Source organism: Sciurus carolinensis, chromosome 11 (genome assembly GCF_902686445.1).
Source record: "Sciurus carolinensis chromosome 11, mSciCar1.2, whole genome shotgun sequence".
Lineage (NCBI taxonomy): Eukaryota > Metazoa > Chordata > Mammalia > Rodentia > Sciuridae > Sciurus > Sciurus carolinensis.
The window spans coordinates 114,106,535-114,178,623 of record NC_062223.1 but is presented as its reverse complement, the minus strand read 5'-3'; the positions used below and the strand labels follow the sequence as shown (position 1 = coordinate 114,178,623).

The following is a 72,089-nucleotide window of genomic DNA, read 5'->3' as shown; positions in this document are numbered from 1 at the left end:
TTGTTGGTAAACTTTGGATGACTTCTATTTTACTTGAAATTGATCTATTTAAATTGTGTCTGTCCTCCTGGTTCAGTTTAGGTAACTCATATGTCTCTAGAAACCTGTTGATGTCTTTGAGATTTTCTATTTTGTTGGAGTATAGATTTTCAAAATAGTTTCTAATTATGTTTTGAATTTCAATCGTGTCTGTTGTGATATTTCCTTGTTCATTCTGAATTTTAGTAATTTGGGTTTTCTCTCTCCTTCTCTTTGTTAGTGTGGCTAAGGGTTTATCAATTTTGTTTATTTTTTCAAAGAACCAACATTTTATTTTGTCAATTTTTTCTATTGTTTCTTTTGTTTCAATTTCGTTGATTTCAGCTCTGATTTTAACTATTTCCTGTCTTCTACTATTTTTGGTGTTGCTCTGTTCTTCTTTTTCTAGGACTTTGAGCTGTAGTGTTAGGTCCTTAATTTGTTGATTTTTTTTCTTCTTTTATTGAATGCATTCCATGTAATAAATTTTCCACTTAGTACTGCTTTCATAGTGTCCCAGAGATTTTGATATGATGTTTCTTTGTTCTCATTTACCTCTAAGAATTTTTTAATTTCCTTCCTGATGTCTTCTGCTACCCATTCATCATACAATAGCGTATTATTTAATCTCCAGGTTTTGGAGTAGTTTCTGGTTGTTACTCTGTCATTTTCTAATTTCAATCCATTATGATCTGATAGAATACAAGGTTGTATCTCTATCTTCTTGTACTTGCTAACATTAGCTTTGTGACATAGAATATGGTCTATTTTAGAGAAGGATGCATGTGATGCTGAGAGGAAAGTGTATTTGCTCTTTGTTGGATGCTATATTGTATAAACGTACGTTAAGTTTAAATTAGTGATTGTGTTATTGAGATCTATGGTTTCTTCGATCAATTTTTGTTTGGAGGACCTGTCCAGTGGTGAGAGAGGTGTGTTAAAATCACCTAGTATTATTGTGTTGCGGTCTATTTGATATCTCGAATTAGGAAGGATTTGTTTGACATACATGGATGAGCCACTGTTTGGGGCATAGATATTTATGATTGTTATTCTTGCTGATTTATGCTTCCCTTAAGCAGTATGAAATGTCCTTCTTTTAAATGTCCTTCTTTATCTCTTCTAACTTTGGTTTGAAGTCCACATTATCTGATATGAGGATGGATACTCCAGCTCTTTTGTTGAGTCCATGTGCATGGTATGTTTTTTCCCATCCTTTCACCTTTAGTCTATGGGCATCTCTTTCTATGAGGTGAGTCTCTTGCAGGCAACAAATTGTTGGATCTTTCTTTTTAATTCAACCTGCCAGTCTATTTGATTGATGAGTTCAGGCCATTAACATTCAGGGTTATTATTGAGATATGATTTGTATTCCCGGTCATTTGGCTCATTTTTTTTTTTTTTTACACAACTTGGTTTCTACTTTATTTAGCTCTTCCTTTAGGGTAGTTGCTCCATTTGCTGATTTACATCATTGTTTTTCATCTCTTCCTCATGGAATATTTTTCTGAGAATGTTCTGTAATGCTGGCTTTCTTTTTTTAAATTCTTTTAGCTTTTGTTTATCATGGAAGGATTTTATTTCATCATCAAATCTGAAGGTAAGTTTTGCTGGGTATAAGATTCTTGGTTGGCATCCATTTTCTTTCAGGGCTTGAAAAATGTTATTCCAGGCCCTTCTAGCTTTTAGGGTCTGGATTGAAAAATCTGCTGATATTCTTATTGGTTTCCCCCTGAATGTAATTTGATTCTTTTCTCTTGCAGCCTTTAAAATTCTGTCTTTATTTTGTATATTAGGTATTCTCATTATAATGTGACTTGGTGTGGATCTGTTGTAATTTTGTGTATTTGGAGTCCTATAAGCCTCTTGTACCTGGTTTTCCATTTCATTCTTCAGATTTGGGAAATTTTCTGCTATTATTTCATTGAATAGATTGTTCATTCCTTTGGTTTGTTTCTCTAAGCCTTCCTCAATCCCAATAATTTTTAAATTTGGTCTTTTCATGATATCCCATAATTCTTGTAGATTCTGTTCATGATTTCTTACCATCTTCTCTGTTTGGTCAACTTTGTTTTCAAGATTAAATATTTTGTCTTCAGTGTCTGAGGTTCTGTCTTCCAGGTGCTCTATCCTATTGGTTATGCTTTCTATGGAGTTTTTAACTTGGTTTATTGTTTCCTTCATTTCAAGGATTTCTGTTTGGTGTTTTTTCAATATCTCTAACTCTTTATTGAAATGATCTTTTGCTTTCTGTATTTGCTCTTTTAATTGTTGATTGGTGCGATCATTCAATGCCTGCATTTGCTCTTTCATCTCATCATTCAATGCCTGCATTTCCTCTTTCATCTCCTCGTTTGCTTACCTGATCATTTTAATTATGTACATTCTGAACTCCCTTTCTGACATTTCTTCTGCCATGCTGTCATTGGACTTTATTGCTATACCATCTAGGTTTGTTTGGGACATTTTCTTCCCTTGTTTCTCATATTGCTCTGGTATCTACCCCTCTAGTAGTGAAACTCTGGGATATTGCAGATTTTCTCTATTGAGTAATATTGTCTCTGTAGATTTCCAATAACTCACCTCTTAACCTTCAGTAGCCTGAAGTCTTGGAGGAACTTGATAATGTGGTGCTCCACTAGGAAGCTGCCCCTCTAGGGGTGGTGGCCTTCAGGTGGAGTATATTCCCTGTCAGTGGGCAAAGGCGCCTCCACTTGTTGACTGATGGTCAGCCAAAGGGGGACTAGACTGCAGACTGGGGCACATCTGATCTGGGCCTGTGTCTCTGGTTCTACTGCCCTGGTGGGAAAGCCTCACCCAGCGGGGAAGACTCACCTGGTGGGGAAGTTTCACTGGGCAGCTCTCTTCTGAGCACTTCCCTTCCATCCAGAACTACCATCTGGACTGGGAAACCTTCCTCTGTGATGTTCCCAGGGGTCTTTATCTACCACCTGGAATGGGGAACCTGTCCCTGTGAGGGACTCCCTCTCTGAGCAGCCCTCTTCTGCTACATTCCCTGGGGACTGGAGCTACTGCCTGGGCCTCAAACCCTCACTCTGCATCGAAGCCTCTTGCTGTGTGGCCCTCCTCTGCAATGCTCCTGGTTGACTGGGTTCCTGGCTCCAGCAGGGGAGTCTCACTGGGCTACTCTACTCCACAAAGTTCCCTGCGTCTTGGGGCTACTGCCCCATCCAGGGATCCTGACCAGTGGGAGAGACTCACCTAGTGGCTCTGAGTTGGTCCTGAGTCTCTCAATACCTCCTCTTCTTGACTCCTGGGTCCTGTCAAAGGTCCTCTAGCCTCCTATAGGTGTCTCAGGAAGGGAGCTGCCCTTCCAATGATGATGGCCATGCCCTCAGGAATAATTCAAAATGCCTGCACCAGCCTATAAAGAAGCTTCTGGCTAGCTCTGCGATGAGGCGGGCTGGCTGGTCTGCCAGCTTGCTCCGCGATAGCAACAGACCTTGGTGTGGTGGTCAGGCAGGGTCGCTCAGTGATGGTGTCTGTGCTTGGCCTGGTAGTTGGGCGGGTTGGCTGCCCGCCGCCTAGCTCCACAAGGCAGGTGGGTTGGGTGCTTGCCTGCTACCTCTGCGGGGCAGGCGGCCTGACTCACCCGCCAGCTTGCTCTCCAACTGCGACTGTCCGGTCACAAATATGCAATATGTATACAATATATAAGTAGTCAGAAATCAAATTAATATAGTCTTAAACTACATTTGCCAGACAATACATCTCTGAAATTTATTCATTTAGGTAAAAAAAAAAAATCTATTGAGGTTCTGCTAGCATGCCAGGTGTTATGGTTTGCCTTTGATCTTCCAGTTAGCTGAGAAGATAATCTACACTGGCTGATATAGATCTACCGGTTCAGTCAAGTTATGGCATTTTACTCTGGGATTCCACCTAAAAACAAAACTAAGAATACTCATGAAACATTCCTTCCTTTCTTGATCAGTCATGCCACTCTTAAACCAATGGTAAGTTAAGACACTTATGGGTAAAAGTTCTTTCTGATGCATGGATATTCAGAGCTATAAAGTCATTATAAAATAAATATTTGGAGAAAGCAGACTCATTTCCTTATTTCTACCGTGAAGGTCACCAGATGCGAGATGATTTCCAAATGAGAATAGGAAGCTTATAAGGCAATTCTCCCATGGTCTTAGGGGAATAGCAGAATTCCAAGTGCCCTAGATTCTGGAAACTCCAGACTTTTCTCTCCTTATAGAAACTCCCCCTGCAAGTCTCTAATCCAATTCTATAGTGTTTAGTATCCAGGAATATTAGGTTGTCAGACAGTGTCCTGAAATCCAAGGAGTCTAAAGACTTGGCTCAGGGTGACTTTTGGACAGGAATGGGAGAGGTGCCTGGTGAGCAGGTTGCAGATTCCACTCCCACCACTTTGGAATGAGCATCGGCCACTCTTACTATTTGTTTACTGCACTCCTGGGTGAGCTTCTGCCTTGGAGAAATGCTCCACTACTTAAAACATGTTTGAAAGCCACTCTGTACATAATCAGCATTGGTTCCTATAATCTGCACAGGAAAGTTAACATTTTATCACTTTCATTTGCATTTTAAAAAGTCTTTCTAAAACATGACCAAAAAGGAATGACTGATACAAGAATGTCAATTCAATAGGGTAATTTAATTATCATAAAATAATTTGGCACTATATTCCTCCTTAATATTGTACTCTGCTCCAGACTTGAGATACCATAGGGTTCTCAACTGCTCTTGCTTCACCTGGGAAAAGACAATTAAAATAAAACATCTTAAAACTGTTTATACAGTCTTCTTTTAGAGGAGGATAATACATTTTCTTCTCATTTGCTAAAGAACCTGTGTTCAGAGTTCAGGGCCCACAGTTCATGCTGATGGTAAAAAATATTTATTGAGTCCCTATCAAGTGCCAGGCACTGTTCTAGCTTTGGGGACACAGTGGTTAAGAAGACACATGAAATATCTGCCATCATAGACTTTACCTTTTAATAAAGAGAAAAATAAACAGGAAACAAAACAAAGATATAAAATAATTTGATAAAAATTACAATGGAATAATTCCAAAATTCATAGTAAAACAGTACAGAAAACATTTGACAGGTTTATGTGACAGAGTACTATATGGTAATGATGGAGGTGACAAGTTCATTAGAGAAGCATCTCGAGAAGCATTTCAAATAGGATCATGATGATGGAAAGGAGGCAACCAGGGACAAATGGAGAGAGATCCTAGAGGAAGAATGAGAAGTAGAAAGCTCCTGAGATGAGGTCAATCTTGATTTATGTCAAGAATAATAGGAGACCAGTATGACTAGAGTTCTGCCAATGAAGAAGACAGGCAGGGAGAAGAAGTTAGAGAGGAAAGCAGAGACTAGACCTTCTAATTACTATGAATGGGTAGATGGGGGGAATGTAGGAGGAAAGGAAAAGAAGGGAGAGAGAGGGAGAGAGGGAGGGAAGGAGGAAAGAAGATAGGAAGGTTCTAAAATCATACAAGGGGAAGAAGAGAATTTTAAAAATATAATCCTATGGAGAATGGGTAGAAAAGCCACAGGAGAAATTACTTAGAAGAAATGTATATATCAAAATACTACTATCCAAAATATGAAAAGAACTCTTTTCTTTTGATATTTTTTTTGCAGTTTTCTTTTAGTTCTTTTTTTTTTCCTTTTTAAAATTATTATTGTATACAAATGGGATACATGTTGTTTCTCTATTTGTACATGGAGTCAAGGCATACCATTTGTGTAATCATATGTTTACATAGGGCAATGATGTTTGATTCATTATTTTTTTCCCTTCCCCCCCACCCCTCCCACCCCTCTTTTCCCTCTATACAGTCCTTCTTTCCTTCATTCTTACCACACTCCTTATCCCTAAGCCTAAACCTAACCCTAAACCTAATGCTAACCCCTCCCACCCCCCATTATATGTCCTCATCCACTTATCAGCGAGATCATTCATCCTTTAGTTTTTTGAGATTGGCTTATCTCACTTAGCATGATATTCTCCAATTTCATCCATTTGCCTGCAAATGCCATAATTTTATCGTTCTTCATTGTGGAGTAATATTTCATTGTATACATATGCCACAGTTTCTTTATCCATTCATCAACTGAAGGGCATCTAGGTTGGTTCCACAGTCTGGCTATGGTGAATTGAGCAGCAATGAACATTGATGAGGCTGTATCTCTGTAGTATGCTGATTTTAAGTCCTTCGGGTATAGGCCAAGGAGTGGGATAGCTGGGTCAAATGGTGGTTCCATTCCAAGCTTTCTGAGGAATCTCCATACTGCTTTCCAGAGTGGCTGCACTAATTTGCAACCCCACCAGCAATGTATGAGTGTACCTTTTTCACCACATCCTCGCCAACACCTATTGTTGCTTGTGTTCTTGATAATCACCATTCTAATTGGGGTGAGATGAAATCTTAGGGTAGTTTTGATTTGCATTTCCCTTATTACTAGAGATGTTGAACATTTTTTCATATATCTGTTGATTACTTGTACATCTTCTGAAAAGAACTCTTAAAAATTACAGACTCAAGCTCTCTCTGCTTCCTGGACGTCATGAATCGAGCAGTTTCCATTCCTTCCGTGCTGTCATGCCTTCCCAGCACGTTCTGCCTCACCCAGGCTCAGAGCTATGGAGTTCAACAACCACGAACTCAACCTCTAAAACTGTGAGCCAAAATAAACTCTTCCCTTCATGTTATTGTTTCCTTTGCTAAGAAGAAGATTTTTAGTTTGAATTCATCCCATTCATTGATTCTTAACTTCTTACTTCTTCTGCTTTAGGAGTCTTGTTAAGGAAGTCAGGTCCTAACCCTATATGATGAAGATCTGGGCCTACTTTTTCTTCTATTAGGCACAGGGTCTCTGTTTTAAGTCTTTGATCCACTTTGAGTTGATTTTTGTGCAGAGTGAGAGATATAGATTTAAAATAGAGGTTTAATTACATCTTGCTACATATGGATTTCCAGTGTTCCCAGCACCATTTGTTGAAGAGGCTGTCTTTTCTCCAATGTATGTCTTTGGCACCTTTGTCTAATATTAGATAACTGTATTTATGTGGGTTTGTCTCTGTGTCTTCTATTTTGTACAACTGGTCTACATGTCTACTTTGGTGCCAAAACTATGTCATTTTTGCTATTATTGTTCTGTAGTATAATTTAAGGTCTAATATTTTTTAAAATTTTTACAGACTGTATTTTGATTCACTGTACACAAATGGGGTACAACTTTTCATTTCTATGGTTGCACACGATGTAGATTCACACCATTCATGTACAGAGGGTAAAGATGTGTCTCATTCCACCATCTTTCCTAACCCCACCCTCTCCCCCTCTCATTTCCCTCTACATAATCCAAATTCCTCCACTCTTCTCTTATCCCCCCACTCCCATTATGTATCATCATCCACTTATCAGAGAAAACATTCAGTCTTTGGTTTTTTTTGGATTGGCTTATTTCACTTAGCATGATATTCTTCAATGTCATCCATTTACCTGCAAATGCCATAGTTTTATTCTTCTTTATGGCTGAATAAAGGTCTGGTATTGTGATGCCTCCTGCTTCACTCTTCTTGCTAAGGATTGCTTTGGCTATTCTGGGTCTCTTATTTTTTCAAATGAATTTTGTGATTGCTTTTTCTAGTTCTATGAAGAATGTCATTGGGATATTAATAGGAATTGCATTAAATCTGCATAACAGTTTTGGTAGCATGGCCATTTTGACAATATTAATTCTCCCTATCCAAGAATATGGGAGGTCTTTCCATCTTCTAAGGTCTTCTTCAATTTCTTTCTTTAATGTTCTGTAGGTTTCATTGCAGAGGTAAAACTGTTTTGTTAGATTGATCCCCAAGTATTTTATTTTTCATGAAGCTACTGTGAACGGGGTAGTTCTCCTAATTTCTCTTGCAGTGTATTCATCACTCATCAAATTTGCATTTGATTTATGGGTGTTGATTTTATAACCTGCTACTTTGCTGAATTCATTTATGAGTTCTAGAAGTTTTCTGGTGGAATTTTTTGGATCTTCTAAAAATAGAATCAGGCCATCAGCAAATAGTGATAGTTTGAGTTCTTCTTTGTCTATTCTTATCCCTTCAATTTCTTTCATCTGTCTAATTGCTCTGGCTAAAGTTTCAAGGGTAATGCTGAATAGAAGTGGTGAAAGAACTCAAAAAAACAAAAAAATAATCCAATCAAAAAATGGGCCAAGGAACATAACAGACACTTCACAGAAGCAATACAATCAACAAACATATGAAAAACTATTAATCATTTCTAGCAATTAGACAAATGAAATCAAAACTACTCTGAGATTTCATCTTGCTCCAGTCAATTATCAAGAATATGAAAAATAATAAATGTTGGCAAGGATGTGGGGAAAAAGTTATACTCATACTTTGCAGGTGGGACTGTAGATTGGTGCAACCACTATGGAAAGGAGTATGGAGATTCCTCAGAAAACTTGGAATGGAACCACCATTTGACCCAGCTATCCCACTCCTTGGTTTATACCCAAAGGACTTAAAATCAGCATACTACAGTGATGCAGCTACATCCATGTTTATAGCAGCTCAATTCACAACAGTTAAAATATGGAACCAACCTAGCTACCCTTCAACAGATTAATGGATAAAGAAACTGTGGTACATATACACAATGGAATATTACTCAGTCATAAAGAAGAATGGAATTATGGCATTTGCAGGTAAATGGATGGAACTAGAGAATGTCATGCTAAGTGAAATAGCCCAATCCCCCCCACCAAAAAAAAAACAAAGGCCAAATGTTTCTCTGATAAGCAGATGCTGATCCATAGTTGCTGGAATATGGAAGAATGAAGGAACTTTGGATTATGCAGAGGGGAGTAAGGGGAAGGGTGGGTGATGGGGATGGGAAAGAACAGTAGAGTGAGACAGTATTACCCTATGTACATGTATGATTACACTACTGTTGTGACTCAGCACCATGTACAGCCAGAGGAATGAGAAGTTATGCTCCATTTGTATACAATGTGTCAAAATGCTTTCTACTGTCATGTATATCCAATTAGAACAAATTTTTAAAATTTCTATAAAAATAAAATAAATATTTCCTATTCTAGAAGAAATGAACAATTACAAAGTAAACAACCCAATTTAAAAATGGGCAAATGATACTCATCATCTTATGTCATTAGATAATTACAAATTAAAATATCAAGGAGTACCCCTACATTCCTAATAAAATGGCAAAAATCTAAAATGCTGACAGTATCAAATGCCAATAAGATGTAGAGCAACAGGAAGTCTCATTAATATTTTGTGGGGATACAATACGGTACAGCCACTTTGAAAGACAGTTTGGCAGTTGCTCATAAAACTAAACACACTCATATCATATGATCCAGGTATCATACTCCTGGTATTTACCAAGGGAGTTGAAAACATACTTACATAAAAACTACATACAAACATTTATAGCAGCTTTATTCACAACTGCAAAAACTCGGAAGCAATTAAGTTGTCCTTCAGTAGGCAAAAGATAAATAAACTGGTACATCCAGACAATGGAATATTATTGAACACCAAAAAGAAATTGGTTATCGAGGTATGGCAAGATATGGAGAGAATTAAATGCATATTATTAAATGAAATAAGCCTACCTGAAAAGGCTACATGCTGTATAATTTCAAATATATTACATTCCAGAAAAGGCAAAACTATGGAGAAGAGAACAACTGCAGTTGCCAGAAGATAGGATGGCGGAGTGGGGGAGGATGATTAGGCCTCTAGAGCACAGAGGATTTTGAGGGCAGAGAAATTATTCTTTGACACTATCACAGTGGAGTCATGTCTTTATACATTTTTTAAGCCCACAGAATATACAACATCAGAGTGAACCCTAAGGTAAACTATGAACTTTAAGTGTCAATGACACATCAACGTAGGCATATCAGAATGGCCAGACAAGACCTGCGGTGGCATCTCAAACATCCCCCACTAAGACTTTTCTACTGTAATCTCTGGTGTATTTCTACCAGCCTCCTATCTTATATGGCCCTTGATCATAATAGTTCTTATCAAAATGTGATCCACAGACCAGGACCAGTCCATGGATTGCTTGTTACTGATCCTCATTACAGCAAACTCAGAAGCAGCAGTAAGTATTTGAAACTTGCAGGACAATTTCACATTTCCATAATGTTCATGCAGGTTTTTATTATATTTTCAAAAGAAGTGGTAGGTGACAATTTGGAAATTGAAACATAAATAATTTGTCTTCCACCACAGATAGTCTGAGAAACACTGCACCAGGACTGTTTGATGAATGTATGTCACTTGTAAACTTCAAAACCAAATCATAGGAATTAGCACAAGAATTGGGAATCCAGTCTTAGAAAAAGAGATTAAGTGGAAGATATGTTTCAGAGCTGAAGGAAGAGTCGAACAACAAAATGGAAGGTATGAGAGGGAAGAACATGTGGCACAGGAGGTCCTCCTCAGTAGGAAAAGAAGCCACACCCGTTTCCCTATACACAGGGCAAATGATCCTTCCCCACTTATTAGGGATCCTTTCCAGTTGAGAGCACTCTCTCAGACACCTACCAGCTCTCTGCACATTGTTCACTGGCAGTACATCCCCCTATCTGGAGTTTTCTCCAGACTCCAGGTTTTCAGAGAACCTTCTACCCATATAAAAGAGGTACCAAGAGTATTTTTACACTATGATCTCAAAGACCAGAAATTTCTTAGAACTGAGATTTTCCACTCCCAAGGGTTTCTAATAACATACAGGGAGAGAAACAGGAATCTCAAAAATTTTTCTGACAAATATCCAGTTAAAAGAGCCTATGATAATTAATATATCCTTAAATATTTGTCATTTCTTTGTGGTGTGAGTATTTAAAATCCTGAGGAACAGCTCAGTGGTAGAGCCTAGCACAAAGCTCTGGGTTCTATCTCCAGTATCACAAGAAAACCCTTTTAGCTATTTTGAAATATATATCATCATTAAATATAGTCACTGGGAAGTGCAACAGAACACCAGAACTTATTCTTCCTTTCCAACTATCCAACTGAAACTTTTACCCATAATTGCATGCTTTGTATTGCTTCTTCAAATCCACACCCTAAGATAATAATAAACCAAGTGACAATGATTACAAACTGATGAAAATAAAAGTGTTCGCAGACAGGGAACAAAATGAGTTTTACACAGCTATAACAGCCAGTTAAGAACTCACCGGTACTCAGGTTGGAAGGTCATTTTAACAGGTAAGTAAGAAAAACTCTGGAGAGTCTGCCATTCTCTATGTTTAATCTTGCCTTCCATCAGTGAGGGAGGGGGAAAATCAAGAGATTAGAAAGACCATGTCTCTCTACCAGCGTCTTTTGTCAAGTGAGATAAAGAGAAGAAAGGGGAAGAGTACAGAAGAGAAATGTAGGAAACAAACAAAACATGATAGTGACAGTCTCCCTAACAAGGACAGGCTGGTGTAGAGCATAGCATAGCATGAAGACCAAATATTTCCCTAATAACCAACAGGCAAAAGTACCCAGAGCTTCATGGACAGCAAGCATGCAGCTAGTCAGTCATTCGGCAAACATCCAGCAGGAGAGAAGGAAAAGATGACAAGATTACTTTAGAGTCGATGTTTCTTTACCTTGTTCCATGTATGACACTGTCTGGCTGGGAATGTGTAAGTATGCCACAGGAATTCAGACGTGGGAGACATCACTGTGGCCTAGAATTGTTCTAAAACATGTCTGGAGAGATGGGTTCTAAGGGGGGCACGATCAGAGGCAAGCCAGTCAAGGTGAGCAACAGGATATATCATAAAGTCAGAAAAGCAGCAAGGACTTTTTTGATTTGTGCCTTTCAATACATCTATATTGATATATGCTTTATATGTATATTTTTAATTTAGACAAAGAACATTATGATAAAGATTTGTGCTTATTTTTTTCATACAGCACTATTTTTTTTATTGTAAACAAATGGGATACATGATGTTTCTCTGTTTGTACATGGCGTAAAGGCATACTATTTGTGTAATCATAAATTTACATAGGGTAATGCTGTTTGATTCAATGTTATTTTTTTCCCTTCCCCCCCACCCCTCCCACCCCTCTTTTCCCTCTATACAGTCCTTCCTTCCTCCATTCTTGCCCCCCTCCCTAACCCTAACTCTAACCCTAACACTAACCCTTCCCACCCCCCATTATGTGTCATCATCCACTTATTAGCGATATCATTCGTCCATTGGTTTTTTGAGATTGGTTTATCTCACTTAGCATGATATTCTCCAGTTTCATCCATTTGCCTGCAAATGCCATAATTTTATCATTCTTTATGGCTGAATAATATTCCATTGTGTGTATATATATATATATATATATATATATATATATATATATATACACCACACTTTCTTTATCCATTCATCAATTGAAGGACATCTAGGTTGGTTCCACAATCTGGCTATTGTGAACTGAGCAGCTATGAACATTGATGTGGCTGTATCTCTGTAATATGCTGATTTTAAGTCCTTTGGGTATAGGCCAAGGAGTGGGATAGCTGGGTCAAATGGTGGTTCCATTCCAAGTTTTCTAAGGAGTCTCCATACTGCTTTCCAGAGTGGCTGCACTAATTTGCAGCCCCACCAGCAATGTATGAGTGTACCTTTCTCCCCACATCCTCGCCAACACCTGTTGTTGCTTGTATTCTTGATAAGCACCATTCTAATTGGGGTGAGATGGAATCTTAGGGTGGTTTTGATTTGCATTTCTCTTATTACTAGAGATGTTGAACATTTTTCCATGTTTGTTGATTGCTTGTAGATCTTCTTCTGTGAAGTGTCTATTCATTTCCTTAGCCTATTTGTCGATTGGATTATTTGCATTCTTGGTGTAGAGTTTTTTGAGTTCTTTATAGATTCTGGAGATTAGCGCTCTATCTGAAGTATGATTGGCAAAGATTTTCTCCCACTCTGCAGGCTCTTTCTTCACATCATAGAGCACTATTTTTAAAATTGTTATTGGAATATTATAATTATACATACAAGTGGGATTCATTGTTACATATTTGTATATGACTACAACATAATTTGATCACTTAGCTGTTTTTAAGAGCATTTGAGGTTGTATGTAACCCTAGTGAGGTGCTTCTACCTACTGGGCAGTGTCTATAGTGTTCACCTACGTTTTTCTTGACCATTTCATATAGAAAGTCTATATAATTGCCTATAACGACACACAGAGATATACAATCCATTGAAGTAAAATTTTGCACATTATTCTCTATGGATCTGACTGAGAAATCCTGTGATAAATCCATATTGGACTGCTTGTTCTTACTGCCTACAGGGACAAAACACAAACAAAATAAGGCCTTGCTGCTTTCAAAGGTGATTAAGCTGTACTCATCAACAGTGCAGCAAAGTTATGCTAAAATTGGATCTGTATTACAACTCAGTTGAATTTCAGCCAGCAACAGTAATGTGGTTTGGTTTTAGAAAACATAATGTAATTATCGCACTTACGAATAAAAGTTTTTAAAAGAATCATATAGGTATCGCAATTAGGAAAAGCTTGTGACAGTAATTCAACTTCCATTGATGAGAAAAGCCCTTAGCAAAATGTTTTTCAGAATTTGTATGTAAACCCAATTTAAAAGAGAATACACACACACACACACAAATACATACACGTGTATAGTATATATTTAGACATATGTATTTCCAAAAATAAAAGACTAGCTTATAATTTCCTTTTATGAACAATTAGAAAAGCTGAATAATTTTATTTTTAATCTTTCTGAATCATCAAAGAGTCACCAAGACAGTGAGGGATTGAGACACCTAGATCTCAGAGAAAAAGTAATAGAGCAGCAAAGAATAATTAGAGAAATAAAAGGAAAATGAAGCAACACATCGAATGCCAATTTCCTCCCCCACCAAAACACAAGCCAACAAAACACTTAACAATATCAAATTATACCCTCAAAAGTGAAATCAAATGAGGAAAAAATGTAATTTTCAGAATCTGTCACTAGCACATTCAGACTTACAGAATATTAAATGTGATTCTCTAAGCAGAAGAAAAATGTCCCAGATGACAGTATTGAAAGACAAAGAAAAATGTAGAAAAGGGAAACTAAGTATACAAATCTGAAAGAATAAGGATTATACAGAATAAAAGTAGTTATATATACTACTAATAATAAATGTATTGAATTAAAATACTTGACAATTTACTAATAATAAAAATGTTAGGGAGTTAAAGGTAAAACAAGTACATAGTTTTGTAATGTCCTTCATTTCCTAGGAATTATGAAAAGCAGGAAATTATATTGACATATTAATTTAAAGATGCATATTCAAATTTCTAAAATACACAGAAATTACTAAAGCAGCTTACATGACTGTCAGGATAACAGGGGTGGGAATAATTTTTAAAAATTTTATGAGTATAACAGGGGTCAAAAGGGAGAAAACGAAATAGAGAACAGGTAGGACAAATAAAAACCCAATACTAAGATAAAATTACACAGATAAAATGCATATAGACTAGAAGTTCCAATAGAAAAAAAAAATGGCAGAGTTGCTCGTAAGGGACTGACAATTCCCACAAAACAGTATTAAGCTCTGGAAAAAAAATATGTTTAAAAGAATTACCCACAAGCACTTAAGAAAGGCCCAAAACTTCAGACACAGCAGGGCACTGGGGCACTTACAATAAGGGAATCACGCTACACTTTAAGGGCCTTTCCCCAGATAAGCCTCAGTTCAACTGTGCAGAGCAACCTAAATTCAAGCAGAAAACTGCAGATCTGAGGCCTGGAGATGCCATGATAGAGTTAAAGGCAGTCAAAGTTACTGGAAATGCAGCCAGGAAACCCAAGAAAGGAGAAAGCTCAAAGAGAAAGAGGCCCCAAATCTGGTTACAAAACTACTCTCAAATCCTTGACTTTGCCCTGGGCTGCATATGTACAAGGAAGACTCTGCAGAGCCTAGTAGAAAGCCACAGCTAGGAAGCCTGAAGTGACTGAGTAGGGCTCTCATCTGTTGCCCACTACAATTAGACAGTTGATAGTTGGAATTCCAATAAAGCTGAAAGACCCAATAAAAAAAACCCAGGCTTTTCAAGACCCACCTTAAAGTGCATAAAACCATGTCTTTATAAGTTCAAACAGAGAGCTTTAAACTATGTTCACAAATTAAAAGACTCAATATTGTTACTGCAGCAATTCTACCCAAGTATATCCACAGATTAAAAGCAATAAAGTCCAGGAGGATTTCGGTAGATGTACCAAAAGTTAAACATCTACTACCATATGACAGTCATTTCACTCTTGGGAATTACCAAAATGAAAATCTTTACAGATTTGTCTATACAGAGGGCTGTAAATGAATATTCATAGCAGTTCTATTCACAATAGCCAAACTTGAAAAAGCTCAAATGATGAGGAGATAAAATGCGATGGTACACCAATAAAATGGAATACTATTCAATAATGAAAAGAAATAAGAGTACTGATAAGTGCACCAACACAGACGAATCCTCAAAAGCATCACACTGAGTCAAAGGAGCCAGACACAAAAGAGTACATTCTACATAATTCCATTTACTTGGAATCCTAGAAAAACATATCTAATCTATAATGTCAAAAACCATACCTGAGATTGCCAGGGATCCAGAATCAAAGTAGTGAGGAGGAAGACAACTGACTGGGAAATGGCACAAGGGAAATTTTGGAGGTAATGGCTGCACAGGCATATTCGTCAACAGTCATAGAAGTGCACTTAAAATTCATGTATTTTTATTGCATGTAAACTGTACCTTAATAAGGTTGTTTTTGTTGTAACTGGGGCAATTTGTAAACAATAGGTTGGAGATACCTGTACCAGGTAGCAACAGTGAGAAGGAGGTCAACTAATTGAAGACATACTAACTAGGCAGATACAAATAGGCTGAACCGGTATGGGGAGAAAAAAAAAAAAGACTCCCCAAGATACAATGACTCAAATAATAAAATAAGATAGGTATTTCTTTCCCGTGTAACAATCCAGTTAACTTCAGCCCCTTCTAGCAATTCAGGAAGCTAGGTATCCCAGAAGCTTTGCCATCCTCTGCCTGTGGTTGAGGTACTCCCAAATAGACCCATGGATAGAATTTAGAGATCTGTGATCTCAAATGGGAAAAATTTCATCTTTTTAATCACTACCCTCTAAATGAAGTTTAGCAATCTTCTGAATTATCAATACTGAAAACAAATTATAGTAGTTTCAGCAATACACATAGCTCAGTCAACCATTTGAAATAAAAGGCATCTTCAGATGTTACTAAAAAAATTTTAGTTATTTTATAAATCTTGAAATGTCATTCATACTTACCCTTGCTTTGAAATTACTAGAAATATAAGACCTGCTACTAAATTTTGTTTTGTTTTTAATAAATAATTGCTATGACTATGTAACAAATTATTTAAAATGTTGGTTACTGCACTTTAAGGTAGTTGGTTTTTGTTATCATGCTTATATTTTACGAATTCTAATACATTATTTGGAAAAGAGGCAAACACATCAGGTGGCCATTGGAGCCCATGTAACAAAGAAGTTTCAGGAACCACATTTCAAGATATTGTCATCATACCCATAGTAAAAGCAAAGTTACTGCCACATCTAGTTTGCAGCAGGTAAGAAAAGGAAAGAAAGCCTGGAGGAAATAAGCCATAAGTTGGCTCCATTAACATTCCATTTCTCGGAAAGCAGTCCCATGGCCATTGCTGAACACCAGAGGTCAGGAAATGTAGTGAAACTGGGTCACCATTTTCCCAAGTTTCTATTACGAGTGATGGAAAGGATAACACTATACATTGACTCAATAGTGTCTAAGGATGAGTGTATATGAGCCTAAGGATACAAATGAGACACAGGGCGCTCAGATTTCTCATTGGTGATGCCTTTCACGAAGACAGGGAGAAGCAGCAGAAGATTTTGAAGAAGAGAAAATATTCTAATGGAAAAAGCTGACTTTGAGATTTCTTTGAGCAGGAATATAATGATATATTTGTTCTCCCAGAAAAAAAAAAAAAAAAAACTATTTGCAGTCTTTGTGCATTTCCATGATGTCAATATAGTCATGATGGAAGAGACTGGAAGAGATGGCACACAGTAGATTTTCATTAGCTAAAATAAGCTGGGATCACACCTCTGCTGGTGAGAATTTCCAAGGAGAGACATCTCGAAAACATTTAGATATGCAGAAGTCAAGCTAAGGAGTAGAATCTGAATGAGATAAATGAGATCATCTGGCCATGAGGTTCCAAGAAAAATTGAAATCTGCAAATTGGGTATGGTGGCACATACTTGTAATCCCAGTGGCTAGGGAAGCTGAGGCAGGAAAATTGCAAATTCAAAGCCAGCCCCAGGAACTTATTATTAAGCAATTCAGTGAGAACATGTCTCTAAATAAAATACAAAAAAAAATGGAGGCTGAGGATGTGACTCAGTGGTTAAGTGCACCTGGGTTCAATATCTGGGTACCAAAAAGAACATTGTAATCTATTGTTATTTGGGTAGACAAATGTGATCTTGAGTAAGGGTTTCCAGTAGAATATAGATGCAAAAATAATAATAGTACACTATTAAGCAGTTTTCTATTGTTGTGATAAAATACCTGAGGGAAATAACTTAAAGGATGAAATAGTTATTTTAGCTCACGATTTTAGAAATTTCAGTCCATAGTCTCTTGGCCCATTGCTGTGGGCTTATAGTGAGGCTGATCATCATGGTGCAGAACATGTAGTGGAACAAAACTGCCCACCTCAAAAGTGGCTGGGAAAGAGAAAGAGAGGGTGGTGGGGAGGAGGAGGAGGGAGATAGAGAAAAAGAAAGGGTTCAGAGATAAATTACACCCACTGAAGGCATACTCCCCATGACTCACCTCTTCCAAACAGGTTCTACCTCCTAAAATTTCTAATACATCCCAGTAGTGAAACCAGCTGGGGATCAAGCCTTCAACACATAAGTTTTAGGGATATATTCTAAATCCAAACTATAAAATTCTACCCCTAGTGCCCAAAGGTTTATGCCCATCTCATTATCTCATAATGCAAAATGCATTCAGTCCATCTCCAAGAGTCCCCATATTCTTCACAGTTCAAGCATTGCCCAAAAAGTTCAATGCAAACTGTCCTCTGAGACTCAGGGCAAACTCTTCGCTGTGAGCCCCTATGAAAATCAAAAAACAAATTACACACTTCCAATACGCAATTGCACAGGATAAACAGTCTTATTCCAAAAAGGAAGAACAGGGCGTAGAAAGGAGTGAGAGGATCAAAGAAAGACCAAAAACCAGAAAAACAAGGGCAGGTGGTAGCACAGTTCCAAAGGGCCTGGGCAGTCCCACCACCATGGCCTTGCTGGTCGCAGTCCACAGGGCCTCTCTCTTCAGCCAGTCCCGTTCAGTGCCTTCAGATTTCCTCAGCAGATACTCCACATTCCCGGCATCTGTAATTGTCTGGAGTCTCCAGTTTCATGCATTGTCCTCTCAGGGGATGCCAACAGGAAATCCATCCCTATCATACATCACCTGATCTCACAGGCTTCCTCTGAAATCTTGCTGAAAACCTCCATGACCCTGTAACTCTTCCATTCAGCATTATCTGCAAAAGCAGCATCACATGAATGACACAATGGGATCCTAACCAGAATAAGATATATTATTCCATGCTTGTATAATTATATCAAAATGGATTTTACTGTCATGTATAACTAAAAAGAGCCAATTAAAAAAATAATTTAGCACAAAAAAATTCTGCTGCCAGCAGGAGCAGTAACCTTGTCCATTTGACACATGATTACAGCGGCCTCTGAGTGCTTAGATGGCTGAACATAGTGAACATTCCTGGAGAAACATCTTCTGAGGCAGACTTATGGGAACAGGACACCCTGGCTCTCTCTCCTCAAAGTGAAATCTTCCAAATGAGTTTACACTTTTACACCCTCAAGGCTGTGATGGGTGGGGTGAAGCCAATTCTGAGATGCCCTCAAATATAATTTCTTTTTTGTTTTTTTTGTTTTTTTCCCCCCTGTGGTGCTAGGAATTGAACCCAGGGCCTCACACATTGGCTTCTTTTTAATGGTGTGAATCTCTTCAGCAACCACACCTTTTTGGGTCATAACTAAAAATGTGTTCCTTTTATGGTAAAAATGCAAATTTTTCAAATATTTTGCTCTGCTCTTTGCTCTCAATCCTCACAGTAAACACAGCTAAAAGCAACCAGCAATACCACATCACCACTTTAATTCTGCACTGCCTTGAAATTTCCTCCACCATATTAGTCCTTTAAATTCAATCTCACACAAAGTCTCAGAACATAGACAAAATGTAGACAAGTTCTTTGCCAGAATGTAACATTATTGGTCTCTAGTCCATTTCACAAGAGTCCTCATTTCCACTGAAACCTCATTCACATTGTCTTTACTGAATGCACTCCTATCAGAATTCTGGTCTAATGAGCTCATACCAGAATTATCTATTAAGCTCTGCTTACAACATTCTAGAGTTTCTTTGTCCTGCATCTCCAAACTTTTCCAAACCTTCCCATAAACCAGTTCCAAAGGCTTCTGAACCACATGGCCAGGTATCGTGAAGAAATAACCCTAATTTTTATACCAATTTTCTATATTGGACAACTTTTCATTTTTAAAAAAAAATTATTAAAGAAGCATAAAGGAATAAAGCTTATTTAGAGAATAACAAGAAACTGGTGTTTCCAGTAGTGTATTCTAATCCTCATAAATGTTTATTTAGTTCATTTTGTTGATTCATTTTATATTCATTATACCCAGCTAAAATAAACATTATTCCAATTAGACATTAGTGACAGTCTTTGGCAATCAGAAAGTAAACAAACTATAGCAATATACTGAGTAACACAGATTGAAGTTGTCCCTTCATCCTCTCCCCTGATTTCACTCATTTCATCCCCAAACCAACCTGGACCTAGAATTCAGTACCTCTATGAGATTCTCCATGCAATGCTTTAGTAATTGGTAACTTAAGACAGTGATTTAATGAGTTGTGACTGTGTACAGCATCTTGTTTAAAAGAATTTCTTCTTGGACTCTCCAAAAGTTAACCAGCTCTAAATTGACTTTTGCATGGGAAATACATCCATTTTGCATAGGAAGTATTTATTTTTGCTTTGTACCAACAAGATTAAAACAGAACATTTTGGGAACCTCCAAATGAATTCACTCACTTATAGGTTTTGTACACAGTGTCGATTTCACTGAGGACTTATTCATAACAGAGAGGAGGGGTTTTAAATTTTGCAAGCCAAAATAAACTGTTTAAAGGAAACAATCTTAATTTTGTTTCCATGGTCCCTTTAACGGGCACATGGTTGGGAAGGGCTTCTCTTTCACTTTTTCTGCTTTCTACCTTTTCTTCTTTACTTCATATCTCCTTTCTCCTTTTCTTAATGTACTACATAACCTTGTTGAATCATCTTTTTTTTTTTTTTTTTTTTTGTTAACACAGAATAACTGAGTCCCAAAGGCATTTCCACTTCCAAATTTCATATTGGGCACTCAGCAAAACCAAAGTCATCTGCCCTGCTTATCCACCCAGTTAACAGGACCAACCTTCTTTAAGGATATTTACAGATGATTATATTTTGTAACATAAACATAGCTTTGTGATCCCATCAGTTATGCCAAGTTATCCTCTAAAAGACCAACTGATGAATTAAAATTTCTGCTTCTCGTTGTAATGGTGCTAAGTGGAACTGTGATAAGAGTTATAATAAAGAAAGGACCAGTGCACAGTGAGAGAATGTAGGAGGGGCATCTTCTATTTGAGGCTCACAGAAGAAGGCAGCAACAATCCTAAATAAAATGTGGATGTGGAGTAGCCAACAGGTGGGCCCAGGGGTCCGCAGTGTAGGTTTGTAGGTTAGGACGTGGAAGCAGAAAGTGGTTCAGCAAGGAAGAACAAAATCTCAGGAGCAAACTGCAGGTGAAAACTAAAACAGTGAGTGCAGAGGGACTCTCATGTAATTGTGTTTCCTGTGTGGTCTTTCCCAGGACTCTCACCATGTTCTCAAATATGATGCTTCAAAGAGCACTGCTGATGTTGACGTTTCTTTTAGCCATTTCCTGGACAACTTATATAATTGCTCAAAACTCCACAGAGGTAGGAATAATTTTCTCCTATTACTTCCACCTGTGATCTCCATCAATTTAGAACTACCAATCACTCCTTTCCCTTCCCTCCCACTCCAACTCTGCTTTCTTCTCCCCTTCTTGACTTCATTTCAGAGGGTTTATGGACACTTTTCATTTCCCATTCTACCTCAATCCAATCTAATCAGGATTCTACCTCCTACATGCCCCCAAAACAGGCCTTGTGAAGATTAACAACTTCCATGTCACTAAACAACTACCCTGTCAGTAAATTCCTTGACCATGTAAATCCCGTTTGCCACTGTCTTTTTGTCTATTATGATTTCTTTTTCCTTGAAAAAGTTATTTTTTTAGTAACTAGTTTCCCCTGTTGTGTCTTGATGCTAAAACATTAGGAAAGTTTTTCCCACTCCAAGATTACACAGAAATCCACATGTTCTTGGTTTTTTTTCCTTATACTGTTCCATAATCTATATTCAAATATCTGATTCACTTAGAATTTGTTCTGTTAAACGGTATAACATGTTGATCTAATTTTACTTTTCCATATGACTTCCCAGTTATCATAACTTATTAAAAATTTATCCTACACACTCACAAATTTTTGAGTGCTATCTCTACTGCATACTAAATTTGTATATATAATAAGGTCTATCTCTGATTTTCAATTTTGTTCCATTCTCTTTTTATTCATTCACCAGTATCATTCTAGAGATTTTAGACACAAAATTTAATATGCAGTAGGGCTAACCCTGTCTATACACCACTCCTTATTTTTAATATCCCCCATGTTTTCTGATTATTCTTTCTTATTTACCCTTTCAAGTGAACTTTCTAATTGACATATGTGACCCAGAAATATTGAGGATTTTTCTTGTGATTTCATTAAATGTATAAACTACTTTTAAATATTACCTTCATGATGTTCTCTATCCAAGAATACCGTTTCCCTTCCCTTCCATTTGACCAATTTTGTTCACTTACCTAATGTTTCACAAATTTTCCTCGTGTAAATATTCAACATGTTAAATCTGTGCTTAAATATTTTACTGTCAATTTGCTACCCTGTATCAGATTATCTGATTCATTTGATCCTCTCTTTGATTTGGTCTGTATACATGAAAGCTATTAAATATATTGATTTTACTACCTACTATTTTACTGTATCCTTTTTTTGTTTGTAGTCACTGTTGCATCTCATAATAAAGATTAATTAAAGTCCTCCTTTCAAATTCCAATGTCTTATTTGCTTTCTCTTGTCCAATCACATTAGCTAGTACCTCCACCCCAATGTTAATTTATAATACAATAGTAGGCAGTTTCCTTGCTTGCTTCTGATTTTTTGGTGGCAAACCTTCTAGTGTTTCTCTTTAAGTAAGATGCCAGTTTTTGAGTTACAAATTTGTGGGTTACAAATTTCATTTTATTGAGTATTTTTAACATAAATCAGTGCTAAGTGATTTGAAGTAAAATCCTGTTACTCCAGTTAATACTGTAAGGAAATCAAGAAGCAAATTCTAATTCTCATCTCTCTCTCTCTAGTCACTGATTTTTTTATACATTGAATATTTTATTACCATACTTTATACTGCATTTCATCACCATTTCTTGCTTGGTTTTGCCAAAGGATTAGCAATCTTCTGAGTTTTCTCAAATATTCAATTTAAGTTCTGGTCATCTTTATTTTTAATTACATCTCATTTCTGTTTCTAGTCTCTTTTGGTTTACTATTCCACTTCATTACTAAACATCAGAGTTTTACTAATTGATGTTGGGCCACAGAACAGCAGGGCAAGCATTTTTTGTCTTGTTTTGTTTTTAAGTTTTACCTGCATTCTAAAGTGGGAGATGGTTGACAATCACTGATCTATAATCCCAATTCTCAAGCTTATCTAAGAGTAGGATGCCTGTCAATCTTCTGAAAACACATACCCCAGGACAGCAATTTAGTGACATGATTCAACGGACCTGAACTATTGCATGAAAATGAGTATTCTGAAATATATCCTTGTTGATGGTAGAAGCTTCCAACTATCAACAAGGATCAGAAATCACTGAATTCCAGCACCTATAGAACACTATCCAGCATTAAAAGTATCAGCAATCTCTAAGGTTGTAGTGATTTCTAAATGAAAAATTAACATGTTTAGGCAGTTTGGGGGAGAGGAGGAGGTAGCCAGCAATTCAGGAAAAGAAGATAGTATTGGCAAAGAAGTAAAAGAAAGTCAGCTTCTAAAAATAAGTTAGTCCTTTAAAATAGAATGCACAGGAGGAAATGGAAAAAGTGGGGAGTTAAAGAGAACACAGCATAAAACCTCCTTAAGACTGGGCTTCCCAAGAATCATTAGAAGCCATTGAAGGGTCTTAAGGACAGAGAAGGTATGAGTCCGAGTTTTGTTTTAGGACTGACCTAGCTACCAAGGAGAAAATTAAATGGAGAGACAGCAGGATGGTCCTCAGGAAACCTGAAGAACTTTTTCACACTTAAGAAGACTACTACAATCCTAGAGATAAAAGATAGTGACTTCGACAATGATATTCTAGGGAGGAAAAGACTGTTAATACTGAGGTAAAACTATCAGAAATCATAGTTATTGGATATAAGGTATATATGAAAAACAGCAAATGCACTGGCATCAACTTGTTACTCACATGTACACCCTGAGCTGTATGTCTTAGATTGAATATATTTATAACTGTTAAGATGTGCTCTAAAATATTGGGATAAAAACAAATTTTACATTTTATTAAATATCAGAGAATTTAAATAATATTGATGATAGCATGTAAATGAATAATGAAACTCCTCATGCGTAAAAATGAATGCAGGTTCATTTCATACCATGTCATATTTCTTATCCTTTTAGCTTTGGTCTATGGTAAACTTATCCATTTCCTTCTATCACTGGAACATCTCCAAAGAATCCTCATGTCCTGAAATATCAACGAGCCTGATAAAATCACCAATAGAAACTGAACTCAGAATAAGGGAGATCCTACAGAATTTAGACCAGCTGATCCCGCCCAGGCCCTTCACCCACGTGAACACCACCACCAGCGCCACACACAGCACAGTCTCCATCCTCAACCCCAGACGCACATACTGCCGGGGGGACCAGCTGGATGTCCTGCTGGAAGCCAGGGACTACCTGGGACGCAGGAAGGAATATGGAGGGGACTTCCTGAGGGCCAGGATGTCCTCCCCAGTCCTGAAGGCAGGCGCCTCAGGAAAGGTGACAGACTTCAACAATGGCACCTACCTTGTCAGCTTTACTCTGTTCTGGCAGGGCCATGTCTCCCTGTCTCTCCTCCTCATCCATCCCAGTGAAGGGGTGTCGGCTCTCTGGAGGGCAAGAAACCAAGGCTATGATAAAATTATTTTCAAAGGTAAATTTGTTAATGGCACTTCCCAAGTCTTCACTGAATGCAGCCTGACCCCGAACTCTAGAACTGAAATATGCACATACCTGTATGGGAGAGACCAGGAAGCCTTCTACTGTGAGAAGCCTCCACACATGCCCTGTGAGGCCCTGACCCATGTGAACACCAGGAACCGAGAAATTTCTTATCTTTCTCTCAAGGAAAAAAGTCTTTTCCATAAGTGAGTATACTTTTTAATACAATCAGAAGTGCCCCTAAGCAGAGCTACATTGTCCATCTTAATATTAAGCAGGATCTTCTCAGATGCCTCCTCTACTCAAGGTTGTGGTCAGATGGGTAATATCTGCATGGAGACCAGTGTCCATGACTCCACATCATAGTTTGCATTTTGATTGAAATGGGCCCAAGGAGGGCTACACAAGTTGGAACTATATAATATATATGCCTGTACTGCTCAAGAAAACTGGTATTGTCACATTTGATGATGTATTTAACTATAAATGTAGGTTCTATGAAATATGCTCTGTGGAAAACTCTTCTACTATATATTCAAATACATCACCAAAAAAAGATTCCTTGATAAGCATACCATAAGATCATGCTCCTTCACTTCCCATATCATTCCACAGATACTGCCATCTAAATGTCTTTTGCATTCATCCATTTCTCTCCACGTCCAAGTTGACATCGAGTTGCTATCCAAGTTGCTATCCAAGTTGAGACCATCATCATCTTACTTGTGACAGCTTCCCACCTGGTCTCCCTACCACCAATCATACCCTCCTTGAACCCACTCTACACTGCATCCTGAGCAATCTTTCTAAAAAGCCAGTTCCTACTGGTCATCTCCAGTTGATCTCATGATCAGAGATGCCTCAGTGTATACTGTTCAGGGTGGAGGAGTTCTTCAACCTCCTGGACATTGTGACCTATCAGTTCCTGGAAGCCCTGGTTGAATAGCTCCTCTAACCTCGGTGCCCATGTTTCCCCTATTAATCTTGGCTGCAGACATACTATGCTTTTATCCCCCTGCTCACAAACAGATGCTCACTCCCTGGTTTCCTTGTTCTCCACTGAAATGGGAAACACTTCACTCCTTAGAATGAATTATCAGGGCTTCTTCATGGGTCACTTTAAGGATTTGAAAAAGAAAACGATCATCACAAATCCCAAAACTGTGAGCCAAGCCCTAGACACCTATTACTTCTAGTTCTTTTATTCATTTGCTAACTTTCCATAAGCCTCAGTCTACTTCCTTTTCACTTTCCAGTCTGCCAAAATCTATTCAGCTACCCCATGATGACTTATTTTCCCTACATTTGATGACAGTAGAATGTTTTATTCTGAGCAATCCCTTTCTCAGAAAATTTCAAAGTCAAGCTCAGAGTCTTTTTTTTTTCCCCTTAAACTTTCAAAATACACACTTATGAGAAATAAGAGTAAAGACCAAACTTGGAAAAATAACATGCACTCCAGAATCTTACCCAGTTATCCAAATTTTGACTCCTGATCCATTCAACTCACCAAACCTCAAACCATTTACAATTATTCTGAAATGAGGCAGAGAAGGAGTGGGAGTGAAGGGAAAGGGGTGATTTGTAGTTCTAAATTGATGACGGTCACAGGTGGATGTGATAGGAGAAAACTGTTCCTACCTTTGTGGAGTTTTGAGCAATTATAGTCGCCCAGGTAATGGCTAAAAGAGATGTCAACCTCAGCAGTGAAGCATCATATTTGAGATGATGATGAGAGTCCTAGGAAAGACCACACAAGAAACACAATTACATGAGAGTCCCTCTGCACTCATTGTTTTATTTAATTTAATTCATTATTTATTTAATCATTATTTTATTCAATCTCCTTCTATGCATTAATCATCCTCATGTTTCAATCACAGTAAGGATGAGACCATGTTTTACCCATTTCTTTCATGGATTGGACCTAAAGAGACACCCATAGCAGAGAACACGGTACCACTTACATCGATTGTACTGGGTACCTGAGCCATCCTCCCCAGAACCTCTTCTGCCTTCCTCTATTTACACACAATGTATGTAGGTTTGGGGGAAAAAGTGAATTAAAGAGAGGATAGAGGTAAGAAAGGAAGTCAGAGGTAAGAAAGGAAGTCTGAAGTAAGAAGAGTCAGATAGTCTTCATCAAGTGCAGAAAGAAATACAGTGTACTTTTATTCATGCATCAGTTTGAACACTACTTTCTGCTAGCCACATTGATGGATATTAAAGACATAGCAGTGAATACAAACAAACATTACCTTGCTTCACATGATTCTCACATATCAGGAAACACAGTTAAAGAGGGAAGCAGAAGCTCTGTGATAGGGGTCTATGTGCCATGATAAGGAGCCAGGGTTCCTTCATTAAGTGATTGGGAGACAATCAAGGTTTTTAAACAAGAATGCGGTTGCATTTGCAATTGGAAGTGGTGCTCTGGGAGTTGTGCCAAAGAAATTAGGTGGGATAAAGCTTAGGTTGACCAATTAGAGGTTCACAGTAATTTAAGAAAAGTATCACATGAACTTGAATAGGTGAGGTGAAGGCATATAAAGAATAGGCAGACTTAACAATATTATGAATCTAAAATTCTAGGACACACTATTGCATGTCATGTGACAGATGAGTAGAGTTGTCCTGGACTTTGGGTACTCTCAGCAAGACAGAAAATCTTTCAAAATTCCAATTTATTCACAATACCCAATATATCTAAAATATACAACAGATATAATAGTTTTCAGTTAATGAAAGTTAAAAATATCCCTCACTCACATGCAAGTGATGCCTGTTGACTGTGGTATGTGGACACAAAACAAGCTAATCTGTCGTCTTATTTTTTGAAGGTCCAAAGTGGGAGTTGAAACTATGAAAGACCTTAAACATATTTATGTCTTCCAATGTAAAAGTCAGTCCACTTTTTCCAATGGTAGGTAACGTCTGGCATGTGTCTTACACAGGGAAAAGTTAGCAGTGTTAATTCTTTTAGTTGTAGTTTTCCAGGAGCATAATCCCTAGCAGGGTTGGTGATCTCAATTATGCTAGACTTTATAGGGAGAAACCAACTTAAGAAAATTATTTCAAACTGTTTGTACCAGATCTCATCTTGATTTATCCTTAAAAAAAGAAAGTATCCTACATTCATCTCCCAGAGTCTGAGGTGCTGTGCAAATGTCTTTGATGGATACCCATGGTTTCAGCAGGAATATTGTGGTTTTAATTTCTTGATATCTGTTGGCATAACCTCCAACTTTTAGTTGGTGCACTTAATTTTATATGGAGCTTCCATCTTATTAAATATTTTAATGGAAAATACAAAGCAATGTTATATATGAAAGTATAATGTTTATATTTATTTATACCTTAGCTTTAAATAACTTATTTAAAGACTGAGTTTACCAATAACATTAGTATCCCAGGCAACTCATAATGATATATTGTCAATATTTATTCACTTATTCCTCAAGTGTTTACTGAAGATCTGATAGATATGAAGCTCCATGAGTAAATGCAGAAAAAAGCTAAGCTTGTGATCTAAAAAAAGATTTTATTTTAAATCTACCAACTCTATGAAGAAAGCAAAATACCTAAGGTCTTATTTTAAAGTTAAATATATTTGACTGAGCCCTGGGTAAAGTTGTCAGATTGAAGTAAGTGATAAATATGGGAAATCTACTAAATTTAAGTAATTTCTAATTACCCATGTATATATACAATGAGATAAAGGGAAAATATTGCATGATTCATACACTAAAAAAGTGCCCCTTACTAGAATAATTTAATGTTATCCTGTATTTTTAATGTGAGAACTTTTTTACTTGATAACTCTAGTCATAAGCAAAATCATGTGAGACCTTGTGTTTATAAGCCAAAGGAGTGAGCATATGGTAGAATGTAGCAAAAGATAGGGTGAGTAAGAGAGGAAGAAGCTAAATAAACAGTTCTGAGGATTGCAGTGTTTATTAAGAAAGCTAAAGAAAGCCACAGAGAACATCCGTAAAGAACAGTGGTATGATCCTCGTGTTTTAAAATGCAAATTCAAAAAATAAGCATGACCTACACAAAGACAATTTAAAATGTCACTAAGGGACATAAAACAAAATTTATACATAGAAGAAAATAAACTTTTTCTGGTTGGGTGATTTCATACTGAGAAGATGTCAGTTTGCTCTGCATTAGTTTCTTCTTGCTGCTACTACAAGGGGCTTTAATTAAAAAGAACATATTAACTTAGTGTTATTCTTCAAAGTAAAACATTGGTCTCACTGAGGTACAATCAAGGTAGAACAGGCCTGTGTTCCTTTCTAGAGGCTCTAGAGAAGGATCTGTTGTACCTTTCAGCTTCTAAAGGCTGCCTTCCTTCCTTTAAGCCCCACCCACCATCTCCAAAGCCACAATGGTAGGTCAAGTCCTCAAGTTACATCTTTCTAGTCCACCTTCTGCTTCCCTCTTCCATTATGGTAGACCAATGAGATTAGATTGGACTACCTTTTGTAGATAATCTAGGATTATCTCCATCTCAAAACCCATGCCCTTAGTCACATCTGGAAAATCCCTTTTACCATCCGTTTTTTTCCTTGAAGGCAACATATTCATAGGTTTGGCGAATTAAGACCCAAATATCTTTGGGGGGTATAATATGTCCACCACAATCTCTAAACTAATAAAAAGATGGGGATGGAAAATATTTAGTAACTGTGGGTCTCATGTTTCTAGGGTTATAGTAAGTAATCATTCATAATACAATGCTATCAAGCATCAGGGGGCCAAACCAGGTTACACTCAAATTCCAACAAAAATCATAGGATTAGGAAAACTCCCTTTGGTGAGCAAAACCACCAGGATTTAAGAAGCAATTTAAGTACATTTTTCTTTTTTTCTTTTTTTATTTGTGGTACTACATTGAACCCAGGACCTCACACATGCTAGGCAAGCACTTTACCACTGAGCTACACCCCCAGGCCACATTTTCCAATTCTGAACACAGCACCATTTTGCCACTGTCTACCAATTACAGAGTTGTCCCTTGGTATTTCGTGGGGGTTTTGTTTTGATAACCACTGTGTACACCAAAATCTGCAGATGCTCAGGTCCTTACATAAAATGGCATGGTATTTTCATATAACCTAGGTTCGTCCTCCCATATACTTTAAATCATTTCCAGATTACTTAAAATACCTAAGAATGTAAATTCTTTGTAAATAGTTGTCATAACAGTTTAGAAAATAATAAAAAGTTCTGTACACATTTGATAAAGGTAAAAGGTTCTCTGAATGTATTCCATCCATTATTGAGTGGAATCCATAGATACAGAACCCATGGATATGGAGGACTGACTATACAGTATCACCATGTAATAGTATACTCTTCTGTGAACACAAGCAACCAGAGACTGCAAGTCCATAAGGGACTAAGAAAGGAAGATAAAGCAGACTGCTTTGTAATTTCCCAATATCCATTCCTTCCTCCTTCTTTAGTAAGACAAACCATTATTTGAGCTGGAACCATGGCCATTTTTCCTTGTAGCTACTTATGGCCACATTAACTTTTTTCTAAGACTATGAATAGAAATCATATGGGGAACTTATAAGTAATGCCTTTAAAGGCAAAACAACTTGCCTTCCTCTTCCATTTGTCTCCTTGCTTCTAGTTAAACTGTAGATAAAATGTGAGAAAGGAAACAGCCATGTTAGACTGAAAGACTAAAACCATATGTTAAGAATGGCAGAACAGAGCTGGGCACAGTGGCACATGCCTGTGACCCCAGTGGATAGGAGATTGGGTAGGGGGATTGCACATTTAAAGCCAGTCTCAGCAATTTAGTGAGGTGCTAAGCAATTCAGTGAGACCCTATCTCTAAATAAAATACAAAAAAGAGATGGGGATGTGGCTCAGTGGCTAAGTTCAATCACTGGTCCCAAGGGGTGGCGGGGGGGGGGGGGGGGGGGGGGAGGAGACTGGTAGAATAACAAGATAAAAGAAAGAGGAGTCCCTCACAATATCACATTAACCTTGGCCTGGTCACTCTGAAAATGTTATGTGAGGGACAAATAAATTTCCAATTTTAAGACATTATTTTGGCCTTTCTTACAGCATTCAACTTTTTTCTTATTTAATACAGGAAGTGGATGTAATACAGAAATGCTGATAGAACAAAATCTAAAATATGAGTACTGGACATACAGGTCAGTGGCAGAGTGCTTGCCTTGAATGCATGAGGCTCTGGGTCCAAACGCAAGCACCAGAGAAAAGTAAAAACAAAAAACAAAATATGAGACGACTGCTCAGCAGTGGGGCAGCAGCATAGAGAATGGCAAGGAAACATGATGTCAGACATCTAATGACCTGTGTTATGCCATGGCAAAGAGCTGGTGCTCTGCCACATGGGACACCTTCAAAACCAGACAATGACAGAGCCTGCAGTTACAGAGGAACAGGTTGCAATATCTCAGAATCACAGTTTTCTGTTGGATGTTGCATGACACATTTATTAAGGTCCTAATAGAAAACAGCATTAAGTCAACCTAGGTATTTTACTATATGTACATACTATATTTAAGCCATTTTTTAAACATAGAAAAATTCATACTATTCCTTCATTGATGGAACAAACGCAAATGATCTGATAACAAAGACACCAACTGGTAGTTCACTGACATCATTCAGATTACAGAACCAAATTAAGTCCCTGCAGAATCAGAGGAATAGCAAAGAAAGGAAAGGACATCAAGACTTGGCTAATGACCACAGGTGGTAGAAAATGAATAGGGACAAGTCAGCATGACTTGAAATCTCTCAAAAGAATGAGTAGCAGAGCCTAAACATAGCTTGTGATCAAAAAATAGCTCTAGTAAGACACAGAAGACAAGAGTAAAGGGAGAGAGAAAGAGATCAGGAAAGGAGGCTGATGTTTAACGAGGTTGGGTGTTTAACACATGCCACTAACAACACTCACCATAGGCTCTGTATTGCCAGAGAGAGAAAAGAGCACAGAGAAATGCCAAATTGGAATGAAGACTCCTTTCCCTGGTGGATACACTTTACAAGGAAGGTGGATAACAACATTTTGCAACCAGATTCAGCTGGATACAAATAAGACCAATGGTTGCTTGAAAGGAAAACTCATTTACCTCCTTGGAGACTCCACGCTGCGTCAGTGGATCTACTACTTACCCAGAGTTGTAAAAAGTATGTAGTTACTTTATATTCTTTTGGAAATTCAGGTTGATTGTAAAGTACTTTCAATGAGGTCTCCATCTATTCTCACTTGGGCAGATCTTTTGTTGTTTTTGTTTGTTTTTTCTTTTTTTGTTATTTCATTTAACTTTCTAGAGTTGAGTCTTAATTTAAAATCTATTTTATTTTCTCTTTCATAAGAAATGTTGCTTCTTATACAATCCAATGAAAACTTTACATTTTGATTGACATTTCACACATATGAACTAACCTATAGAGTAGAATGCTTCCAAGAAAAATACTGTAGCTGGTGATTATAAATGATATTCTGTTTAAAAGTATTAATCACTACCTTCTAATTAAAGATTTGCTTATTTTTTTATCAGCACTGAAATTTTTTGATCTTCATGGAATTGGACTTTTTAAGAAACATTTGCTTCTGGATGCTGAACAACATATTCAAATTCAATGGAAAAAACATGGCTATCCTTTTGTCACTAATCAGCTCTACTCTGTGATAGATGAAGGTTTTATCCCTCGAGAAATTGACCGACTATCAGGGGATAAAAACACAGCCATTGTCATAACCTTTGGCCAACACTTCAGACCCTTCCCCATTGACATTTTCATTCGCAGGGCCATCAGTGTTCGAAAAGCTATTGAGCGACTCTTCCTAAGAAGCCCAGACACTAAAGTGATCATTAAGACAGAAAATATCAGGGAGATGCACATAGAAACAGAGAGGTTTGGAGACTTCCATGGATACATTCAGTATCTTACCCTGAATGACATTTTCAAAGACCTCAATGTGGGTGTCATTGACGCCTGGGACATGACCATTGCATACGGCACCAATAATATCCACCCATCTGATAATGTGATTGAAAAACAGATTAACATGTTCTTAAACTACATTTGCTAAACAGAAAATATGCAAAGTCACTAGGAACCAATTTTCACATCCCTTGTGTATTGTCAATGAAATTTTATTCATTTTAAGAACTAAGAAAATCAAACTTAGAAGAACCTGTCCATGGGATTATTTGTGGGACACTTGAAGACAATAAGAATGGAGATGGGATACAAAGTCAAAAAAATCAACACAAAGAATGACCATACCATGCCTAGAGTATGAATGAATGATAATAAATGTTTTCATACTTAAGGCAAGATTGGGTCATGATTTTTGTTATTCCTGGCTGAACTAATGGAAAGGTAGAAGAGAATAAACATACAATTATCATGATGCTCTAAAACAGTTACCTTCCTCTGTGAAGGTATAAATAGTAAATATTTTGGAATCTGCAGGCTGTCCTGCCTCTGCCACAACTGCACCACTCTGCATTGAAATGCAAAAGCAACCACAGACAACATGTAAACAAATGAGTGAGTTATGTTTCAATAAAACTTTATTAATAGACAAGGACACTTGTATTTCATACACTCTATACTTGTCAGGAAATATTTTTATTTTGATTTTGCAAACTGTTTATAAATGCAAAAACCATTCTTAGTTCACAGGCCCTAAAAAAAAATGTGGTAGTTGTATTTGGCCTCTAGGCAATATTTTGCTGGTACCTGATTTAAAACAAAAAAATTTGGTAAAATTAAAACCAAAAATTCAGTAAAACTGAACCAAAATCCTTCATATGTTGTGGGGATAACTAATGATAAAGTAGAAATAGAAAAAAATTACCAAAATTCAGAAAATTTATCTACCCAAAAAGTATAAGCAACATCACTTCCTGAGTGAAGCACAACAAACATTTCTTACTAAGTTAGATACAAACTCAAGAACTTCTCACTAGCTCTATCCACCTGTGTACTGCAGTACATGTCAGAAAAGAACAGAGTAACTATTCCTATTTCATCATTCCCTTAGGAAAAAAACAAAAATCCTAAGTAGAAGAAGGTGGCCTAACACAAGCTCAACATACAAAACCTAACAGCTTCTTTAACAGTTTAAATGAGATGACATAATTAAAACCACATGGTATCTCTATGTGCACGATAGAGATTGTGCACATCTTTTATTACATTTAATCCTAGATATTTGTACTTTTTGATCTACTTATTTTTTAAATATTTACTATTGTCAAATATTTATTATGCTTTACAAATATGCACAAAATTTCAAAGTACAGCTCAATAAACTATCAAAAACAGGCATCTGGTTAACCTAATTGTAAGGATTAAATGCAACAGAAGATATGTAAGATCTCTATAGAGATACACACATACACACTCCACAAACTCAAGGATTAAATCATTCTATAGATTCAATGCAATTCCAATCACAGTCTTATATGTGCACAGATCATATATGTGCATGGAGTATGTAAATTGACAATATTATTCCAAACTTCTAAGAAAACAGGAAATGCCAAAAATTACAAAATTACTGCTAGAAAGGAATAAGTTTAAAGAACTTTTCCAAACAGCAAGACTTCCCTTAAAGCCACAGAATTATGACTATGGCACTGGTGAAAAAATAAAATCAAAGACCAATTAAACAGAATTGAGGGGAAAGAAAAGGTCCTGTAAATACAGACATATGCTTCATGACAAATGGAACAATGAGGACAAGACAGTCTCCACAACAAATGTTCTCAGAAAATAAGATATATAAGTGTAAATAAACAAAACTGGACCCCTACACTATTCACAAAAAATATAAAAAATAAAGTCCAGAGATATTACACAACTAATCATGAAAAGAAAAGCAACAATCTACCCACATTATCTTTGCAAAAGAGTTAATGTTTCAAAATTTCTAAACTTTCTAGGATCGGTGCCTGGTCCTATGGCACAAGAGTACTACTAGTCCATGACTGGTACACAAGTTTGACACTCCACTTGAGTTTCACCAGGCCACAGCCATTGGTGAAAAAGTTTACCAAATAAACTTTTTTTTTAAGTACAAGGAGAACACTGTAGAATAATTATAAAAGTAAATATATAAGCCACTAACACAATTTTTTTTAGGTATACATGACAATTGAATCTATTTTGACATTATACATACATGGAGTATAACTTATTCTAATTAGGATCCCATTCTTGTGGTTGAACATGATGTGGAGTTTCACTAATCATGCATTCATGTATGAGTTGGAAAGTTATGTCCAATTTAGTCTACTGTCTTTCTGATTCCCATCCCCCCTCCCATTCCTTCAATTCCCCTTTGTCTAATCCAATGAACTTAATACATTGTTTATTATCATTCTTAAGTACATGTACAGACCAGTAATACTGGTATTATTATTTTGCAAGTATTTTTTTTCTGGATAAGGCAAATAGTTATATTAATGACTTTAAGTAATTAGACTTTTACCATAAAAACAAGATGCAAACTTTTAAGTTTTTTTTAAACATGTTTGACTTGAAAACAGCTGAAAAATATTCATGATTCTAATTTCATATATAAAAATTTCCTTGTTCTGTCCACCAAAAAGGCCTAGAAACTATAGTAACATTAGTGGGACTCACTCCCAGGACAAGAAGGCATCCTTAGAGGAAAGGCTGAATCCAGCATAAGGGCAGGACATACATGTATTTATAGAAAGGATGAGCCTTAAAATCTTCTCATGCCAGAAAACAAATTATCAAAGACACAGGGAGTCATATCATGGCACACAGGAGGTAATCCAAAGGGCTCCTTTCATTGGGCAAAGATGGAACAATGTCATCAACAAAAGGAAAAACAACAGCAGTTGATTAAAATACGCACTACACAAAATCCCTGAGTAAAAAATGATATTGAAAAGAGATATGGAAAAGCAAAGACTAAAGTGTTCCTGAGTCATTAGTAAAGATAGCAAACTCCTTACTCTGAAAATTGTCAATTAAAGGAAAATATATGAACACTTACACTCTTTCCTGTTAAAAAGCCAGCCAGTAGACATAACAACTGAAGCAAAGATGCAGAATAATTAGAGTAATGTATGTGGAAGGAATGACAGAGTTAGGTAACCACCATTTTTTTATTTTTCATTTGTTCTTTTTAGTTATACATGACAGTAGAATTATTTTGACATATTATACATACGTGGAGTATAACTTTCCATTCTTGTGATTGTACATGATGTGGTTACACTAGTCGTGTATTCATATATGAACACAGGAAAGTTATGTCCAATTCATTCTATTGTCTTTCCTATTTCCATCCCCACCTTCCCTTCCTTCCCTTTTGTCTAATCCAATGAACTTCTATTCTTCCCTACCCCTCTTCCCTTATTCTGTGTTAGCAACTGCATATCAGAAAGAACATTCAGACTTTGCTTTTGGGGATTGGCTTATTTCACTTAGCATGAGAGTCTCCAGTTCCATTCAGTCAGCAAATGTCACAATTCTTCATTCTTATTTATGGTTGAATAATATTCTTCTGTGTATATACCACATTGTCTTTATCTTCATCTGCCGAAGGACACCTAGGTTAGTTCCATATCTTAGCTATTGTGAATTGAGTTGCTATAACCATTGGTGTGACCGTGTCACTATAGTATGCTGATTTTAAGTCCTTTGGGTATATGTAATGACAAGTGAGATAAATGGGTCAAATGGTGGTTCCATCCCAAGTTTTCTGAGGAATCTCCATACTGGTTTCCAGAGTGACTGAACCAATTTGCAGTCCCACCAGTAATGTATGAATGTACCTTTTCCCCAACATCCTCGCCAACATGTATTGTTACTTGTATTCTTGATAACTGCCATTCTTACTGGAAAAAAAATTTCAGTGTAGTTTTAATTTGCATTCCTCTAATTGCTAGAGATGTTGAACATTTTTTCATGTATTTGTTGACCATTTGTATGTCTTCTGTGAAATGTTTGTTCAGTTCCTTTGCCCATTTATTGATTTATTTTGTGGTGTTTAGTTTTTGAGTTCTTTATATATCCTGGAGATTAATGCTTTATCTGAGGTGCAGATAGCAAAGATTTTCTCCCATTTTGTAGGCTCACTGGGGAACCACCATTTTAAAACTTCTACTTGAATAAGTAAGACAGAGATCATCAATGAATGAAAACATTTGAGAAACAGGTTGCTGGGGAACTTTACTTAGCAGGCTATCACCTTTGAATACACTGCTCAAGCTTAGCTTTACTTACAGCAGGACAACCTGTCATTGCATTCATTCAGCTTGAGGACAAAAGTTCATAATATTGTATTGAATACAATACTGTGTGGACAGAGTACATTTTATGTATGCTTATCTGACCATACATACACACATACACACGCGCACATACACACATACACACACACACACACAAAGCCTATGAAGTGATGGATATATTTAATTTCCTGGAATATAATAACCAGTTCACTATATATATATATATATATATATATATATATATATATGTGTGTGTGTGTGTGTGTGTGTGTGTGTGTGTATACATATACATATATATAATGATATATATATATCACAACATATGTATACATTTAATCTATGCAATAAAAATAAGTTACAAATAAGTTCCTAACACTAAATTCTTACATGAAATTAAAATACACATTCAAAAGCATCACACTCTTCCTCACCTCTGTACCTTCCTCCACACTATTCATCTAATAAGAACACCCCACTGCCTGCCTTCCACTTGTCACACTGCTTTTCATCCTTCATAACCAGTTTGGGGTGGGGGACCTAAGGAAATATAGAGGTACTTTGTATTAGGTGGAGGGGAGTAAAGGGAGGGGAAGGAGTATAGGGGTAAGAATGATAGAATAATATCCTATGTGCATATACAACTACACAACTGGTGTGATCCTACATCATGTACAACCAGAAGAAAGAGAAGTTATACTCCATTTATGTAAGATGTGTCAAAATGCATTCTACTGTCATGTAAAACTAATTAGAACAAATAAAAAATAAGAAAAATAAAATGTCATCTCTGTATTGAAAAAAAAAACAGTTTGAATTTAAGTTCTTCTATGAAGCCTCCGCTGACTCTCCCAGAAAGAATATTTTCATAGAATTTTTATATTTTCTTATAACAGGAACCAAAAAATATAGTTTTAAAATATCTGTCACCTCTGATAGACTACAAGAATTCTGAGAAAAGATACTAAGATTTGTCTTTCCCCCATACCCTCAAGGAAGATTTTACTAAAACATTTCTGGATCAATCTTTATAATCTCTTTAGGAAGATCCAAAATCTCCAACCAGGAATAATTTTTAATAGGATGAGAACCAAGGACAGGGCAGCATATGATACTGAACTGTACTTTATACTCAGTATTTATTCATAAGGATCAATGAATAGCTCTTACCAAATTAGGGGAGGGGAAGATGTTATGTCAAGTATTTTCAGAAAAATACATATAATTTGAAAAGTAGTCATCAGTATTTAATCTTTATCATATAAAATTAACTATCAATATTTAAGCTTTACCATAAAATGTTCATGACTGTATCTCTCTAGGCCATTGAGTTAAGCCTGTCACCTTCTCTGTAACCTTGCTCACATTATCCCTGGACATGCTGGTTTGGCTCCTGAGGTTCTTGCTGACAGTTCTGATTTTACAAGAGGAGATCTGGAAAGCTTGTCCTTATGATTCACATACATCCCATTGACAATAAAAAAGGGTTCATTAGCAGAATTTTAAATGTCTCCAAAATGCAGGAAGTGAACTAGAGGAAAATTCTTTAAAACATGGATGAGTTAATATTTCGAAGTACACAATAATCTCAAGAAATTAATTTCATATTCTTTCTCTATATATCCAACATAATTGAAATCTAACCTACATTTAACCTACAAGGGCTGAGGGAAGTAAATTTTTAAACACTGAGTTATAAGCATCCTTTAATTTTTTTCTCTCAAAACTCACACTTAATTCAGAATTCCCCCAAATGTGTCAAGGTTATGGCTCAACACAGAGCAAAAGAGACTGTACAGCAAGGTGATGGTCTATCTACTTCTCAATCCCCCCTATATATATCTATATTTCAATTCCAACACTTAATATTCATTGCAAAATACACCCATAAGATCTTCAAAAATCCCTTCCATGAAATAACACATTCTTATACATAGTAAATTAAAACATCCCTACTTTGTTAAGGTCCATTTTTCCAGTCTCTACCTGACACTAGCAGCTGACAGCACATTCTCTAAAGATAGGGACTTAATTAGTTGTAATATTTCATGTGGCTCTTTGGCTATCCAGGTATGTTACACAGCATAAATGTATAAAATTGAGGGAAAAGTCTCACTGTTGTGGACTGGGCATGTTGAGCTGTCCTAAAGTTTTCTGTACCTCTCAGCAGATCTCCACCAGGTAAGGCAGATGTTGCTGAGCACAGTGACTCCTGCTCCTACTTCTGCTCTCAGAGCCTCAGGCATGTTGATTGTAGCACTTGATAAAGGAAAGGGTGTCTGTATGAAGATGGAGTGCCTCATTCAACACCAAGGATGGTAAACAAAGTGTAGGACATTCTGGCCTCACAGGGGATCCAAGACATTCAGGTACCTACATACCTTGTAAACTCTGCTCCTAAAATTTAAGGGAGCACTCTGTAGTACATGGTCCTTGTGTGGCTCCAACCAAAAGAGGACTAGCAGAGGCAAAGCTGCAGGGGCAATGCCACTGGAGCAGCTGAAGCCTTTGGCAAGGGCAGTTTTTGAAAGCCCCTAAGTGACCCTATGTTGCCATCATCTTGCCCAATCCTTCTTTACTCTGAATCTTCCCACCCACCCAGTACTGACTTCCATGTTTTCCTACATCCCTCTTCTGAAGTAAAAACACCAGTGTCTGAGTACTTTATTTGGAAAAAGAAAGAGAAAGGTTATTTAGCTCACAGTTCTGGAAGTCTCTGGTAAGAGACTCATGGCAGATGACATTATAATGGCCAAACAGATGCAGAGGAGGTCACATGCTGAAAAAGGAAGCAAGAGCTGGGAGGAGACAGGCTTTCACATTTATAACAATCTGCTCTCAGAATCTAATCCACTTCCACCAGACCTGACCCACTGAAATGAGACAATAATCCACTCATGAGGGTGGAGCACCCATGACCTAATCACTTTCCATAGGCTCCACCTTGTAAAGATCTACCACCTCTCAAGACTGTTAAATTGGGGACCAAGTTCCCAAAACATGAAGCTTAAAGGCAAAACCATAGGCAAAGCACAGTACCTCCAAAGAGGAGAAGGCATCCCCCATACAGAGACACAACCATGACTCTAATGAGCTCCTTGCTGCCCTTGAATTCATCCCTTGTTCCTAGCACAGGGCCAGGCACATAGTAGTATCCAGTAAACATTGGCCAAACAAATGATGTTATAGCTCCACATATCTAGAACATGATGTTAAACACAACATAAGCAGTAGTGACCCTAAAAAGAGGGATATAGCACATTCAAAAAATTAATCAACTAAGTAAATCTGTAACCTGAGAGGAGGAAGAGTTCAAATAAATCAGTAGCATCAAGTTTTATGTTTACAATGAGAATTATCACTGGAACTTAATACCTCTTCATTTCTGGGTGAGGGTGAAGGAGCATGGAGCTGACATTATAAAGGGAGTAGAGAAATAAACTAAGAATCAGGATGTCTGGGAACTTCAGTAAATTTACATGCAGTCACTAGTCACCTTAATTATGCTAATGATACATACTGAGAAACTGAAAGATCTCCATGGAGAAGACTTTGAAGCAGCAGTAAGCAGAAGCATGGCTCTGTTCTGAGAATCATCTATTCAATGAACACTTATTTACTCAACAACTGTTCCATGATAGGCCTTGAAATGGAGACACAGAGCTCAACAAGCAGGTGTGGTCCTGTCCTCATTAGGGCAGTCTAGAAAAAATATCTTAAGTAGTGAACTACTGCAAGCCTGTGTGATACCTCCTAAGCCTGTGTGATACCTCCTTTGGATTGTGCCAGAAGGATCCCAAGGAGTCAAGGGCCCCAGAGTCAGGGGTTTAAAGTGTCCCAGAAGAAATGATATCCATACCAAGACTATAAAAATGAACAGGATTTAGTGAGGCAAAAGCAGAAGTATAGGAGGAGCATCCCAGAGGGAAGGAAACAAAAAGTGTATAAGCAGAAGGAACTGCATATACAAAAGGAATCATCTCTTCATGTGACTTAGTGTGCAGTTATTTTCCTTGTGCTACCTTGATTTCAAATAAAATGACCCACAAAATATTGCTGGTTCTTCTGTTAGGTTTAATTAAATGGGTTACTTTTATAATTATCAGGATTCCACAAGAATTAAAACAAAAAAAAAAAATTACTATCTCCATTTTTTTCAATAAAATCTCTCCCAATATAACAAATCCCAGGTCAGTCCAAGAACACTGGCATTCAATTTCCTGGTGAGATATCTGGCTGGTTAAGTTTTTGGTTTTTGTTTTTGGGTGTTTTCTTTTTCCTTTCTTTTTTTTAAATTTGAAAAGATGTAATGTTCTTTACCCATAACTTTGTAACCAAAAAGACTGATTTGAATGACATGAACAGTTAAACTTGCATTGTCATGTGTTTCATAGTGGATTTTAGATGACTCCATTTGAGTCTTGAATGACTTCCTCTTGAATGTTGTATTATAATTAGTGCAAGCAGATTCTAGAATGTTTGATAACCAATGGATAACATTGTTCAACATATTGTAAAGAAAATACCATGGTTTCTAAAATGCCTGTGTCCTTTAAAATGCCAGCCACCCCAACTGTGACCCAAATTGGTCTTGGAAGTGAGGATTACTAATATCACCCAGACTGATACTTCACAATTTCTATCCGCATCCTCTTATTTTTATTCTGTATTTTATACATTCTCACTCTCACTATACCTCCCAGAACCTCTGAATTCAGTTACAAATTCAGTAAACAAAAATGGACTGAATACCTGTTATATCCCAGGCACAGTGTCCTTGTTTCTTTCATGTTCTTTCAACTTACCTTTTACTTCTTGCCCCAATTTCCTTTTCTTCCCAACTTAGGCCTTGTAGTTAATTTTGAATTATTCAAATCCACAAAACATGTTTTTCTCAAGCACCAACCTGCGCCAGCACTTAGATGCTGGAGAAGAATCCTCCTACCAGATAAGACCCTGACCCATGTGACTAACAGCAACTTAGTCAGGGAGAGCAGATCTTTCACATAAGGTAAATGCACCTTCAATATAGTGTACTTTTACACAAGTGGGATGTCTTCCTTTATTAATGGCAACAGTGAGCGCTGCAATCTTAACTATCTAAAAATACATTCACTATCATCTTTGTTCTCCTGAAGACCACAGTTCCTGGCAAGGTGACCTTCACACAGTCAGTTTCTTTAGTTCTTCAAGTCCAGGGATGATTGGCTCCCTACTTTTGCAGGCACCATGCCATGTTGGATTCTTTAAACCCTATTCTTTCTTAAACCAACCTGGGCTACCAAATCGCCTATCATCTGTTTATTGCTGGGACCCTGACTGACCCAGAGAGAACATCATGTGCAAATGTGCTGAAAGGTGGGTCACAAAACCAAAAGAAGAGATTGTGACTGAGAGAAGAAAATGACAAAAGATGAGGTAAGAAGGTCGATGACCAAAGCAACCCATATCATGAAGAATTTGTTAAAGGAATGTAGATTTCATTTCAAGTAAAACAGGAAGCTATTAAAGTGTTCCATAGAGAAACACTTATCTTTAGCATGAATTTGTATTTTATTAAGTGAATGCATATGCATTATCCAAAACATCAAATTGAGTTGGCATCAACTATACCCAAAAAAAGCAGCGATTTCAACCATACTCTCCTCTTCCTCAGATGCAACCACTTTGAATTATTTTAACATTTTTAAATATTATTTACAACCATACTTCTAAAATATTGAGTGTATGTAGCTTTATCAGTCATGTACATGTCAATTTTCTTAACAAATAATACATTTATTTTTCTCAGGCCAAAGAAGCCTAGAGATAATGCAGGGCTGGTATTCAGCTCCCCAATATGTCATGAAGGGCCCATGTGAGATATATCTTGCTGTTCAATCTCTTTAGTAGTGACTTTCCTTCCATGCTTGCCACCTTATTGTCTCAAGATAGATCATTCACCTCTAGCAATTCAACTATATTGAAATGGAAAGAAATGAAAGGACACAGGAAGTGGCAAAAGGCACATTCCAAATGCATCTGCCCACTTCTCACAAAGCTTCTGCGAAGCAGGGTCTCAAAGAGGCATCTGAATGCCCACATGCATAGCAGCATTGTTCACAACCAAAAGGTAGAACAATTCAAATGTCCATTGAGAGATTAATGGATAAAAAAAAAAATTATCCATTTCAAATATAAGTCAGGCCACATTATCCCAGATCCATCCAAAACATTCCCATGGCTACTCAAAGCAAGAGAAATAAACCTTATTATGATACCCAAGGACCTACATGCTCTTATCTCTCACTATGTCTCTGACTTCATATCCCATCACTATTCCCCATCAATCATTAACTTCTAGCTTTATGGATTTATTGTTTTAACTGAAAGAGGAGACAAGATATAGAACCTGAAATACAGAAGTTTGAACCTTCAAAGGGTTCACTCAAAGATAGTATAGACTAGAAAAAATATATACTCACTAATGAATAAAGATGACAAAATGCTTGTCGATTTGATCAAGACTCTGAAAAACAAGAGGAAAGGAATCCTCCCCTAAGAGTTAGTAAGCCTTGGTAAAGATCAGAAATTATAATTTATACTATCTGTCCAATTTGGGAAAAACCAATCTAATAACTAAATAAGTAAACAATTAAGCAAGGAAGCAGGGGATAATAACTCCCCGCATGAAAAATAAAATAAATTCTTTCTCAATAGACACACTAAAATAAAACAATATAGAATACCCATATGTAGTGCTTCATCAATCATAAGATCACAACTGAGGACTACACAAGAAAATTATCTACCATAAACAAGAATAGAAAGAATAGAATTAGACCTAAAAGAAATGCAGATGAGAATTATCATTAATAAATCTATCTTTTAAAATTACAAACAGGTAATCAAATACCTGAGGAGGAAAATACCTAAGGACTGCTAGAGATAATAAACAAATTCAACAAAGTAGCAGGTTACAAAATCAACATATGAAAATCAACAACTTTCCTATGTACTGATAATATCCTGAGAAAGAAATCAGAAAAACAATACCATTCATAATAGCCGAAAAAAAAGCTATCTAGTATTAAACCTAGTCCAGGAAGTCAAAGACCTCTGGAATGAAAAACTATAGAACATTGAAGAATAAAACTGAAGAAGACACAAGAAGATGGAAAGACCTCCCATATTCTTGAATAGGTAGAATTAATGTTGTTAAAATGGCTATATTACCAAAGGAATCTATAGATTCAATGCAGTCGCCACCAAATTACCAATGATAGTCTTCACAGAACTAGAATAAAGTCCTAAACTTCATTTGGGAAAAAAAAAAGATGCAGACAAGAGTCACAGCAGGTCTAAACCAAGAAATCAATGCTGGATGCATCATAATACCTGATTTCAAACTATACTACAGAGTAACAAAAACTGCATGATACTGGCATAAAAATAGAAATATAGACCAATGGAAGAGAATAGAAGACACAGAGAAAAACTCACAGAGATGTAGTCATCTGATCCTTGACAAAGGTGCCAAAAACATACACTGCAGAAAAGATAGCCTTTTTAACAAATTGTGCTGCGTAAACTAGTTATCCATATGTAGAGGAATGAGAGTAGATCTTTATCTCTTATCCTGCAAAAACTCAATTCAAAATGGATCAAAGACCAAATAATTAGACTAGAAACTATGAAACTCCTAAAAGAAAATATCGGGTCAACACTCCAACATACAGGTGTAGGCACAACCTTCTCAATAGGACTCCTAGAACTCAAAAAATAATACCAAGAATTAATAAATGGGATGGAATCAAATTAAAGCTCCTGTACACTAAACAGTTAAGAATATTAAGAGAAAACCTATAGAATAGGAGAAAATATTTGTTATCTACTCTTCTGATAGAGGATTAATATCAAGAATTAAAACCCAAAAAACTCAACACCAAAAAAAGAATAAATTAATAAATGGGCAAATGAACTAAATAGACACTTCTCTAAGGAAGAAATACAAATGGTCAACAAACATGAAAAAATGTTCAACATCTTTAGCAATTACAGAAATACAAATCAAAACTACACTGAGAGTTCATCTCAGTCTAGTTAGAATGGCATCAAGAATACAAATAATAATAAATTCTGTAGAGGATATGGGGAAAAATGTACACTTTTACAATATTGGTGGAATTGTAAATTAGTACAACCACTATGGAAGTAAGTATAGAGTTTCCTCAAAAGACTAGACATGGAACCACCATATGGCCCAGTTATACCACTCCCAGGTATTTAACCTAAATAATTAAAGTCAGCATAAAGTAGTGGTACATGCACATCCATGTTTATAGCAGCACAATTCACAATAGCCCATCTATGGAACCAGCCTAGGTGTCCATCAGTGGATGAATGGATAAAGAAAATGTGATATAATATTCACAATGAAGTTTTTTATTCAGTCACAAAACAATGATGCCATTTGTAAGACGGAACTTGAGAATATTATGTTAAGCAAAATAAGCCATAATCAGAAAGTCAAGAGTACTATGTTGACCCAGTCCAGTGTCGCATATATCTCCAGTGATGTGACCCAGCTCAGCACCCGTGGTCTCCAGCGCCACGTGCCCCGCATGGTCTAGCACCTGGGCTATGGTGGACCATCTAGGAAAAGGTGGGGTCACTTCTCTATCATGGATTATTCCCCACCTGGAGGACACCATTCCTAGTTGGGCAGCTCACTTCTTGGGACACTGCATTATCAACTACCTCTTAGGTACTAGGCTACTGAAGACTAAGAGGTTTGAACAGTACAGTATGGTTTTATTGCAGAATTTTTTTATTAGTAGTAGTATTACAATCATTACTATTATACCTACTATTATTCTTATTTTTCTTTTTTCCTTTATTTTTCTCCCTCTATTTTCTTCTTACTGTTTCCTTAGAGACTCTTTCTCCCTTTTCTCATGCTAACAACTAATTTCTTTTTAATTCTGCGCTTTCACTATTCCTATGACATAGTACCTCTATAAACTACCTTGTTATCTCATTAACATTACATCCTACACCCCTCCCCATCCTCTTTGTCCTTCATTAGAAACTGCAGACCTCATTGCAAATCTATTTGTTATACTATAGATAATAATTGAACTCATTCTGTTTATTATGACAATATTGTTAACATCTTAATAGGGGCTATTTGGTTTAGGGCTGCATATTGTCTGTACTGGGAACTGCTAATATTGATCTCCCCCCTAAAGAAAAGGTTTTGGAAACCTGTAGGGTAACTATAAGCTTATAGGGGGAAAACTGCAATACTCCAGATCTGCACTGCTAGAGGAAAAGATACATGAACAACATGAAAAAACAAGGGAAGAAAATGATCCAAACAAACCTAGATTCTATATTAATAGAATCCAGTGACAGCATGGTAGAAGAAATGTCAGAAAAGGAGCCCAGAAAGTACATAATTAAAATGATTTGTGAAGCAAAGGATGAGATAAAGAGCAAATGCAGACAATTAATGATCACTACAATAAGCAGTTGAAAGAGCAACTGCAGGAAGCAAAAGATCATTTAAACAAAGAGATAGAGATTCTCAAAAAACAAAACAAAACAGAACTCCTTGAAATGAAGGCAACAATAAACCAAATAAAAAACTCAATAGACACCATCACCAACAGACTACATCACTTGGAAGACAGAACCTTAGATTCACACCAAGACACATTATAATGAAAATACCTAACATACGAAATAAAGATAGAATCTTAAAGGCTGCAAGAGAAAAGCAACAGCTTACATATAGGGGGAAACTAATATAGATATCAGCAGATTTCTCACCCCAGATCCTAAAAGCTAGAAGGGCCTAGAACAACATATTTCAAGCTCTGAAACAAAATGGATGCCAATCAAGAATCTCATACCCAGCAAAACTTACCTTCAGATTTGACGATGAAATAAAATTCTTCCAAGATAAACAAAAGCTAAAAGAATTTACAAATAGAAAGCCCATACTACAGAACAGTCTCAGAAAAATATTCCATGAGGAAAAAATGAAAAATAACAATGTAAGTCAGCAAAGGGAGGAACTACCCTAAAGGAAAAGCAAATTAAAGGAGAAACCAAGTCAAGTTAAAAACCAAAAATAAGCCAGAATGACTGGGAATACAAGACATATCTCAATAATAACCCTGAATGTTAATGGCCTGAATTCATCAATGAAAAGACACAGACAGACTGAACTAAAAAGAAAGACCCAACAAACAATATGTTGCCTTCAAGAGATTCATCTCATAGAAAAGGTTACCCACAAACTAAAGGTGGAAATATGGGAAAAAATATACCTTGCACACAGACTCAGTAAAAAGAGGGGGTTTCCATCCTCATATCAGATAAAGTGAACTTCAAGTCAAAGTTAGTCAGAAGGGATAAAGAAGAACATTTCATACTGCTTAAGGGAAGCATAAATCAGCAAGACATAATAATCATAAATATTTATGCCCCAAACAATGGTGCATCCATGTATATCAAAGAAATCCTTCTCAACTCCAGGAACCAAATAGACCATAACACAATAATACTAGGTGACTTTAACACACCTCCCTCACCATTGGACAGATCTTCCAAACAAAAATTGAACAAAGAAACCGTAGAACTCAATAACACAATCAATGATTTAGATTTAACAGACATATATAGAATATTCCATCCATCAACCAGAGAATACACTTTCTTTTCAGCACCACATGGGTCCTTCTCTAAAATAAACCATATATATGTCACAAAGTTACTCTTAGCAAATACAAAAAAACATAGAGATTCTTTGTATTCTATTAGATCATAATGGAATGAAATTAGAAATCAATGATAAAATTAAAAAAAGAAAATACTCCAACACCTGGAGACTAAATAATATGTTATTGAATGGCACACGAATAACCGAAGACATCACGAGGGATACAAAAAACTTCTTAGAGGTAAACGAGAACAATATACAACATATCAAATTCTCTGGGATCCTATGAAAGCATTACTAAGAGGAAAATTCATTTCATGAAGCGCATTCATTAAAAGAATAAAAAGTCAACAAATAAATGACCTAACATTATAACTCAAAGCTCTGGGAAAAGAAGAACAGATCAACACCAAAAGTAGTAGAAGACAGGAAATAATTAAAATCAGAGCAGAAATCAATGAAATTGAAACAAAAGAATTCAAAAAAACTGACTAAACAAAAATAGGGATCATAGGAACATGCCTCAACATTGTAAAGGCTATCTATACTAAGCCCATGGCCAACATCATTCTAAATGGAGAAAAAATGAAAACATCCCCCCTAAAACTGCCCTCTTTCACCACTTCTATTCAAACTCTATCTAGAGCAATTAGACAGACCAAAGAAATTAAAGGGATGCAAATAAGAAAAGAAGAACTCAAATTATAACTATTTGCTGATGACATGATTCTATATTTAAAGGAGCCAAAAAATCCCACCAGAAAACTTCTAGAACTCATAAATCATAAATTGAATGCACTTTTATTCATAAGTGATGAATCCACTGAGAGAGAAATTCGGAAAACTACCCCATTCACAATAGCCTCAAAAAAAAAAAATACAATACTTGGAAATCAACCTAACAAAAGAGGTGAAAGACCTGTACAATGAGAAAGAACACAGAACACTAAAGAAAGAAATGAAAGAAAACCTTAGAAGATGGAAAGATCTCCCATGTTCTTGGATAGGCAGAACTAATATTGTCAAAATGGCCATACTACCAAAAGTGCTATACAGATTCAATGCAATTCCAATTAAAGTTCCAATGACGTACCTCATAGAAATAGAGCAAGCAATCATGAAATTCATTTGGAAGGATAAGAGACCCAGAATAGCTAAAGTAATCCTTAGCAGGAAAAGCAAAACAGGTAGTTTCACAATACCAGACATTCCACTATAATACAGAGCAACAGTAACAAAAATGGCATGGTATTGGCACCAAAATAGACAGGTAGATCAATGGTACAGAATAGAGGACATGGACACAAACCCAAAGAAATACAGTTTTCTCATACTAGACAAAGGAGCCAAAAACATACAATGGAGAAAAGATAGCCTCTTCAACAAATGGTGCTGGGAAAACTGGAAATACATATGTAGCAGAATGAAACCAAACCCCTATCTCTCATCCTCCACAAAACTCAACTCAAAATGGATCAAGGACCTTGAAATCAGACCAGAGATCCTGCATCTTATAGAAGAAAAAGTAGGTCCAAACCTTCATCATGTCAGCTTAGGACCAGACTTTCTTAACATAACTGCCAAAGCACAAGAAATAAAAGCAGGAATCAACAATTGCGATAGATTCAAACTAAGAAGCTTTTTCTCAGCAAAGGAAATAATCAACAATGTGAAGAGAGAGCCTACAGAGTGTGAGAAAATCTTTGCCACATACACTTAAGATAGAGCACTAATCTCCAGAATTTATAAAGAACTCAAAAACTTTACACAAAGAACACAAATAACCCAATCAATAAATGGGTTAAGGAAATGAGCAGACACTTCACAGAAGACCTACAAGCAATCAACCGATATATGGAAAAATGTTCAACATCTCTAATAATAAGAGAAATGCAAATCAAAGCTACTCTAAGATTTCATCTCACCCCAATTAGAATGACTATCATCAAGAATATAAGCAACAATAGGTGTTGGCGAGGTGTGGGGGAAAAGGAACACTCATACATTGCTGGTGGGGCTGCAAATTGGTACAGCCACTGAGGAAAGCAGTATGGAGATTCCTTAGAAAACTTGGAATGGAACCACCATTTGACCCAGTTATCCCCCTACTTGGCCTATAACCAAAGGATTTAAAATCAGCGTACTACAGTGATGCAGCTACATCAATGTTTATAGCAGCTCAATTCACAATAGCTAGATTGTGTAACCAAACTAGATGTTCTTCAATAGCTGAATGGATAAAGAAACTGTGATGTGAATATATATATACACACAATGGAATATTTTTCAGCCATAAAGAAGAATAACATACCATTTGCAGGTAAATGGATGGAGTTGGAGAATATCGTACTAAGTGAAATAAGCCAATCCCAAAAAAACAAAGGCAGAATGATTTCTCTGATAAGTGGATGATGATACATAATAGGGGGTAGAGGGAAGGCAAGAACGGAGGAAGGATGGATTGTATAGAGGAAAATGAGGGATGGGGAGGAAGGAAAGATAATAGATTGAGACAAACATCATTACCCTATGTACATGTATGATTTGCAAACAGTGTGACTCTACTTCTTGTACAACCAGAGAAATGAAAGTTGTACCCCGTTTGTGTATAATGAATCAAATTTAAAAAAAAAAAAAGAGCACTATGTTTTTTCTCACATGTAGAAGCTAGAGAGGAAAAAAGGAAAGGAAAAGTGGGGCATGAGATTTGATGACAAGCATAGGGAGAGCCCTAGAGTAAAGGAAAGGGACCAGGGAGGTGGAAAAGGGAAAGAAAAGGAGGAAATATTGAGCAATGATATGGTCAAAACATACGAATATGTAACAATGAATCCAACCATTGTGCACAATTATAATGTACCAATTAAAAATATGGAAAAAAATTAAATATTAAATCTCCCTAAGTATACTGCTAGGTTTAAAACCACTTCTTTAAAGAATGGTCACTTGTATTTAGGTAAATAACTATTAAGTCTCAATACTGATATAATTCTAAAATAATGGTTTTCTAAGTCACAAGTCAAAGTTTTTCTGAAAGAATTCAGCATAACTAAATAAACTTAAGTCAAAGTGAAGATCAAAGTTACAAATAGGGTAACAACAGAAAAATCCAGAAATAGACATATGAAATACATTCAACTGATTTTCAAGAAAGGCACCAACATAATTCAACAGGAAATATACTGTCTTTCCTATGAATGGTATTGAAACAACTGAATGTATAAATAGGAAAGATAACCCTGACTTCTACTTCATAACAAACACAAAAATTAATCTGGGGGCTGAGGATACAGCTCAGAGGTACAGCACTTGCCAAGTATGCATGAGGTCCTGGGTTTGATCACCAGTACCACAAAAAAAAAAAAAAAATCAATGTTACATGAATGATAGCATTAAACAAAAAGCTAAAACACTAACGCTACTAGAAGAAAATACAGAATATATCTGCAATATTTATACAGGTAAAATTTTCTTAAATAAAATATTATAAGTAATCACCATAAAAGGAAAAATAGTAGAAATGGACATCATTAAAATTAAAATCTTCTGTTCTTCAAAAGACACTATAAAAAGAAAAAGAAGGGGAGGTAAAATGGCAGAATAGAGGCACCCAGCCTCAAGATAGGACAAAAGCAACAAGTAACTGCATGAGGTGAGCACTTGTGGGTAAGCATTAGAAACCAATAGCAGAGAAAGTGAAAACTGGTGAAATCCAGAAATTGAGCAGAATAACAAAGCAAGAGAAGTGGAATGCCCCAGCACTTGGCACCCAAAAGCTGGGTGGGAGGAGGGGACTTTCCCTCAGAGAGGGTAAAGGTGAAGGAGAAAGAGTCTCAGCCTGGGAAGAAGGCTGCACCCTGCTATCCAACAGCTTAAATAAATACATGACCTGGTGTCTGCACAACAAACTAGCTTTAGAAAGGAAATTCACTACATCTTTCAGCAAACTCTTACCAATGCTATAACCAGGAGCTACCTCAAGAAGGGTTGAATTATCTGAGACTACACTGCTCTGCAAGCTAGAAGAACCAGCATAATCACATCTTGGGATCCTCATGGACACACAACTGTACTGCCTGGAAGACAATAGCCACAGAGACAGTACTGGATTAGAAAAACATGACAAACCCACAGGAAGTTTTGAGGTTTCCGGGAGCATGGCTCCAGCGGGAAAGAGAGTAGGGGGCATTGCCCTCTGGAATCAGCAGTTCAGCAAATCTGCCCTCTGTGGCTTGAAGCAATATCAGTTGAGTGTGGTATCAGGAAGGGGCCAGATCTGAAAGCCTCGGGATCAAGGGTAGCCAATTGCTCTGCTTGATTCTTGCAACATGTCCTCCAGCATAGAACTCAGGTTCAATTAGTACCCTTACCCTTGGAGGAATTCCAGGGATCCACAGTCGCTTTAACATTTGTCACACCACCCCTAGATACAAAAAATAAAAACCTCTGCATATAATATACCAGACTATAACACAGGTGTGGCCAGCATTTCATATCAATTCATTCGGTGAGATCTGAGAGGAACTGCAACAAGCTTCAGCCACAACCCACTACACCCCTATACCTGATAAATCTCCACCATAGAAGACACAGAGGGATTAGATTGGCATAGTCCAAGATGTTCCAAGAAACTAAGAGGAATTTTGACTTTTTTTTTTATTCATTTTTATTGTAAACAAATGGGATACATCTTGTTTCTCTGTTTGTACATGAAGTAGAGGCATACTATTTTCGTAAACATACATTTACCTAGGGTAATAGTTTTTGATTCATTCTGTTATTTTTTTCCTACCCCCAACTCCTCCCACCCCTCTTATCCCTCTATACAGTCTTTCCTTCCTCCATTTTTGCCCCCTTCTGCCCCCCATTATGTGTCATCATCCACTTAACAGAGAGATCATTCGTCCTTTAGTTTTTTGAGATTGGCTTATCTCACTTAGCATGATATTCTCCAATTTCATCCATTTGCCTGCAAATGCCATAATTTTATTATCTTTTATGGCTGAGTAATATTCCATTGTATATATATACCACAGTTGCTTTATCCATTCATTCACTGAAGGGCATCTAGGTTGGTTCCACAATCTGGCTATTGTGAATTGAGCAGCTATGAACATTGATGTGGCTGTATCTCTGTAGTATGCTGATTTTAAGTCCTTTGGGTATAGGCCAAGGAGTGGGATAGCTGGGTCAAATGGTGGTTCCATTCCAAGTTTTCTAAGGAATCTCCACACTGCTTTCCAGAGCGGCTGCACTAATTTGCAGCCCCACCAGCAATGTATGAGTGTACCTTTTTCCCCACATCCTCGCCAACACCTGTTGATGCTTGTATTCTTGATAATCACTATTCTAATTGGGGTGAGATGGAATCTTAGGGTAGTTTTGATTTGCATTTCTCTTATTACTAGAGATGTTGAACATTTTTTCATATATCTGTTGATTGCTTGTAGATCTTCTTCTGTGAAGTATATGTTCATATCCTTAGCCCATTTGTTGATTGGGTTATTTGTATTCTTGGTGTAGAGTTTTTTCAGTTCTTTATAAATTCTGCAAATAGTGCTCTATCTGAACTATGCGTGGCAAAGATTTTCTCCCACTCTGTAGGCTCTCTCTTCACATTTCTGATAGTTTCCTTTGCTGAGAGAAAGCTATTTACTTTGAATCTATTCCAGCTATTGATTCTTGCTTTTATTTCTTGTACTATGGGAGTCCTGTTAAGGAAGTCTGATCCTAAGCCGACATGTTGAAGATTTGTACCTACTTTTTCTTCTATAAGATGCAGGATCTCTGGTCTGATTTCAAGGTCCTTGATCCATTTTGAGTTGAGTTTTGCATAGGATGAGAGATAAGGGTTTAATTTCATTCTGTTGCATATGGATTTCCAGTTTTCCCAGCACCATTTGTTGAAGAGGCTATCTTTTCTCCATTGTATGTTTTTGGCACCTTTGTCTAGTATGAGAAAATTGTATTTATTTGGGTTTGTGTCCGTGTCCTCTATTCTGTACCATTGATCTACCTGTCTATTTTGGTGCCAATACCATGCTGTTTTTGTTACTATTGCTTTGTAGTAGAGTTGAAGGTCTGGTATTGCGATACCCCCTGCTTCACTCTTCCTTCTAAGGATTGCTTTAGCTATTCTGGGTTTCTTATTCTTCCAGATGAATTTCATGATTGCTTGCTCTATTTCTGTAAGGTATGTCATTGGAATTTTAATTGGAATTGCATTGAATCTGTATAGCACTTTTGGTAGTATGACCATTTTGACAATATTCATTCTGCCTATCCAAGAACATGGAAGATCTTTCCATCTTTTAAGGTTTTCTTTCATTTCTTTCTTTAGTGTTCTGTAGTTCTCATTGTACAGGTCTTTCACCTCTTTTGTTAGGTTGATTCCCAAGTATTTTATCTTTTTCGAGGCTATTTGTGAATGGGGTAGTTTTCCTAACTTCTCTTTCTGAAGTTTCACTGCTTATGTATAAAAATGCATTGGATTTATGAGCATTGATCTTATATCCTGCTAGTTTTCTGAATTCACTTATGAGTTCTAAAAGTTTTCTGGTGGAATTTCCTGGTTCCTCTAAATATATAATCAGGTCATCAGCAAATAGGGATAGTTTGAGTTCTTTTCCTATTCGTATCCCTTTAATTTCCTTGGTCTGCCTAATTTCTCTGGCTAGAGTTTCGAGGACAATGTTGAATAGAAGTGGTGAAACAGGGCATCCCTGACTTGTTCCAGTTTTTAGGGGGAGTGCTTTCAGTTTTTCACCATTTAGAATGATATTGGCCATGGGCTTAGCATAGATGGCCTTTACAATGTTAAGGTGTTTTGGGGTTTTTTTCCCTCTGTTTTCTCCCTTATTTTATTTTTAATTTCAACTTTATCTTCTTTTCATTTTTCCCGCTAAATTTATGCGTTTATTGCTTTTCCCCTCTTCTTGTGTTCTTTAGACATTTAGACAGTTGCTTTGTCTTTGAGCTATGCCCATCTCCAGTCACAATCCAGTTCAGCTCAAACCCTGGTAAACACTTTCACTTAAATGAAAGAGGGGACACAAGCTCCCAGGTGTCAACCATGCCCAGGGAGGCACAGTTAAGAGGAGGCTGAAGTCCTCCTCCTGGGTAGATTACCCCTATGTTACCTGCATAGAGAAAATAGTCAGAAAATACATTCTTGGGGCTGGAGTTGTGGCTCAGTGGTAGAGTACTTGCCTAGCATGTGTGAGGCCTTGGGTTCGATACTCAGCACCACATATAAATAGAGAAAAGAAAAGAAAAAAAAAAAAAAAAAAAGAACAGGTCCTCTACATTGATCATAGCTGCATCTGGTCAGATTGTGTAGGGCTCATAAGATTGAAAGTGAGTCCCCCAAAGAGAGAATTGTGATTCTACTCCCTGCCCATCCCCATGAGGTCTATAGATTTGTACCAGTCTCCAATTAGTGGACAAAAGCTTCAGGTCCCTCAGCACAACTAAAGAAAGCAGCACATGTGAATTGCTTTCAAGGAACAGAGCTACTATCAACAGAACCTATGGAAACCCCAACTCCTGATAGGGGCTTCCATTCCCATAGTAGGAATAACTTTAGAAGGCGTATCCTCTACACTTTGCTACCTACACCATAGCTGCTTGAAGTACCAGAGTAATCCCACTCAAACAGGACTTTCAAAAACAGTGGGCTTCTCCAGCTCTGATGTGGTACACTCTGCATCCAAACTCATGAATCACAACCAAAGACGCTACAAGAAGATTATACGAAGTCATTCAGCTGCAAATAAACTCAACATCACACAATAAACCAATACACTGCCAACACATTGACAGAAAAAAGCCATATACCAAGGCATTCATCACATAAAGTGGAAAAGCTACCCATCCCCAAAGATGTACAAATCTAAACACAAGAAATATGAAAAAGCCAGGTAATATGTCACCACCTCCTTGGCCACTTAGATGAGGTATATTTTCTGACTGTTTATAACTCTAGAGTAAGAAGTCCCAAAAATACTGAAGTGGATGAAATGCCAGACAAAGAAATCAAAGGGATGATTTTTAAACAGCTGAATGAATTAAGGAAGGTAATTCAGGATATGGAATGAGTACTTCAATAAAGCAATAGAGATTTTCAAACATAATCAAGTAGAAATGAAAAGTTCAATAAGTCAGATTAAAAAACTCAACTGAAAGCTTCAACAACAGACCAGATAAAGCAGAACATTCAGTATGAGAGCTTGAAGATAAGTCTGTTAAAATATTACATTCAGACAGCAATAAAGAAAAAAATGAAGAGAACATACAAGATCTGTAGGATAGCATTCAAACATAAAATGTATATATAATCAGTATACTTGAGGGCGAAGAGCTACACACTGAGAGCACAGAAATCCCTTCAGTGGAATAACAGCATAAAATTTCCCAAATCCTGGGAAAGACACAGGCATTCACGTACAGGAGGCATTTAGAAACCTAAATAGTCATGACTAGAAAATAACCTCTTCACAACATATTACTGTTAAATTTTCAAAAGTAAAGGTCAAAAGAAAAATATTAAAAGGGAAAAGAGAAGCACCAAACCACATTTAAAGGCAAAGTCATCAAACTAACAGCATATTTCTGAGCAGAACATATAAGGGCCAGAAGGGCAAGAAATGACATATTTCAAGTCCTGAAAGAAAATAATGACCAATCAAAGTTACTACACCCAACCAGGCTATCCTTCAGAATTAAAGAAGAAATGAAGCCCTCCCAAGGTAATCACAAATGAAGAGACGTCATGAACACTACACCAGTATTATAGAAGATGTTTAAGGAAATCCTATACCCAGAAAAGGAAGAAAAACAAACACATCATGAAAGCAATAAATCTCACCAGAAAAGTACACATGCAAAGGAGAAACAGGGAAGAATCAAGCATTACCAGAACAGTAAAACATCAAACGTGTAAGAGAAATAAGGGAGAAAAGAACAAATACAGAATATTCAAAACAACCTGAAGGAAATCCGGCAGAAAGAAGCACATATCTTTCATCTGGTTGTGGTGGTGAACACTTGTAATTCCAGCAACTCAGGAGGCTGAGGTAGAAAGACTGCAAATTCAAGGCCAGACTCAGCAACTTAGCAAGACCCAATTTTATAAAACAAAAATTACTAAAGAGAACAATATGCCACAATACAATAATAGTGGGTACTTGATACATCACTCTCACCATTTGATCATCCTGACCAAAAGAAAATGAGTGAAGAAACATCAGAGTTAAATTACATTATAGATTAAATGGACTTGACAGAGATCTAGAGAAGATTCTATCCAACAATTTCAGAATACATTCCTTCCGTTAGCACATGTAACTTTCTCTAAAACATCTATTAGGCCACAAAGTAAGTCTTAACACATTTTTTAAAACTCAAATAATTTCTTGAATCTTTTCTGATTAAAATAAAATTAAACTAGAAATCAACAAAGAAAACTGCAGAAGTTATACAAACACAGTTGAATTTTGCTGAAACTTTAAAGAACTAACACCAATGTTTCTCAAACCACTCATGAAGAAGGGGAAGAACGATTCATGAAGAAGAAAGGCAGACAAAGAAGATGCCCAGGCCCCTTACCCCTCCCCATTAAGTAAAAAGCCAATATCACCTTGATACAAAAACCACAAAGATGCAGTAACAACAGAAAAACTATAAACCTTTCCTTGATGAAGACAGACGCAAAAATTCTCAACAAAATACTTGTAAATTGAATTCAACAGCACATTTAAAAGATCATACAGGACTAGGAAAGATGGCAGGGCAGACTATAGCAAAGAAGCACAACATAGCATCAGACTCACAAAAGGAGAAGATAACTTCTCAGTGAACTGGGCAACAAAAAGGAACTCACTGAAACTTAATACTGAACTATTTTTAAAAATTAAAATTATGGAGACGCACTAAGTCAGAAATTTGAATAGAAGAAATAAGTTAGAGAAGTGCCATCTTGGGCCACAGCATGGGCAGCAGCCAGGGCTGCCAGCAAAGGGGAAGGCTGTGCAAACAAAGATGCCCAGACGCACAGATAAAGAAAGAAAAACTGTCTTGGGGAAACCTGCGCATGAGAGAGGAAGGCTGATTTTAATGGACACACAATTAGTAGGGGAAGTGGTTTAGTGTAAACAAATCCATAATTAGCTCCCCTAGACCAGGAAATGCTCTGAGTGCAGAAAAAGCAACCAGTGGCTATAGCTGGATTCCACTAGCGCATCAGGTGATGAAAGCGCCCGCCACAGTAACCACATTCTCTGAGGGCTCCCTCCATGGGGAAATCCTCCACAGACACCAGCACCACCAGCTGGTCTGCCCACCACATGCTCTCATGACTGGTGGATAAAGTCACCCCACCACTCCTGCCCCTGCGACTACCACCTCAGCAGTACAGGTCAGTGCCAACAGGGGGAAAAAATGCTTCTGAAGCCACTTCTACCTGTGCACCCAGAGCAGGCAACAGCACACACCCACAGCACAACTGCTAGGAATGACAGGAGATTGGGAACACCTGCAGTCAACTTAAAAAACAAAAACAGAAAAACAAAAACCTCCCAGAAGACATCTTAACAAGAACAAGAGCTATCGCAGACAAAGTGGAGCATCTGTACTCCAGAACACATACCTGATATTTCATGTGTATAGGGGTGAAGCTGAAACTTGAGGTTTTAGTCCTACGCCCTAAAAATGGGTCTCACCAGAGACGCTGGAAATACATCCTGCAGCAACTGTCATCTTCCCACTAACATGGGTGTGAATCAACTCTCAAACTCCCACCACCAAAGCTCCAAAGTTCAGTTGAGACTAAACCCCAATCATTATAATCTCCAATTTAAAACACTTCACCACTCTCATTACAGAAACATACAATCTATCAGCACCCAAATTTTAACAATCTGCTACATACCATGTGCCTGGAAGCTAAGACCTTTTATAACCAGCAGTGTCTCCTAACCACAGAAACAGGCAGTAACCCTCCACCCAAAGGTTACAAAGGCAAAAGCTATGAAGATTGAAATTCCGACCTTGCCCAACAGTTTTGACCACCTCAAAGAAGTTCCTTATTTCTTAGAAAAATGTTTTTTCCAATTTATTTTATTTTATTTTATCCTTTTTCTCACTTTTTTTTACATACTTCCATTTTTCAGTTTTTTTCTTTAGTTTTGGTAGGTACTAGAAATTGAACCTAGGGGTCCTTAACCACTGAACCACACCCCAGCCTTCATAGATATATAAAATTTAGAGACGGGGTCTTGTTGAGTTGCTTAGGGTTTCACTAACTTGCTGAGACTGCCTTTGAACTTGCTATCCTCCTGCCTCAGCCTCTTAAGCTGCTGAGATTACAGGCATGTGCCACCATGCCTGGCTTTTGGTGTTTATTTCTTTTCTAAATTTTAACTATTTTTAAAACTTTTTTCCAAGCATCATTTCAATTGCTTGTATTACTTTAGATTTTTTTCTATTATACCTAATTTTGTGTAAGTGTGTACAGGTATATATGTGTGGGTATGTCTGTACTCAATGAAAAGTTTGAAAAAATATACGCATATTTTTGTAATTTTACCTTCACAATAATTGCTTCATTTTGCACATTTATTATTTAGCCTCGATTAATTTTAGGTGGGATTCAAGTATATGCAAGTTCATGTTGATTAGATCTTACGGTTGCCAGATTGCTCAAACTCCATTCTAGTCCTGCTTATTATCCCCTTCACCCTCTTCCCCCATCAACATCCAAATTTTCCTGTTAACACTCTTTATCATTTTGTTAACTTTTTATTCCTCCTTCATAGCTGACATCTGCTACCTACCTCCTGCCTCTCCTGTGATTACACTTTTTTTTAATATTTCAAACTTTCTCCTACCTTCCCACCCTTTCTCTTTACTTAAGAAACTGTAATCCCACTGAATAATAGAGTTTATAGCTTATGTAATTCATACAACATTCATGTTATGGTGACTATTAAGATGACATAGTAGACACCTGATGTTGAATGCCAGATGTAGTTCACACTTCTGTTTTGTTGGTACTAATGTTAACCATTAACACCACCATCCCTATACAGGTGGCAAATAATGTTACAGACATCAAAGTAGACTCTGAACATATATCTTTATACATCAGTTACTGACGTTAGGGCTACTCCTACTTCCCTGCCCCAAAACAGGGGCTGGAAAGTGACTAGAACACTTCAGAGATTCTAGAGTACAAACCATGCTGTCAAAGAATTCTTACAACCTAGCCAAACAACAGTGAATCTTACCCCACCTTAACCTAAACAAACATAGCTTCAATTCCTAGAAGTGGGAAAACAAAACCCCCAAAACAAAAACCAGGCTCCAGGGAGGAACTTCAGGTTCTCTGCACTTGACATCTACACATATATCAAAAACAAAGAAATGCTAGAATAAAAAAGAAGAAAAAAAAATACTACATGTGTAAGGACATGCCTATAAAACAGGAAGGGGAATCATCCTCAATTGATATTCAACTCCAGGACCTCTGAAAAGATGAGGAAACAGGCAAACAAATCTCCCCTCAAAATTCAGAACACTATCCTACACATAAATAAGTGGATGAAAATCCAGAGAAAGATTATTTAAAGAACTGATGACTAAAATGTCTGATGAACTTAAAGAAGATTAATATTAAGAAATGAATTGAGTATAGATGGAGGGGAAGGGTGGGAGGGGAGGGGGGGAAGGGAAAAAAATGGCAGAATGAATCAAACAACATTACCCTATGTAAATTTATGATTACACAAATGGTATGCCTTTACGCCATGTACAGACAGAGAAAAAACATGTATCCCATTTGTTTACAATAAAAAAAAAAAAAAAAAAAAAGAATAGTTCCCCCAAACTAAAGTGTATAACTATACATTTTCAAAGAAAGATTTGGACACTATCCCAGTGTATCTTCAACATAATGTGGCAGAATGCAAGTTTTCACCAACATCATTATTATTTCATAGAATTTATTAGCAAAATTGCTTAAATTCTTTGTGGTACTGAAGCCAGAATTAAGGACAGGTAGTTAGTGTAGAAATAGGGAATCGGGTCAATTCGAGGAAATGAAGCCATGACGCCATCTGCCTCTGGAAGTTGGAGACAGCCCCTGGAAGAATGGAATGTCAAGGATCTCCGGAACCCATTGATTACCAAATTTATGTGCCTTTATCAAAGACTGCAAGCAAGGAACTGCTAATTATTGCCCCCTGGGCCCTTATCTGTGTGAATCACCCTGGCCCTCCCCCTGCCCATGGTTTCTCACTTAATGCAAAACCAGGCCTAGTCACATAGGCAGGAAGGAGAGATAAGGGGGGAGAGAACTGGAGAGCAAAAGAGAATTTAACCTATAAAAGATGTAGGGTGCACTCACTTCTTGGGACTTTAGAACATCAGCCATGGCCCCCTTCTTTCTCCTGGGAGAAGTCTGTATTATTACCTTTAAATAAAACCTGCTTAATATGATAAAAAAAAAAAAAAAAAAAGAAATGAATTGAGAGCAAATGCGGGGGATGAAAGATCACTTTAATAAAAAAAAAATAGAAATATTGAAAATAAACTCATCAGAATTCCTGGCAATGAAATACACAATGAATCAAATTAAAAATTCACTTTAAAGCATCACCAGAAGATTAGATTGCATAGAAAATAGAACTTCAGCCCTTGAAGACAGACCCACAGATCCTGAAGGATACATGAATTTGAGTATACAAAATACAATAAAAGGGGAAAATAATAGAGCATGATCAGAATATAGAGGAACTTTAGGACAACATTAAGATACCAACTTGAAAAATCACTGGGACAGAAGAGAACATGGAGATAAAAGTTAAAGGCAGTAAGAACATTTTCAATGAGATAGTTGCAGAAAAGTTTTCCCATATCAGAAATGAGTTACACATCCCCATACAGGAGGCAAACAGGACGCTCTACAGACATAACCAGAAAAGAAGTTCTCCAAAAGACATTATAATCAAAATGCCTAACATAGAAAATAAGAAAAGAATATTAAAAGCTGCAAGAGAGAAACAGCAGGTCTCATTTAGAGGCAAACCAGTAAGGCTCAATTCTGATTTCTTACTCCAGATCTTAAAATCAAGGAGGGGATGGGATGACATATTCCAAGCTCTAAAACAAAACAATTGCCAGTCAAGGTTACTATAGCCAGCAAAGGTCAGTTTCAAATTTGAGGGGGAAATAAAAACTTTCCAGGACAAAAAGGGACTGAAAGAATTCATGACCATCAAGCCAGCAATGCAAAAATATGCAAAGATAACTGCACACAGACAGACTAAATAACAAATCCCAAAGTTCCCAAATACAATATCAATAGAAGGATAACCTACATGAGAACTTAGACAGTATTAAATATAGCAAAATAAATCAAAATGACCAGAAGCCACAAACACATATCCACACTAAAACTGAATGGTCTCAATCAACAGACATAGATTAGCAGAATGGATCAAAAACACAAGAACCAACTATATGCTGCTTACAAGAGACTCATCTTAGACAAAAAGATACACACAGGCTGAAGGTAAAAACATAATCCCCACAAACAGATACTGCAAACAATCTGACAAAGCAGATTTCAAGCAAAAACTAATCAGAAGAGACAAAGAAGGTCACTACATCCTGGTAAAGGGAACAATCCAACAAGAAGACATAACAGTAATAGATATCTATGCCCCAAATGTAAGTGCACTCAATTAAATTAAAAAAATACTCCATGACATTAAATCCCAGATAGATTCCAACATAATAATACTGGGTGATTGCAACACACCCCTAACAAATAGGTCATCAAAACATAAAATCAATAAAAATATCTCCAACCTAAATAATACTATAAATGAAATGTTCCTAGCAGACATCTCTAGAATATTTCACCCTAAAACAACTAAGTTTATCACCTTCTCAGCAGCTCATGAAACTTTTTTTCCAAAATAGACTATGTTCTAGCTCACAATGTAAATCTTAGCAATTACAAAAACAAACTATCTAATTCCATGCATCCTATCAGATCATAACAGAATGAAACCAGAAATCACCTGCAGGAAAAATAACAGAAACCACATAAACACATGGAGATTGAACAATACCTTAATAAATGAATGAATCAAAAAAAAATAAGAGTAGAAACCAAGAAATTCTTAGAAACAATTGAGAACACAGTGATATAACACCTCAAAATCTCTGGGACATTACAAAAGGAGTTATAAGAGGAAAATTAATACCACTGATTGCCTATATTAAAAATTAGACACATCCCAAATAAATAACCTTATGTTTCACCTAAAGACCTTAGAAAAAGAACAGCAAACTAGTTCCAAAATTAGAAGACAGGAAATAATTAAGTTCAAAGTCAAAATTAATGAAAATGAGAATAAAAATACACAAGATCGATGCAACTAAGTTGGTTCCTCAAAAACATAAATAAGATTGGCAAGCCATTAGTCAAACTAGCCCAAATAAGGAGAAAAAAAGCCCACATCAACAAAAATTCATATGAAAGAGGAGGTACCAACTCAGACCTTCTGAAAACCATAGGATCATCGGAACCTATTTTGAAAATTCATATTCCAATAAACTGAAAAATCTAGAAGACCCTGACAAATGTCTAGACTCATATGACCTGCCCAAATTGAACCAGGAAGACATACCTAAAGAGACCAATATCAAGTAATTAATTGAAACAGCAATTAAAAGTCTTCCAGGGAGATCCAAGATGGCGGACTAGAGGGTGACTGCATCTACCGACGCTCCAGAACTCAGGATTCAAGAAGGGGAGGTATTGAAAGACTCGGACCAACAAAGAGCTGTGGGGTGATTCTCTCCCACCAGGTGAAGCTCGGCCGGGGTGGCAGGCCCAGACAGGGGCAGCTTCTCGGAGCAGGGCAGGGCAGCGAGAGTCTTCCCCAAGCAGCCCTGCTCTCTCTGGCGGCAGGCTCGATCCACAGCCAGCTTCAAGGAGCAGGCCTGCCCACTGAGAGCTTTTCCACACAGAGCCAACCCCAAGCCCTGGACCCAGCGGCAGGACCCAGGCCGCAGGCGGCTTCTGGGACCAGGACGGGGCAGCAAGAGACTTCCCCAAGCTGCCCTACTCTCTCTGGCGGCAGGCGGGGTCCACGGCCAGCTTCTTGGAGCAGGCCCACACAGTGAGAGCTTTTCCGCACAGAGCCAATCCAAAGCCCTGAACCCAGTGGCGGGCCCCGGACCGCCAGTGGCTTCTGGGACCAAGGCAGGACACAGAGAGGCTATCCCCGAGCAACCTGGCTCCCTCAAGCGGGAATAGGCCCTGTCTATGGCCAGCTTCTAGGAGCAGGACCACCCAGTGAGAGGATTTCCATGCAGAACCAGCCCCAGCCCTGGACCCAGTAGTAGGCTAGGGGCAGCTTTCTTCGGAAGCACTGCATTATCAACTTCCTCCAAGACTTCAGGATACTGAGGGGTGGGAGGTGATACACTGGAAATCTACTGGGACACTATAAGCCAATAGAGGAAATCTGAAATATCTCAGAGTCCCAATGATATCTGACCAATATGAGAAAACAAGGGAAGAAAATGTCCCAAACAAACCTAGATGGTATAGCAATAAAATCCAATGACAGCACAGCAAAAGAAATGTCAGAAAGGGAGTTCAGAATGTACATAATTAAAACAATCAGAGAAGCAAACGAGGAGATGAAAGAGCAAATGCAGGCATTAAATGATCGCACCAATCAACAGTTAAAAGGCCAAATATGGGAAGCAAGAGATCATTTCAATAAAGAGTTAGAGATACTGAAAAAAAACAAACAGAAATCCTTGAAATGAAGGAAAAAATAAACCAAGTTAAAACATCCATAGAAAGCATAAGCAATAGGATAGAACACCTGGAAGATAGAACCTCAGGCACTGAAGACAAAATATTTAATCTTGAAATCAAAGTTGACCAAACAGAGAAGATGGTAAGAAATCATGAACAGAATCTACAAGAATTATGGGATATCATGAAAAGGCCAAATTTAAGAATTATTGGGATTGAGGAAGGCTTAGAGAAACAAACCAAAGGAATGAACAATCTATTCAATTAAATAATATCAGAAATTTCCCAAATCTGAAGAATGAAATGGAAAACCAGGTACAAGAGGCTTATAGGACTCCAAATATACAAAATTACAACAGACCCACACCAAGGCATGTTATTATGAAAATACGTAACATACAAAATAAAGGCAGAATTTTAAAGGCTGCGAGAGAAAAGAATCAAATTACATTCAGAGGGAAACCAATAAGAATATCAGCAGACTTTTCAATCCAGACCCTAAAAGCTAGAAGGGCCTGGAACAACATATACCAAGCCCTGAAAGAAAACGGATGCCAACCAAGAACCTTATACCCAGCAAAACTTACTTTCAGATTTGATGATGAAATAAAATCCTTCCATGATAAACAAAAACTAAAAGAATTTACAAAAAGGAAGCTGACATTACAGAACATTCTCAGCAAAATATTCCATGAGGAAGAGATGAAAAACAACAATGCAAATCAGCAACGGGAGGAACTAGCCTAAAAGAATAGCCAAATAAAGGAGAAACAATCAAATCATGTCAAAAAACAAAAATGAGTCAAATGACTGGGAATACAAATCATATCACAATAATAACCCTGAATGTTAATGCTCTGAACTCATCAAAAAAAGACATAGACTGGCAGATTGGATTAAAAAGAAAAAATCCAACAATATGCTGCCTGCAAGTGACTCATCTCACAGGAAGAGATACCCACAGACTAAAGGTGAAAGGATGGGAAAAACATACTATGCACACGGACACAGCAAAAAAGCTGGAGTATCCATCCTCATTTCAGATAATGTGGACTTCAAGCCAAAACTAGTCAGAAGGGATAAAGAAGGACATTTCATACTGCTTAAGAGAAGCATAAAGCAGCAAGACATAACAATCATAAATATCTATGCCCTGAACATTGGCTCATCCATGTACGTCAAACAAATCCTTCTCAATTCCAGAAATCAAATAGACCACAACACAATAATACTAGGCGATTTTAACACACCTCTCTCAGCACTGGATAGACAAAAATTGTACAAAGAAACCATAGATCTCAATAACACAATCAACAATTTAGACTTAACAGACATATATAGAATACACCATTCAACAAAGAACGAATACACTTTCTTCTCAGCAGCACATGGATCCTTCTCTAAAATAGACCATATTTTATGCCACAAAGCTACTGTTAGCAAATACAAGAAGATGTACTACCTTGTATCCTATCAGATCATAATAGATTGAAATTAGAAATAAATGACAGAATAAAAAACAGAAACTTCTCCAATACCTGGAGATTAAATAATACACTATTATATGATGAATGGATAACAGAAGACATTAGGAGGGAAATTAAAAAATTCTTAGAAGTAAACGAGAACAAAGACACATCACATCAAAATCTCTGGAACACTATGAAAGCAGTACTTAGAGGAAGATTTATTTCATGGAGCGCATTCAACAAAAGAAGTAAAAATCAACAAATAAGCAACTTAACACTACAGCTCAAAGCCCTAGAAAAAGAAGAGCAGACCAACATCAAAAGTAGTAGAAGACACGAAAGAAAAAATCAGAGCTGAAATCAATGAAATTGAAACAAAAGAAACAATCGAAAAAATTAACAAAATAAAGTCTTGGTTCTTTGAAAAAATAAACAAAATTGATAAACCCTTAGCCACACTAACAAAGAGAAAGAGAGAGAAAACTCAAATTACTAAAATTCAGAATGAACAAGGAAATATCACTACAGACCTGAGTGAAATACAAAACATAATTAGAAGTATTTGGAAAACCTATACTCCAACAAAATGGAAAACCTCGAAGACATGAACAAGTTTCTAGAGACATATGAATTACCTAAACTGAACCAGAAGGACATACACAACTTAAATAAACCAATTTCAAGCAATGAAATAGAAGAGGTCATCAAAAGCCTACCAACAAAGAAAAGTCCAGGACCAGATGGGTTCCCAGCCAAGTTCTACAAAACCTTAAAAAAAGAGCTCATTCCAGTACTCATCAAAATATTCCATTAAATAGAAGAAGAGGGAACCCTCCCAAACTCATTCTATGAAGCCAATATCACCCTGATACCTAAACCAGACAGAGACACATAGAGGAAAGAAAATTTCAGACCAATATCCTTAATGAACATTGACGCAAAAATTCTCAACAAAATTTTAGCAAATCGCGTACAAAAATATATTAAAAAGATAGTGCACCACGATCAACCCCTTGCACCCAGGGGTGCAAGGTTGGTTCAACATCCAGAAATCAATAAATGTCATTCACCATATCAACAGACTTAAAGTTAAGAATCACATGATTATTTCAATAGATGCAGAAAAAGCATTTGATAAAATACAGCATCCCTTCATGCTCAAACACTAGAAAAAATAGGGATAGTGGGAACATTCCTTAACATTGTAAAGGCCATCTATACTAAGCCCATGGCCAATATCATTCTAAATGTGAAAAACTGAAAGCGTTCCCCCTAAAAACTGGAACAAGGCAGGGATGCCCTCTTTCACCACTTCTATTCAACATTGTCCTCGAAACTCTAGCCAGAGCAATTAGACAGACCAAAGAAATTAAAGGGATATGAATAAGAAAAGAAGAACTCAAACTATCCCTGTTTGTTGATGACATGATTATATATTTAGAGGAACCAGGAAATTCCACCAGAAAACTTTTAGAACTCATAAGTGAATTCAGTAAACTAGCAGGTTAAAAGATAAATGCTCATAAATCCAATGCATTTTTATACAAAAGCAATGAATCTTCAGAAAGAGAAGTTAGGAAAACTACCCCATTCACAATAGCTTCGAAAAAAATAAAATACTTGGGAATCAACCTAACAAAAGAGGTGAAAGACCTGTACAATGAGAACTACAGAACACTAAAGAAAGAAATTCAAGAAAACCTTACAAAATGGAAAGATCTCCCATGTTCTTGGATAGGCAGAATTAATATTGTCAAAATGGCCATACCACCAAAAGTGCTATACAGATTCAATGCAATTCTAATTAAAATTCCAATGACATACCTTACGGAAATAGAGCAAGCAATCATGAAATTCATCTGGAAGAATAAGAAACCCAGAATAGCTAAAGCAATCCTTAGAAGAAAGAGCGAAGCAGGCAGTATTGCAATACCAGACCTTCAACTCTACTACAAAGCAATAGTAACAAAAACAGCGTGGTATTGGTACAAAAATAGGTAGATCAATGGTACAGAATAGAGGACATGGACACAAACCCAAATAAATACAATTTTCTCATACTAGACAAAGGTTCCAAAAATATGCAATGGAGAAAAGATAGCCTCTTCAACAAATGGTGCTGGGGAAACTGGAATTCCATATGCAACAGAATGAAATTAAACCCCTATCTCTCACCCTGCACAAAACTCAACTCAAAATGGATCAAGAACCTTGAAATCAGACCAGAGATCCTGCATCTTATAGAAGAAAAAGTAGGTACAAATCTTCAACATGTCAGCTTAGGATCAGACTTCCTTAACAGGACTCCCATAGCACAAGAAATAAAAGCAAGAATCAATAGCTGGGATAGATTCAAACTAAATAGCTTTCTCTCAGCAAAGGAAACTATGAGCCATGGGAAGAGAGAGCCTACAGAGTGGGAGAAAATCTTTGCCACTCATACTTCAGATAGAGCGCTAATTTCCAGAATCTATAAAGAACTCAAAAAACTCTACACCAAGAATACAAATAACCCAATCAACAAATGGGCTAAGGAAATGAACAGACACTTCACAGAAAAAGATCTACAAGCAATCAACAAATATATAAAAAAATGTTCAATATCTTTAGTAATAAGAGAAATGCAAATCAAAACTACCCTAAGATTCCATCTTACCCCAATTAGAATAGCAATTATCAAGAACACAAGCAGCAATAGTTGTTGGCAAGGATGAGGGGAAAAAGGTACACTCATACATTGCTGGTGGGGTTGCAAATTAGTGCAGCCACTCTGGAAAGCAATATGGAGATTCCTCAGAAAGCTTGGATTGCAACCACCATTTGACCCAGCTATCCCACTCCTTGGCCTATACCCAAAGGACTTAAAATCAGCATACTACAGAGATACAGTCACATCAATATTCATAGCTCCTCAATTCACAATAGCCAGACTGTGGAACCAACCTAGATGCCCTTCAGTGAATGAATGGATAAAGCAACTGTGGTATATATATACAATGGAATATTACTGAGCCATAAAGAATGATAAAATCATGGCATTTGCAGGCAAATGGATGAAATTGGAGAATATCATGCTAAGTGAGATAAGCCAATCTCAAAAAACCAAAGGATGAATGGTCTCGCTGATAAGCGGATGATGACACATAATGGGGGGTGGGAGTGGTTAGTGTTAGGGTTAGGGTTAGGTTTAGGGTTAGGGTTAGGGAGAGGGACAAGAGTGGAGGAAGGAAGGACTGTATAGAGGGAAAAGAGGGGTGGGAGTGGTGGGGGGGGAAGGGAAAAAAATAACAATGAATCAAACATCATTGCCCTATGTAAACGTATGATTACACAAATGGTATGCCTTTACTCCATGTACAAACAGAGAAACAACATGTATCCCATTTGTTTACAAAAAAAAAAAAAAGTCTTCCAAAAAAGAAAAGTCCCAGACAAAATGAATTCTAGCAGAGTTCTACCAGAACATTAAAGAAAAACTAACACCAGTGTTCTCAAATTATTCAATGAAATTGAAAGGGAGTGATCACTCCCAAATACATTGTATAAAGCCAGTATGACCCTGATCACAATCAGACAAAAAAACACCTCAAGGAAGGAAACTACAGATCAATATCCCTGAAGAACATAGATGTAAAAATCCTTAATAAAATATTATCAAACCACATTCCAAAACACCTCAAGAAGATAATACACTATGATGAAGTGGGTTTCATTCTGGGAATGTAAGCTAGGTTCAAAATATGCAAATCAATAAATGTAATTCACCACTTAAACAGAATCAAGGACAAGAATCACATGATCATCTCAAAAGATGCAGAAAAGGTCTTTGATAAAATCCCGTACCCATTCATGTTCAAAGTGCTGGAGAAGCTAGGGATGGAAGGAACTTACCTGAACACCATGAGGCTATTTATGACAAACCCAAAACATCATGTTGCATGGAGAAAAACTAAAAGTATTTCCTCTAAAATTAGGACTAAGACAAGGATGTCTACTCTCACACTCAAATTCAATATAGTCTTCAAAACAGATTGCTACAGCAATCAGGCAAAGAAAATCACTCTGTTAACTGATGGCATGATCTTGTATTGAGAACCAAAAAAAACTCCACCAGAAGACTTCTAGAACTTAGGAGTTCAGCAAAGTACCAGGATACAAGATCAACACCCACAAATCAATAGCTTTCCTAAACTTCAAAGGCTGAGGAAGAAATCAGGAAAACCGTCCTATTAACAAAAACCTCAAAAAAATAATAAAATACTTGATAATTAATTTAACCAAGGACGAAAGAGCTCTACAGTGGGCATTACAGAACACTGGAGAAAGAAATTGAAGACCTTAGAAGATGGAAAGATATCCTATGCTCTTGGATAGGCAGAACTAATATGTCAAAATGGTCATACTACCAAAATCAATATACAGATTCAATGTGATCCCCATCAGAATACCAATAATATTCTTCACAGAATTAGACAAAAAACAATTCTTAAATTCATTCCGAAGAATAAGAGATAGAGAATACCCAAACCAGTACTGAGCAAGAAAAGCAATCCAGGAGGCATCACAATACCTCATCTGAAATTATACTATAGAGCTGTAGCAACAAAAATAGCATGGTATTGGCATCAAAACAGACATGGAGACCAATGGAACAGAGTAGAAGACACAGAGAAAATCTCACATACTTAAAGCCATCTGATACTTGACAACATACCAAGAATATATCTTGAGGAAAAGACAGTCTTTTTAACAAATGACACTGGGAAAGCAGGATAGCTACACAAAGAAAAATGGAACTGGATCCCTGTCTCTCACCCTGCACAAAAGTCAAATTAAAATGAATCAAAGACTATGAAAAGACCAGAAATTTTGCAACTATTAGAAGAAAACTTAGGATCAACACTCCATCATATAGGTGCTAGCACCAACTTCCTCAACAAGATATCTAAAACTCTAGAAATAAAATCAAGAATCAATAAATGAAATGCTATTTAAATAAAAAACTTCTGCACAGTCTAGGAAATAATTAGGAGCATGAAGAAAGAGCCTACAATATGGGCTTTTCACCAGCTACTCTACTAGTAGGGGATTAATATCCAGAATATATAAAGAACTCAAAAAAAACAACAACAACAACAACCAAAAACCCCACAAATAACCCAATCAGCAAATGGGCAAAAGAACAGAAACTTCTCAAAAGAAGAAACACAAACAACCAACAAATACATGAAAAAATGTTGAACATCTTTAGCAATCTGGGAAATGCAAATCAAAACTACACTCAAATTTCATCTTATAATAGTCAAAATGGCAATGATTAAGAACACAAACAATAATAAATGCTGGAAAGGATGTGGGAGGAAAAGTATATTTGTACATTGTTAATGGGACTGCAGATAGTACAACCACTGTGGAAAGCAGTTTGGAGATTCCTCAAAAAACTATGGAAGGAATAACCATGTGACCCAACTATCCCACTTCGAGTATTTTCCCGAAAGAACTAAAATCAGCATACTACAGCAATACAGTCACTTCAGTGTTTATAAATTAACATAGCTAAATAATGGTAATCAACCCAGATGCCAATCAGTAGATAAATGGATTAAGATATTGTGGTATATATGCAAAATGGAGTTCTACACAACCATAAAGAGGAATGAAATCATGGCATTTGCTGGTAAGTGAATGGAAATGTAGAACATCATGTTATGTAAAAATAAGCCAGACTCACAAACTCAAAAGGTCAAATGCTTTTTCTCATAGGTGGAAGCCAGAGTTAAATAAAGGAAATAAGGAGAGAAGAACAGGATATCATAAAGATATAGTGTTGATCAGTATTACATAAGAGGGAGATGAAAAGGCAGAGTGGAGGGATAGGAAAGGGGAGGTAATGCAGAATGAATTCTTAAAAAATCATGATATGTGCACAAATCCATAAGGAATTTCACCTTTATGTATAAGTAAAGAGAATCAATCAACTATAAATAAATAGATAAGCTAAAGGAAGTCTAGCAAAGTAGAAAAAGGAGAACAGGTGAGGAAAGGAAGAACAAGAGGAAAAAGGGGGAGATCATGAACTGAAATCAAATCTGTACAGTCATGATTTTGTTGTGATGAACCCAACTACTATATATAACTATAAAGCACTAATAAAAATATTCCCAAAAATCGAAATTAAAAAAATAAA

At 36.9% G+C, this 72,089-nt stretch overlaps 1 protein-coding gene across 1 annotated transcript; it reads left to right on the top strand.

Moving 5' to 3' along the window:
• The first annotated feature begins 21,120 nt into the window (after positions 1-21,120).
• On the top strand, positions 21,121-32,696 carry LOC124958132 (NXPE family member 1-like). Its single transcript, XM_047515869.1, has 5 exons — positions 21,121-21,219; positions 24,077-24,810; positions 27,445-27,506; positions 31,574-31,786; positions 32,161-32,696. Exons 1-5 carry the CDS (start codon positions 21,121-21,123, stop codon positions 32,694-32,696), a joined length of 1,644 nt encoding a protein of 547 aa, XP_047371825.1.
• The last annotated feature ends 39,393 nt before the right edge of the window (positions 32,697-72,089 follow it).

Bases quoted from the DNA above. Each gene is read 5' to 3' on its own strand.
- LOC124958132 (XM_047515869.1), top strand. From the start codon at position 21,121: ATGTTCTCAAATATGATGCTTCAAAGAGCACTGCTGATGTTGACGTTT. The intron at 24,811-27,444 runs GTGAGTATACTT...TATTTTTTGAAG, and splicing joins GAAAAAAGTCTTTTCCATAA to GTCCAAAGTGGGAGTTGAAA. The intron at 31,787-32,160 runs GTATGTAGTTAC...TTTTTTTATCAG, and splicing joins CTTACCCAGAGTTGTAAAAA to CACTGAAATTTTTTGATCTT.